General features: G+C 34.5%; 1 protein-coding gene across 3 annotated transcripts; it reads right to left on the bottom strand.

The window, feature by feature from the left end:
• Positions 1–1284: 1284 nt before the first annotated feature.
• On the bottom strand, positions 1285–49173 carry LOC145242009 (uncharacterized). 3 transcript variants are annotated; one of them, XM_080104898.1, is made up of 4 exons: positions 48628–49173; positions 23259–24241; positions 16496–16781; positions 1285–8361 (listed from the first exon to the last, which is right to left on the bottom strand). In XM_080104898.1, the coding sequence occupies exons 2-4, from the start codon at positions 23802–23804 to the stop codon at positions 7766–7768; spliced, it is 1428 nt and encodes a 475-aa protein (XP_079961024.1). In that variant the 5' UTR covers positions 23805–24241; positions 48628–49173; the 3' UTR covers positions 1285–7765. The 3 variants fall into 3 exon arrangements, with proteins under 3 accessions (XP_079961024.1, XP_079961025.1, XP_079961026.1); XM_080104899.1 differs by lacking the exon at positions 48628–49173 and adding an exon at positions 38419–38573; XM_080104900.1 differs by lacking the exon at positions 48628–49173 and adding an exon at positions 37820–37881.
• Between the last annotated feature and the right edge of the window lie 12788 nt (positions 49174–61961).

Here is a 61961-nt window from a genome sequence, read left to right as displayed (position 1 = left end):
TTCTTTTAATCAACATTTCTAATTTGGCAGTCTTCAGGCATATTATTGCTCATTTATAATTCTTCCCGATTTTAAATACGACTGCAGTTGCTTATTTGTTAATGGCAATGTTTCCTCCATTCTTTTTGATCAGGGCAACAGGTTTTTCTACCAGCTAATTTTTTTTTTTTTAAATTTATGAACATTACATCAAAATAAAATCAACAATAATCTGAAGAAAAGCAATATCAACTCAAAGGTGTCATTAGATTATTGTGTTATCATTTGAAACTGAAACAGAGTTGAATATGTGTAGTTGCAGCGATGAAAAATTTGCACCTCAATGAAATAAATGTTACAGCAGCAGTTGATATTCATACCCGATTGCAGAAAAAACAAACAAAAAAACAAAACAAAACAAAAAAAACAGAAAAAATTGGATATAAAATATGATTGAGTAATTTCATTTGACTGCAAAATTTGGTATTTCAATAATCTTTTTTTTTGTAAATGCAAACCTTTAGTGGTCAGAATACATATTCTCACCATTTTGGGATGAACAGGACCCACTTTTTCTTGAGAGTAAATGACTCTTATTGAAAAAAAAAAATTAATTAGTTGCAGATGACATTTGTATGGATTATCTCCTTTCTCATCAACAACGCTATAAAGGTTGACTTTTGTAAGCATTCATAACATTCCATGGATCTTTACAAATTTCAACTATCAAATCGATTCAAATCAATTGACAATTGAAAAAAAAAAAAAAAAAAAACTAAAAAAAAACTAAAGCCTCACTCGATCTACAATTATTACAATCAGATTAAAAAAAAATTCATTTTTTCATTCCTATTTGAAAAATATTTAAGCAAATAAAATTTTTTTTTATTTAAAAATGGTGAGAAATTCTCACCATATTAGTATGAACATGATCCCAATTTTAGTTCATTTCTTCTTCAGTAGCATTAAGAATGGGTTACGGCACCCAAGTTCCTATAGATGCGTGAAACTCAAGTTGCAGATCAGTTTACAGATAACGAATGATACCTGTGAAGTTTAACGACTGACAATTTATAATTCAGCTCAAATCATTGTATGAAAACAATTTTAAATGGCTTCTTATTAGTGATACATTTTTTTACAATTGCCTTTACATAAACAGACAACAGAAAAGTAAAATGATAAAATTTTCAAACTGCATCAACAACTATAAAAAAAAAGGAACTGCTTAGAATTGGAGATTACAAATTCTGTTCCTCTTCAAATCTGCAGATTATTAAAAGGAATTAAAATGACTGCCATTAAACAATGAGGAAAAGGTTCTTGTTCAGAATTCCCCCTATCTATAAAAAAAAATAAAATAAAAAAAAAAAAAAAGAAAAATTTGCTACCAGTGACAAAACTAAAATTCCAAAATTCACATGGATTGATCAAATAGTTTTATTTTTAAAGAAGATCAAATTTAATGGGCAACTGAAAAACAGCTGTTTTGTTTTTTAGCCATTTTGAAAACAATCTTTAAAAAAAAAAAAAAAAAATCACACAGACACACACACACAGACATTAAGGGAGATAAATCTATCAATTCAAACTTGTGAGATTTAGGTTGTGCAATGTCTATCAATGCCCATTAAATGCTTAAAAATGATTTTCTTGATAAAAATAAAACTACTTGATCAATTTACGTGATTTTTGGAATATGATATTTTCGTTTAATTACAAGCACATACATCAGTTTTTTTTTTTTTTTTTTTTTTTTTAAATATAGGGGAAATTGTGGACAAGAACTGAGAAGAAAATATAATTAACAGACATGCCTTTTGATGAATTAGAACTCATTTCTGTAGCCAGATGAAATTAGAACCTATTCTGTTATAAATAGTATGAGAAGGAGGGGGAGTAATGAAGGCATCAGAATCTTGACAGATTTCGGCCAGGAAATTATTGAGCTCAAGACCGTTAGAGTTATTTTTATCTTATACTCCCCCAAAAAACACTGGGTTAAAATAAAAATGTTAATTAGTGCATGCACATTTAAAAAAAAAAAAAAAAAATATAGATCAATGGTTTTATCTGTTCTTTGTTATAATAGTGACATTCGAAATATTTAATTTCAAGTTATGTCGAAATAATTAAATTATCACTAAATTAGCCAAAGATTTTCAGTTTTCAGAAAATATTTACCTCCCTTTTGTTACCATTTGAACTCTCCTGTTTATTTTTTTCTTTCTTTTAGCAAAACTTAATTTTCACTAATTGTCTTTGAAAACTGTTTTCATTAATAATTAATGTTTTACCATATTTTTTTTTTTTAGTAATTTTTGGATATTTTAATTACTGTTACACAACAATTATGTATGTACCATTCGTTTTACTTGAAATTCAATAGTTAAATTTTAAAATTTCGCTATTATAATGAAGAACCATTTTTTTTTCAAACTTTAAAAATTAAAATTAAATTCAGAATTAATAGCTGGAACAAATCTAACATTAAAATTAGAAAAAAAAAAAAGAAAAAAGAAAAAGTAATTTTAATTAGTTTCCCAATGCTCAAACTTTAATCATCTTTAAGTAAATTAGCATAATAAAAAAAAATAAAACAAAAAAAACAAAAAACTGAACAAATTTCATTAGTTGCAGATGGAATTAGTACATGTTAAGTGTTAGAAAATTCAGAAATATTTATGTAAGCATTTTTAACATTTTATGGATTTCAGTTTTTTCTTTTCTTTTTACCTATTACGTATTAACTAATCAGTTCCAACCCTGGGGAGACAAGACCATATTACTGGGGTGGCTATATGTTACTCTTCTGTGTTTGTTTATTTTTTCTTTTTCAACGTATTAACTTCTTGCTTTCATTTTATAGTTAAGTATTGTTACTAACTGGCCATTAAATGGCGAAATAGATTGGATTCAAACCACGTATTGAATCGGGAGTTCAGAACATCCGAAAGTTTAGGACATAAACGTGTTTATTAATGCTATTAAATACATTCAGGCATCAGCTGCTGAATAATGTTGCGAGTTTTGATAAAATATTAGTTGAAATTCATAAAACTTGAACACAATATAAATTTTAAGGGATGCAAGGTTTGAGAGAAATTTGTTGAGGGGTGCGGATAATAAAAAAAAAGAAGCCCCAATCAATCTGCTGTTTGTAATCACCATGTGATTAAAATCATGAATATAAAAAAAAGTTCTTCATTATTTGTATTAAAAAAAAAAAAAACAAACAAACAAAAACAAAGAAAAGAAAATGTAGATCTGTATTTACAGGTCAAAATCCAAATGGTAACCATTCCGATATGAATACCCCTCCCTCCCTGTAATCAGGGTCACTATTAGCATTAAGGGTTACCTTCCTCAAGTCCCTTTATCCAAGATGGACAATAATGACCATGATACATGTAAAGAAATACAGAACGTCTATATATATAAAAAAAACCCCAAAAACAATGACCTGTTTTGTTACGTTTGCAAATTCTTGGTGGGCATTATCATCATTGTCTAGACAATAATGGTTATCGATTTAAACATTTGCAAACACGAGTCTTCAATTACATGTCTTGTGTTCAAAGATATTTCATTTCACTCTGTTTATAAAGATTTTATCATCATTCGAAGTGTGAGTATATTTTTTTGGAGACACCTTGTATACATAACGTTTCATAGTAACAACTCAATTCATTATCGGTAAGCAGAAAAGTTCAAAGTTTTGGCTTTAGTACAGATCTTCCTCATTTTAACATCTGTACATCGTTTTATTTTTCATATTAAAAAAAAAAAAAAAAGAAAACCCCCAAAAAACTAGACATTACAAGAAATTTGAGGCAGTTAAAAAAAACAAAAAAAAACTCAGACTTTTATAATTATGCAACAGACATTAATGTTTGTAGCATCAGCATAACACATCCGCAAATGACCAAGCCAGTGCGCAAAATGACATCATAATAGAGAAAGAGGAGGAAAAAAAAAATGCATGTGTTCTTTTCCCCTTTTCTTTTCTTCCTCTGCCATAACGTCACTTCACACACTGTCTCGATTATTTGCTACAGCGCATCAGAGGCTCCATTACAGTTACAAATTACATAATTTTCTCCATTTCTTCTAAACATTATTCCAGTCTAAAATCAAATGACTAACGAAATAGGATCGCAGATGTAAAATATTAAATGTAGATGTAAACAAGCAATGCTAAACAAGGAGGTGCAAAATGGAAGGATTGAGAAAAAAAAAAAAAAAAGGAAATAATATTATTGTTAGAAATGGTTGCTGTATTATTAGACTGGATCAGTGTTCAGGAAAGCTGGAGAAATTTAGAACGTTGTAGGTTATTTTGTAGCGGAAAAAGAAAGAAAAATGTCCCCGTACTGTCAGTGTTAATTGACTTCCATATAATTTTAGATTTCTTTCCTTCGTGGATGGTAGGATTTGAAAAATATTATTGTACACAAAAGAGAAAAAGAAAGTGTCAGAAATGATAACGTACCATGATCTCCTCAGCCCAATCCTCCTCTTTGTATTGGGGCTTGGAGGAACATAGGGTCACCTCAAAATTGGTGTGTAGAAAGAAAAAACCTATCTGAACAAAGCATCATAAAGACTGGTCTCAAATATGGAATAAAATTCACAATCTTCTCTGAAATTCAACCATTTTTGGTACAAATTAACTTCAGTCTATGCTGGATGCGTCCACTAAATTTCAGTCATGCATCTGTTAGTTTACCATTCAATAGGGGACATTTTGGTGATAGTTTCATCAGTAGGAGATAAGATCTGTAATGAAGTTCACGCTCACCAAACGTTAACCTTTTAGATTTTTATCTTTAAAAATCATCTTGAAGATAACATCTATCGAAACAATCCGCAGACTATCTCTGAACTGAAGCAGGCCATCATCATAGACAAAATCAGAAGAGCATCAAGAGCAGCGCATCAAAGTTATTGAAAAGTCTGCATATTTCATCCAAGCATGCTTATCTTTAAATGACGATAAAACAAAGACTGTCAGACAGTCATGAATGAAACTTAGTGGACAGGCCAAATTCAAGTTTAATTGTATTTTATATATGGTTCTACCGCATAACATGTTATTAAGGATTCCATGAGTGACATCTGTACATCTACAAGGGGAAAGCATAATTGATTTACTTGATATCATTGTGATATACAAAATATGCGGTTCTTATTTAGAATGACTTATAATATAGAAAAATCTTTATTTGTCAGAGAATGAAAATTTCATATTCCAAAAATCATGTAAATCGATCAAGTTATTTTTTAAAACTAAGAAAATCAAAATTTACAATTTTTAGTGGTTAAAAGTTTTAAGTATTTTGAATAAAACAAAATTCTAGGTAGTCAAATTGAGTTGTCGTTCTTGAATTTGAACACATTATAAAACAACAGGGCATCTTCTGGCTATTGCCATAAAATTTGATTCTCTTAGTTAAAAAAAAAACCCCAAAAAACTACTAATTTATGTGATTTTTGGAATACAACATCTTTGTTCTTTTGATGTGTACATATATCATAAAGATTTGTCTGTATTTGTTTTTTTTTTTTTTTTTAACCAAGTTGAATTTTAAATAAAAACCAAATCTGTCATGCAGAGTTCAAATTCGATCAGTTCTAGATGGATTATATTTGGCGGAAAATCTGCTGTGACATTCACAAAGCTGAATTTCCCACATAGCCATTGTGAAAACAGCAAGTTCAATTAATTGAATATTTATGGTTGTGGTGTTTCAACCAAAATCGGTCGATAAGCTTTTAAACAATACAAAGCAATTAAAAGTCAATTAAACAATGAACCAAAAAATCTAAGACACATCATAAATTAAACGTTTTCAATTTTTTTAAATTGTGCATATTCCATTTTTTTTTTTACAGGTCAAAAAAATCTGTGTAAAGTTTGTACCAACAGGGTAAAAAAAAAATTCAGAGAATAGTGCATAATAATGAACAGAGCTGCTAACTGGTAATATCTTTTCTTTTTTTTTTTATTTGTAAAAAAAAAAAATAAAATAAAATAAAAAAATTTGCTATACATTTGCGAACATGTTTTAGTTCTGACTGCGAATTAGATGAACTTTGTCAAGCCACATTCTGACTATAAAAGTTGGAGGTGAAAAAAAATTTGGGTCATCTCCCTTTTATAGGAAGACAATAGTTTGACGAAGTTCAATTGGTTCACAAAGGAAAAAAAAAAGTCTTAATATTTTTTTTTAAATAGGCCAATGTTTTTAGATTAAAACTCATTAGCATAAATTCTTAGAAACTTCCAATGAAAAGAAACGTTTCATAATTGAAACTATTATTACAAGTGTCGGCATATTATCTACACAGAATGTTTATTACTCTTCACATTTTTTGTGCACAAATAAAAAAAAAAAAATACTAAATGATAAAAACAAAAAAAACTAACGAAACACATAAGGACGATTGTTTAAGTAAGACTGATTTTTTGTTTTGCATAAAAATTATAAGTATAGCGCCCACCACTTTCTCTGGAGGAGAGAGGGGGTGGGGGGTGGGGTAAAAATTAATATTTTTTTTTTTTACATTGTGGCATAATTTAAGCAGTACCTGGGTTCTTTGATATAACAGAGGCACATTTAAGAATGAAAGTTTTCCCTTGGTGTAGCACAAATGAGCCAAAATACTTGACTTTTGTGTTCAAACTCTGATTGGAACCAAAGCTCACTTATCAAGTTGAAAAACTGTAAAACTCATGGATTTTTCGTTTATTAATAGCTAAATGTTTATTGAAAAATTTTTCCATTTGAAAGGAATTTTGAAGCCTTTAAAATTGGCATTTAAAAAGTAATTTTTGACTTAAAACGGAATTGATTGATTTGTACTCCTAATCCAATTGAAGACCTGAATTTTTGAATGCAAAGAATTTTAGTATATTTTGTTAAAAAAAAAAAATTCATACAAATATAAGATGGCCGTAGCAGTGTAGAATATGGGGGTATTTTGAAATGATGTAATGTATGAACAAAAAACAGACAAACGAGTGAAAATCTTGATTGTTTAAATCTTCATGTATCTATTTTTTTTCTACAATTAATCACAAGTCAGTAAACATCTTTAATATAACAGGTGGTAAATGTCTTTAATAATTTCAAGAATGGCATCTCTTTAAAAGAAAGAAACCAAAAAAAAAAAAACAAACAAAAAATAAAATATGCTATAAAAAAGTCATTCTTTTGGTTCGTTTTTTTTTTTTTTTTTTTTTTTTTTTTTCTGGAAATATCAAAAATATTTACAATCCCGGTTATATTAAACTCTAAGCCCATATTCAATGATTTATATGTGATCGATTTTGTAAAAGAAATAAATATTCAAATAATAATAATAAGATCTTTGTTTTTATTCAAATGTCACATCACTTCAACATCCTCGTTTTCTACATTGCTAACAGACTTCTCATGCACTTACATATTTGTTTACCAGCAAGGTTTTGAGCAAACTACCTTTTCCTTTTATAGATATATATTTTGAGACCACATCCATTTCTGCTTACTCGATAACCTAAACATTTTTTACTGCAAATTTTTGTGTTTTATACTTTCCATATTCGTGTCAAAAAATTGAATTTCTGAATTGAATATGTCGAATATTAATTTCTTTTTTTTTTGTTTTTATTATTTCCTTTTCCTTTGCTTTAATTTTCAGCAGTCCCCCCTCATTTTTTTTTTAAACAAGTCTTGGGTGCTTGCTCTTAGAGTTTTGAGACAAGAAAGTTTCATCCGATACCATCATCATTTTTTTTTTTTCAGGATCTTTGCGAGATGCCCTGCTTTAACGGCTTCATACCACAGGAACTGCCACAGGAGGAAGACCACTTGGGCGACACGGGGTAGGACCTGGAACAGCTGTAGCCGTTATCCCCCCTCTGTGAGCAGGGAGAGCTCATCATATGGGGAGGCGATTGCTGAGACATCTGGCGAGGGCATATTGCGGCCATGGATGAAGTCTGGATGGTCAATAGTTTGCCAGTTATTGGTGGTGGTTGTTGGCTGGGCGACATTCCACACGGCGAGAGCGGGGGAGACATACAGCTGCAGTTGCAGCCGCACGACAGGGGCGGCGAAGGTGGAGGTGGCACACATTGTTGCTGTTGAGACTGCTGCTGCTGCTGCTGTTGCTTGTAACTGGGAGGAGGGCTGTCCAGACTGACCCCTGCTCGAGCCAATTCTTCGCTGCTGTGGCTGCGTTCGTGCTTCTTCATGTGTACTCTCTGTGGGAAGCTTTTGTCACAAACGACGCACGTAAAGGGTTTTTCACCTGAATGTGTTCGCTGATGGATGGTCAGGTGGGCCTTCTGAGCGAATGCTTTATCGCATTGGAAACATGAGTACGGTCTCTCACCTGGAAATTCACAAGTTAGAAAGTTTATTAAAAAAAAAAAAAATTGTTAGAAAGTTAATTAAATAAAAACAAAACAAAAAATAAAACAAAAACCGACACCTTTTAATACTCATTTTGCATAATATCGATTGATGCCTCCATTCAGTCACAAGAGACAATGGACAGTTGCGCCTGTAATTGTGAGGCAAGGGTTGCACAGTCCCCAACCACACCTCCCTGAATCAGCACTATTTAAGTTCAGTGGCAAGAAGAAGTGCTAGACAACTGGAAACAATGCCGAGATAAGCGGAGAGCACCTGGTATTTCCAAATAATCACCCATTTTAGTACTGACTACGCTCAACGTTGCTTAACTTTCGATGATCTAACACGAACCTGTGTGTCGATGTAATTATGCTGTATATATTTGCATAATAAAGTGTTTGCTAATGGTCTCGAAGACTAGAGTTTAATCCTCAATAAAGACATACTCAAGACTTAAAAGTTGTTACTTCATATTCTTATATAAACAATCTTTATTGCAAAATGAAGATCAAGTGTTTGTAGTGACATGTCGTGCATGAAAACGGACCCTGCACTCATCTCGAGTGAGCATTCCCCGAGGCCATATTCCTGTGGATGAAGAGTTTGCTGATGGTCTTCTTGTGTTACATGACGGTGGCTATGCACATCCACTTTGGCTAGCACCTCTCACTCTAAACTCAAACTATAAAATTAAATGAAATGACAGCTCAATCCAAAATAACAATCAAACCAGACACACACTCGAAAAATGATTTGCCTCCTCCCTTGAGGCTTGCATTTACAAATATCCGTAGACTTACAACTAACATAGATGATGTAGAATTATTTCTCTTAGCAAACTCCCTGGATATCTTAACACTAAGTGAAACTAATTTGCACTTCTCCATCCCCTCTAACCACTTTAACATGTCTGGTTATCTTCCACTTTGTCGTAAGGACTGACAGACACATGCATGGACTTGGAGTCTATATTTGTAACACCCTCCCAATAGTTAGGGAATCTAAACTAGAATCAGATGACCAGGCCTTCATGTGCTTTAAACTAACTTTACAACATAGCGTTAGCTCCCTATATATTTTTTTTTTTTTAGCACTCTCCCTCGACCCAGGACTGTACTCTGACAGCATAGATGTAGCACTCTCCCTTTACACTAGCACCTAAATACATGTATTTGATGACTTTAACGCCCACCACAATAATTGGTTTGGCTTCTCTAACTACACAGACACAGCTGGTAACATCATCCATAACTTTTCTATATCCCATTCCTTGACAAAGGCAGTAACATTCCAAACCTGTCTCCCAGATCATCAGGACCAACAAGCCTGACTTCTGGATCTATTTCTTACAACAGTTCCTGAAGATTGTGTAACAAATGCCCATAGTCCACTCGGGAATGATGATCATGCTGTGATAATGGTAGAAACCACCCTAAATTTTCAACCCAAAACTGAAGAGCCATTGCTCAAAACAACAAGGTATTACAATAAGGCTGACTGGGATGCCATTAGAGATCAGATCAGAGATGCCCCATGGGGAAATATCTTTTCTCTTCCTACAGAATAGTGCAGAAATGAGATCACTGAATGGTTCAAAGCAGCAATTGAAGCCCATGTTCGCACACAGAGGTTAACAAAACCCTACTCTTCCCAATGGTTTACTTCTACTTGCGCAGCAGCCATTGCTTAGAGACAGCATGCATACTGCAGATTTAAACGGCATAAGTCCAGTACAAACAGACAAAAATTTATAGAAACTAGAAGTAATTGTAAGAAAGAAGTAGCAACAGCTAAGAGAAATATACTGAAACCACCAGAAAACGCATTGAAGTGCAGAAATTAGGAACTCATGACTTCTGGAAAATCTACAACAGTGTAATAAATAATAAGCAATCAACAATTCCCCCACTATTCAACAATGATGAGATTGTTTGCATGACAACCGAGAAAGCTAACATGTTTGCCCGTCAGCTTGCCTCAAACTCTACTTTGGACCCAGCAAACCCACTCCCTCCCAGATTTTCCTTTGTGAACAGTCGGCACACTAGATGATCTGAAAATCACTCATTCTCAAGTACATGGTATCATAAAAAACCTAGACACCTCAAAAGCATGTGGACTTGATCTCATCCCGGCTGTACTATTAAAAAAATGCTCCGCCGAGGTTGTTCCAGTTCTCTCCAAACTCTTCAACAAATCATGCTTTCTTGACTGCTGCAAACCTACTTCTGTGGTAACAGTTTACAAGAATTTTGGCAAGAGAACTAACCCATTAAATTATCGCCTCATTAGCCTCCTCCCTCTTTTCGCCAGAATATTTGAGTGCATAATTAATCAAGCTCTAGTCCACCACCCTACAGTTGCTAAACTTCTGACTTATAAAAATTTAAGGATTTTTTGGTGAATTTGGCAACAATCTAATCTTAAGTTATGATCAATATCTAGAGCTGAAAAAGGACTTGGATCGACCCATTAGAGCCCATTTTCATGATATAATGTTATGTACAAGTTTTGGACAGTTGAGTTTTTTAAAAAAAAAAAAACAACTTTTGGCCATTATCTTTTAATTTGCAGATAGCAACAGCTTAAAATTTAGAGGAAAGATGTAAGGTAACATTTAGAGATGAATGAAGTGGTCACATTTTCATTTTAAGCATAACATTCTGCTAATTATCAAACTGAGGCAAGATCTAACCCTCTCTTTCCTTCTTTTTTATGATCTAATTAAAAATGTGCAGTAGAATAGTACTGATCATGATAACAGTATTCTTTAATTTGTATGTGTTGATGAATTGTGACTAGGGGTAGTGTAGAGTCGACTCAGTTTACCAAAAAGTCAGTGGGAATAAGATATTGTGTTTTTTTTATTTATACCTTCAGGCACACATCATACAATCGTGCCGTGCAGTTCATAATTTTTGGACAGTTTGATCATGGTTTCTAAACCATTAAATCAGCAATTCCTTTCAATCAATGCATTTAAGCTGTTCAGAATCATGTCCACCTGAGTAATCAAGTTTGAGTGTCAGAGCAAATTCCTCTATCATATGATATCCGAATAATGTCCTTTGCTTCTTTTTTTAAATGTTGATTTAAATGTTCTTTTTCCTGTTCAGTTTCACTCAAAAGACACTACATTGACTTCAGTTCTGATTGTTTCATGTTGATTCAAATGGATATACTTTTCTTGATCAGTTTCACTCAAAATGACATTACGTTGACTTGTGAAGTAGAGAATTCATGCTATGATTTCTTGCTGTTATGTTTTTTATTGATCAATTTTGTTCTGTTTCTGGTGATACATTTTCCACACAGTTTGTTCAGAGTTATTACCTGAGCATGATGTTAAATACTGTCAAAGACAAACAGGGAAGTCAACATTTGTGGCTCTCAAAAACAAGATATATATTTGTAAAGGGTAATCTTCAGCATAGAAACTTCCACATGAAACCCTTTTTGATAAATGGGTGTGTCTCTTTGGCTAGTTATGATGGTCTCATAGTTATATTTCATCGCTGCTATGATTAATTTTCTTCTCTTTCAGGCTATTTACTCGCTGCATTGATATAATAATGCATTCTTTGGTGTGAACTTCTAAGTTTGTCAATAATCCAAGTTTATTCTTTCCTGTCACTTTTTTATGGTTTCTTACTAAATTATTGTTTAGCCCACTAACCTCAAGGCATAATAATGGTTAAAATAGAATTTCTTATACCCCAGAATTGCAGTTCTGTAGCACCTTGAAATACATACAGTTGAATTTCAAACTTTAGAAATTACCATAATAAATCTTTTTTCATTATCAAATTTGAATGGTCAGAAACTAAGAAGATAAATATTATTTTTTGCAAATTTCATTTCTTTGATTACAGTGCCTTTGTTTCTGATCAAGAATGTGCTACTGTTACATCATTTGTGTATTATACTGTCTATAAATCTCTTAATGTTGCAGTTGAGTATTGCATATTCTGCTCATTGTGAATTATTACTATAATTTTTATTATCAGATTGTAGTAATTATTTCACATCTTTCTTCCAGAGCAATAAATTAAGAATGTCTTCTGAATCAAGGAAACGAGAGGGAGGAGATACATCATTCATGACAAGTGCTCCTTAATGTTCTTTTGGATTACTAATGAAGAGTGCATGTCGCCGCAATCTGAAGCCATCTTCAACACCAATAACTGCATTAGAGCATGATGTAGGAACTGTGCTCAAATTAAGAGCTGGTGTCACACTCACTGATGAAACTGTTGCTAACATTTGCAGGTATCACAAACTTCATTTGGGGCATTACTTTGAGAAAAAATATACAAAGTGCTGCAACATCTTTTTGAAGCACAAAAAGAAGGTAGAGGGTGATTGTGCTATCAAGTTAGACATGGCTGAGATGCTAAAGCAGAAGGGCTACCATGTTGTTCCTGGCTGGAAGCTTTGCCGTCACTATGAAGCAGCTGCCAATAAGTTAGAAGATCCAAGTGAAACAGAAGAAAGTGACAATCAAGACCTTGAAAATAAGCCACTAGTAAATAAATAAATAAAAAAGTGGAGTAATAATCCTTGGGAATTAGTGAGGCTCTCCTCTACACTTCGGTGTAGTAGTAAATAAAAAAAAAATGGTCGATTACATTTTTTATATATTGTAGTACCCACTTACTTGCCTCCCCAGTATAGCATAATATATTATACTTTGCAGCAGATATGCAGTTTTAGGCTTTTAAGATAAGACTAAACCTTGCATGACTAAAAGGGACAGTTGTTAAAAGTAAATGCCTCATGTGATTAGAATTTGAATCACAAACGTTTGTTTTTTAAGCGCTTGCAGAATTTTTTTTTATTTTAAGTTTTATCATTTAAACATTTTTTTTAATCAAATTTTATTTGTTCCTGTTTTTTGTTTCCTTTTATAAAAAAAAAAAAAAAAAAATTCAATTTCATTTTTTGTTTTTATCCTTTCATTTTAAGAAAAAAAAAAAATTCCATTTCACTTTTTGTTTTTATTTTTATTTTTATCCTTTAAAATGACAATGTGCTCGATATGCGTTGGATGAAATGACGAAGAGGAAAAGGGGAAGTTTTCACATCATCAAATGTGTGGACAACATCCTTTTTAGAAATTTACTGTTCAATAACATGATTAGAAATAAAATAGTTATAACTTGTAATATATTGTTTGTTACCATTAAGTGGAAAAAAAAAACAAACCAAAAAACAAAAAAAAAAAAAAAAACCCTGACATTTATTTATTGCACCAAGGCATAATTTTAAAAGCCGTCAGTTTTAGTCATGCAAAGGTGATCTATAAAAATATGGTTATATATCTTTATTGTCGGTGAGAGTGGACGAGTGGGAGAGGTTGAGTGGGGAAAAGGATACACAAGAATCTTGTTTTTAAAACTCATTTTCATTCCAAACAATGAAAATTGCTACATGGAACATAGCAGGGGAACTGAGGGGTGTTGAGCAGCAAAATGTCTGTTCACATTACATTTAAACTTCTGCATGTCAGTACATACATAAAAGCAGGAAACAGAGATAAAATTCCGAAGTGTAGCAGTCTGAAGAAAAATTATCAGAGTAGAAGACTTTCTAGCATCTAGGAACCTCAACAGTGAAGGGGTGGGATTTTGCTGCTTGTCGGATTAGTAAGGAGTATGTATGTTGAGGGAGGGGCACAAGTGCTATGAGTTCATCAGAGCACATTATATGAAAACACTTGTAAAACAGGCACAGAGATGTGATAGGTTGATTGCCAGTCAACTTTCTACCTCAATTTTGTTTTCGTTTATATAATAGTTTGTGACACCCACTCTCGGATTTCACCTTCACTGTCAATGCAGCCACGTCCATAGGGCATTTATGTTGGCAGTTAACGTTTGTAGGTGGTTTTTAATCCAACAACAGTTATTTTATTTCAAATAATAATCAACCGTGTTCTGTGTCAGGTATGTTTTATTTCTACCACGTGACATGCGACAGCCGATCTGATGTTCAGTAAAAGTGGGAATGTTCTGATCACCGAGATGTGGGTTTGATCCTGCTCAGTTTTTCATTATAAATCATCCTTAACATTCAATAGGTGGGTGCCAGTTTAATTATTCCTGCCAAAATGCATTTAAAAAGAGGAGTGACACTCTGCACTCCCTACAAGAACAGAGAGTCTTTGGATTGTGTTTAACTATTTATTCTATTAGTTATATTGGAATCAATGTGTTTATTACCAGTAAATAAATAATGGATTAAATAAAGGATCAGTTTAAAATTCAAAACAGACTACAGACAACTGAAGAAGACCGTAGATTAGAATAACTGAAACGTTATCAATATAACAACGATCAAAATGACGATAACAATGAGAAACATTCCATAACAGTTAACTTTTATTACAAAATAAATCGGATAATTACTACAGACGGTACGAAGTGAAAATCTGGATAACAACTATGATGCACCTAACACTGCTTTAAAATAATATACAGTATCACCATAGTCGCCAACCTAATAGGTCGCACACTGTCAACTAAGCTTCAACCTCTGTCACATCGATGAACTGTTACATTCCTCTGCATGATTTACAAATATTTTAATGGTAGGTGCTCTGGCAAACTTGCAGCCTTCAATGTAAATACCCTCCCCTTCCCAACAAGCAGCAAAATTCCACCCCACATAGTAGGGATCTTCAGATGCCCGAAAGCCGTCTACTCTAATAGTTTCTTCCCTAAGACTGCTAGACTTTGGAATTCCCGTCCAAGTCCCTGCTTCCCTGACTGTACTGACACGCAAAAGCTCAAGTGTAATGTAAACAGACATCTTGCTGCTCAACTCCCTGCAAATTATGTCCCAGATAGTAGCCCCCTACATCAAAGTGGCACTTTGCCTTGTTTGGGGTAAAAATTCAATAAAATAAAATAAAAAAGTATTCCCTCACTATTTGCAGATGTTATGTGATGGCGGATATTTAAAAACCATGAATATCGGATGTAATTTACTGTATTAAATGCTTCCCAAACACTTTCTAAAGACACTTTTACTCATTAATGCAATAATGTAGTAATATTGTATTTCATTAATGTAGTAATGATAATGTAGACATATTTTTATTTTGTACTGCAAAATGTGTATATATCATTGACCAGTTACAAAAGTAGACATAGCCATTACATAGACTGAAAAGCACATTTAAATGACCAGCCGCACCGAATATATAACAATAGTAGCGATTTCGAATACACATCACCAAACAAGTTTATTATTACATATCATACTATAACTGTTATAAAGTTTTAAATAATTTGAAATCTGCTACTAACTGTAATAGTAATACATCCAAAAATTATGAAAAATCATTGAGTATGAAGTCATACATAATTAAAAGTAATTTTTACGAAAAATGGGGTAAAATTGCATTTTTCTTAGATGTTATAAAATTGACAGTAGGAGTCTACACACAGGGGACATAACTCTGAAACGAATATTTTAGATTACTTGTTCATGGTTGCAATATTTGTTGTCTATAGGGATAGATTTCTTTTTTTTTTTTTTTTTTAAACTAAAAAGCACAATAGCAGTTGTTCTACTTGATAAATTTTAGAAATTTCTGAATATATTACTATTTTTGACATGACAATTAAGTACGTAATATTGTTTTTGTTTAAAACGATATTTTTAATAAATAAATTTGTCAACTATATCTTAACAAGCACCGATAATTTTTTTTCAATTGGACGGCACATATATCTGATGTTTGAAATACTTAATTGTCCAACACAACTGCTATCCTTTCTTTACTTGGTTTAACGGATTTTTTTTTTTTTTTAACACAGTGGTGACTTTGAATACACATCACTAAAACAAATGTTCCCTCTAATATATAATATTCAATAGAGGATTGATTCTATTATAATACATACGCAATCTGCAAAAATTAAAATATCATGTTTAAGCGTATTGTATGACCGAGCAACGCCGGGCTGCCAGCTAGTATATATATATATATATATATATATATATTTTGAATACACATCACCAAACAAACAAGTTTATTATTATATATCATATTATAACTGTTATAAAGTTTGAAATAATAATTTGAAATTTGCCGCCAACCTTACCTGTGTGAGTTCTGAGATGATTGCGCAGGTGCGATCGTTGTGCAAACGACTTGCTGCAAAAAGTGCAATGAAATGGCCGCTCCCCAGTGTGCACGCGTTCATGGTTATTCAAATGGTCACGCTGGGCAAAAGCCTTCGGACAATATGAGCAGCTGTACGGCTTTTCTCCGGAGTGAATGCGCGAGTGCACCTTAAGGTGGACCTTCTGGGCGAATGCCTTCGGACACGATGGACACTGGTGTGGTTTAACACCAGTGTGTGTCAATTCGTGATTGCGAAGAAACACCTAGAAACGTTAAAAGAAGTTTTGGATTGTTAGTTTCTGCAATACAATAACACGCAACTAAAAACATCAAGTGGTTATTTCTAAAGAGGAGATTTACCTCGAAAATTTTAATGCAACATCATCTATGCCATTCTGATTGAATACATTATATTCATAAATATGACAACTACCTTTAAATTTCTTACACACTACATGCAATGCTTCAAGCAAGCTACAACATTCTTCTAAAAATAACGTAACTTTTTTAATAACAAGAGGAAAGGTGTAGGAGTATTTAGTTCAAGGTGTGTAAAAATAAAAAAATAAATAAAAAAAAGTTAGAATTGGGAATTTCCACATAAGGTTATGTAGAGAGTGCAATTTTTCATTATTGCTATCAAAATAGTTCAAAATTTGAAAATCCCTGGTAGGCAGGTGTAGAATTAATTTCTGCAATGCAATAATATACAATAAAAAATGATGCCTTGAAAGACAAAGGATACCCTCTATAAGAGCAGCTGCACATGTAATTGTGAAGCAAGGGCTGTGCAATCCTCAACCACACTTCTACTGAATCGGCACTGTTTGAGTCCAGTGGCAAAGAGAAGTCCAGGACGACTGGAAACAATGCCGAGATAAGTGGAGAGCACATACAGCACCTGGAAGTCCCAAATGGTCACCCATTAAGTACCGACCAGGTTCAATGTTGCTTAACTTTAGTGATCCAGCGGAAATCAGTGTGTCAACATGATTATGCCGTATAAAACATATTCCAATCAAGTGGTAATTTCTTTCTGAAGAGGAGATTTATCTCGAAAGTTTAAAGAATATGACACCATCAATATCATTTGGATTCAAAACATAATATTTGTAAATATTTTGTTTCTGAATTTTTGAGATGAGGAATTAAAATTTGTATTATTGCGAATACTCATTTTGAGTTATTCGCACAACATTTAGGTTGGCGTAACCGTCAATCTTCTTCAGGTCTTTCTTATCAAACTCAGGAATCTTTCTGTCAAACCCAGGAGTCTGCATAGAATTTCTAATGGCACCCTTTATTCAATCTACATGGACTTGTAATGCAGCGAATAAAGTAATAGGTAAAAGTTACACTCTCCTGGGGGTTGATGGTTCAATCCTCAGTACAGGTGACACTTAAAATACAACTGCAAATTACTTAAATCTTTTACAGAACAAGAACATGCTACCTCTATGCTAATCCTTTAAATAAAAGGTTCTGTTAGTTATTTCATGTAGATTCCCGAGTTTGACAAGATACATTTAAAAGCCAGAGGTTACATTGAACGAAACGTCATGAAAATAACTCAAGATAAGAACACTAGTCTGAATAATCCAAATAATACGAATGGTAAATATTTATTTGAAAACTATCAAATTCTTCGATATTCTCATTTCATCCGTTTATTTTGTTTTGTATCCAGTGTTTTCTACTAAATTGCATTGTCACTGCTTTCAAAATGTCTTACACACTACATGCAATGTTTGAACCAAACTACATTCTTCTAAAAATAACATAACTTAAATATATGACAAATAAATGTTACCACAGCCAATAAAAGTTAATTTGCAATCTACCTGCATTATTATTTGGTGTTTTTAAGTAGTTTTAAATGCTTTTTATTTCATTTCAAATGTTAACTCTCTTTATGGCTTTTAATTTTCCAAACCAAGATAACTACCATCTTGTCCATTTTATTTGACCTGCCCAACCTCATTTTAGGTAATCACAATTTTTGGGGGGAGGGGGAGGCCAGTCATTTTATTTATGGGAGCCGCACTCCCCACCCACCAAAAACTGATATTATAAATGAAAGCAAAAATAAAGGGAGATTTATTTCAATTTTATTTTTAATATTTTGACACAAATTTTTACAATTTTCAGGACCTTTCAAAACATTTTCCTTATTTTCAAAGATTTTTTGAGAGACCTTTTCAAGGCACGAGTAAAAAATTCAAGGACTTTTCAAGTTTGTGTGATGCTTGAGAGATTGTATATGGAAACTTTGTAGTTGATCTTCACTGAGTTTCGTAGAGGTGTATAGTGGGACCTGCCATGCATGCAGGTAGCCAACTTTCCTGGATGGGGGTGGGGAGGGTGGGGTACATCAGTTAGTATGATGTCCTTTAACTTGCAAGCTTAATAAAGAATTCACTGATGCGATTAAATCAAGTTATGTGCTAAGTCGGTTACAGCATAGCCGGGAAGTTACTAGTGAGACATGACGAATGTGGCAGAAACAATCCTCACAATCACCAGTAATTTTTCGGTTTTGATAAATTTATTCGATGCCTGCTGATAATGTGAAGAGTTTGTTATGGAAGTTTTTAAACTTAAAAAAAAAAAAAAAAAAAAAAAAAAAAAGAAGAAGAAAAAAAAAAGATATGTAGCTTTTTTGTTTAACCGCATTTAGAAATTAAAAAAGATTTTTTTTTTTTTTTTTTCTGGAGCTAAAGATTCATCTATTATATAAAGAGCTGTGTGTGTAGCTGAAACTATAAAACTACAAAACAAATACCAACAAAGTTGGTATTTTCTTAATTGGCCTTGCCTCGGATGAATATCTAAAATTTAGAAAAAAAAAAAAAAAGAAAAAAAAAAAAAGAAAAAAGTTTTTGACCCTAAGCTGGAGCAGATTTGGAGGGGGAGGGTTGGTTGGTTGATTGTTTTTGTTTTATGGCATATCAACCCTTTTCGGGTTATTTAATGCCGAATTCAAAGATTCGGAAGAAAATTTTTTTTAATAGAATATATTTGTTGTTTTCACGTTGGTTTCTATTTAACCCATAGTTGGGACCCTAACAGGTACTACTACTCCGGGTCAGAGTGGACCTGGGAGCAATGGTAATTAAAGGGTGGCTCCACACTCCCCTAAGCCCACAAGCTGGGGCCCTCACCACTGGATATAGTTTAAGGTCATATCCAGGACCCCCATTGAGGGACTTTTACCCTCTGCAGGGGGGCAGTCGGTGTATTCTAATGCCCCACCGACAGGGCCAGAGGGGGAGGAAGGTTGAGGATGAAGGGTGGCTATTTACAATATCTTGTATTCTCATACTGAAAGTATCGACCAATACGTTTTAAAGGAAACAGGAAGTTATTCGTTAATGAAACAAAAATCTTCCACCCATGAATCGTTTGAAGTACGGCAAAAATGAACATTTTCAGAGAGGTGAAAGGGCGAATGAAACAAATGCGACAGGAAGAGGTAGAGACAGAAATCAAACGTGACAAGAGAGACAAAAATAAAGCAAAAGACAAAGAAAATCAACCTAAAATGGTGTAAAGCTACAGTTTTACACCATTTTTATAAAAAAATTTTTTTTAAATTACATAAAAAGCAGAGAACTCACATTCATTCCTAGTCACCATCAAGGTCACAAACCACTTGAGGATAAGGATTAATATCATAATCATGTTATTTAGTGATTAATCTAGAGAATATGTTCTCTAGCAAAAAATTTTTTTTAAGTAGAAATTTTCATGGTACATGCAGTCGTGAAATTAATTAGCGACAACCTCTTCCTGTAGATGGATTTGACCGAGTAAAAATTCAATCCTGTTTTTAGTGTCCGAAATAAAATAAGCTTAGCCAATAACTAAATAACTATAATTTTTAAGTGTTTTCTCTGCTAGCTGCAGAAGATACACTAATATGGTCAAGTGTCCTCGAAGCCTTATGCTCTCGGACCAAGATATTTGCCTGGTTTATGTTCGTCCACTCATCTTTTGTCTAACTTTTGAGCGGCTTTCTTGTATTATACCTTTAATAAGACATTTTTTTTTTAAAAATAGGAATTGCTCCAGACAAGGCATGAAGCCACTTGATGTACCTATTTACAATGCCTCCTCATGGGACAGAGTTAGACACCAGGGTCGTTTATTAACGTGGAGAAAAGGTACAAAAATAAAAAATTGTCTTAGTCATGAAGGACTGCTCCTTCACCGAAAGAGAACAAGAAATGGAAGTGTAGCATCTGAAGAACAGATACTACACTTTGATCTTGGCCAAAAGGCCAAGTGTGAACCACTTGATGTAAGGAGTTAAAAAAAAGATCGAAAACTAATCAACAATAAGTATTAGATGGATAGATTCTGATCCAGAAAACAGCAATTCTTCCCCCTTTGTCAGAAACATTGCTCATCATAGAATGTGAGAACTAAAGGACAAAGTAAGGGAAACGAGAGTTACATGACTGCCGAAAGTAAACGCAACGTTCACTTTCTGTTCTTTTCAAATTATTATTTATGATTATACTAAAGTTGAGTTAATCAAAATTTGTTTGCTGAAGGCTTTTTTCAAATATATACTTTCAATCACACAAAATACATGCTAAATAGTTATGTTTTTAAAAAAAAATGTATTTTAATTCTACTAAATTAATTCTTCTTTCTTAGAAGTGCACGCCTGTGGAACTCTCTTCCGTTTGCTTGTTTCTCACCTGACTACAACTTGGATGCTTTCAAGTCCAACATAAACAAATTCCTGATAAACCGCCCCCTTAAGTAAGACACTTTATCAAATCTCCATTACTAACGATTACTACAATATTATCCTATTGATTACTGTACACGCAATAACCCTCATCCCCGAGTGGCTTCCGGGCCTTGATAAATGGTGACTACCATGTAAAAATCAAACAAAATCACTCATCTCTATCCTAGCTGTCGTTTTCTCTTAGCTTATCTCTCAATGTATGGTGATTTGATCACTCGTTAATATTTATTTTCTAACGTTTATTGTCCACCCCTTAAGTCTCGAGGTAGTAGATAAGGGAACCGCCTTCATATAGGAAAATTATCGGTGAATACATAATAGACAATCTACTCAGAAGACATAGGACATGTTCTAGTCAGGTATATCACGATGAAATGCTGAGAACTTCGACTGAAGTAAAATAAAACAAAAAGAGATAAATACCCAATGTAAATTTTACACTTGGTAGATATAGGTTTTCATAAAAGATAGCTGACGGATTTGATCGAGTGTGGGTTGTTGATCTTGAGTGGTAACACTTGCTGTCGAGCACAAAAAAAAAGTGTTAGGCAAGGAAAGGCATTCTCTATAATTTTTGCTTCAAATCAATTAGCCAGTTACTTGGATTGGTGATTATCAGTATAGATGATGCCTCTTAACCAGCAGGGTCCTGGATATGACCTTAAACTATATCCGATGGTGAGGCCCCAGCTTGCAGGCCTTAGGGAGTGTAGAGTTACCCTTTAATTGCCATTGCTCCCAGGTCCACTCTGACCCGGAGTGGTAGTACCTGTTAAGGTCCCAACTATGGGTTGAAAAACAAATACACTATATTAAAAAATCGTTCTTAAAAATCACCAGATTCAGCATTAAATAACCTGAAAAGGGTTAATATGCTGTAAAACAAACCAACCAAACAACCAAAATCTTAACCAGCAAGTTTATAGAAAAAAAAAGAGAAAAAAAAAAGGCGATCCATTTTTAATATTACATTTTAATTGCCTTATTTTGCCATCTAATTTAAATATTGCGTCCGATAGCAAAATAGTCTCTTTCCATATTGTCCATACAAATATGGACGTAAAGGGATTTATTATCTTTAGTTGTACAAGGATATCTTAAGATATGACACAGTTTATGTATTTCCAAAGTATGCCTCCACACCAATATTCACAACAAAAACTCTTCAAGCTATCACTATCAATAGTTTCCCTTTTTTTCTCTGCCTAGAACTAAATAAAATTTCCATGAGCAAAGTTTCTTTCCTAGAACTGCCTGTCTGTGGACCACAATATCATGAGGCTGCTTTCATGATTGCTTTCAAGTCCAATGTAAACAAGTTCTTGTTGAGCTGACCACTCAAATAATCAAATTCTGTCTAATCATTACCAATCATCATGGTGCTCTCAGCATGTACCTGACACTCAGTTAACCCTAGTCCACAAGTGGACTTTGGACTTTGATAAGTTGTGACTCTTTAGTAAAAAAAAAAAAAAAAAGAAAAAAGAAAGAAAAAAGAAAAAAAGAAAAAAGAAAGAAAGAAAGAAGAAAAAAGAAAAAAGAAAGAAAGAAAGAAGAAAAAAGAAAGAAAGAAGAAAAAAGAAAGAAAGAAAGAAGAAAAAAGAAAGAAAGAAAGAAGAAAAAAGAAAAAAGAAAGAAAAGAAAAAAGAAAGAAAGAAAAAAAAAGAAAAAAAGAAAAAAAGAAAAAAGAAAAAAAGAAAAAAGAAAAAAGAAAAAGAAAAAAGAAAAAAGAAAAAAGAAAAAGAAAAAAGGAGAAAAGAAAAAGAAAGAAAAAAGGAAAAAAGAAAAAAAAAAGAAAAAAAAGAAAAAGAAAGAAAAAGAAAAAAAAGAAAGAAAAAGAAAAAAAAAAAAAGAAAAAAAGAAAAGAAAAAAGTGTCTGTGATTGAACGGGTCATGAGAACGTCTAATATTTTTACAGAAAACACTGCAAGAAGGTTTTTGCTTGAGAAAAAGAAAGAAAAAAGGGGTGAGTACTTACCTTTTGGGAGAAGGTTTTAGGGCAGTATGAGCAACAAAAGTTTTTTTCGACAGCGATTGAGCTAGTGTCTATACACCCGGAAAACTCCTGATCTTCCATCTCTTCTTTACCAGGGAAGGGTGGCGGACACAACTCGCACTTGAAGGACCTGTCGCAGATACTGTGGGCAGCTTCATTGTCTTCATTGTTCATCAAGGTGATGCTGCTGCTGACAGTTTCATCCTCGTTATTTGTACACCCAACTCCACCAACGTTATCGTTACTATTACTGTTATTCTGTGTAGGTGTTGGCGTGGGTGTTGTGGTCGGAGTTGGAGTCGTACTGACACTGCCGCCATTGCTGCCGCTATTGTTACCAGTACCGCCTGCACCGGTGGCCGAAGCAGTGATTGTGTTAGGGCTCTGGTTTGCATTCTGACCTAGCTGTTCATTTGCGATTGGGGAATTTTTAATATTAATGGTATTTGGGTAAACAGGTTGGCCCGTGCCTATGCAACTGGTTGTGTCATAGGCGAACTGGTTATATATTGGTTGCATGGAGTACATTGTGATTTTGGCACCGCAGAACAGAGAGAGAAAAGAACCTAAGTCTACGGGGATAAATTTCTCTCTCTTTTTGCACACGTGATATTAGTTGAGAGACGGCGATGTCGTCAGGTTAACAGGTTTACTTTTCTTTATTAAGAACCTTTAAAATGTTTTTATATTTACAGTTGATTATAAGCAACAATCCAGTAAACATCTCTTATAAGAAGCAAATGTAACAAGGGATGCAAGTAGGATGAAGAAAGAAAAAAGATGGTTTTAACTTTCCATCCTCACAGTTATAATTGTATTTGCTTAAAATATGTCAGTTTCTCCCGTGGATTTTAATTTTTATAGATTTATTCTTTAAGGAAAATAAGAGTCAATTATTTCCGTCAACATCTTATGGAATCAGAAGATTTGCAGAGAAAGGAGCAGGTAATAACAACACCAGAGATCTGGAAAACAAAAGAAAAAAAAAACTTTATTTAAAAAGAACTCCTGGAACAAAATATACAAGTGTGAAGTAATAATAATCTATAATATAAATCTCACCTGTCTGTTTAAATGTATGTATGTATGTATGTATGTATGTATGCAGGCTTAAAACTTTCAACAGAGGCAATGGATTTTCACGAGATCGGTATCGTTTTGAAGCTCGACCCTTTGGACAACAAATATCGAAAAATTGGCCAAAAACATTAATTCTTTCACCCTCAACTAGGTACTTTTCTACAGGGAGGGGTCGGTTTTTTCGCTGATATTTTTGAAAGTCATCCCCTTTTTTTTTTATTGACTAGCCTTAATTTAAACATCACTTCCAGTTTGGTGATGGGCACAACAGCTAAGACGTCACTTTTTTTTTTTTCACATTCTTTTCCTCCTTCGTGGTACAGGTTCAAGCCTGCCTACCTACTACCACTTTTTTTTTTCTCCCACACATACCTGGGCAATGCCGGGCACCCAAGCTAGTTTCTATTATATAAAAGGCAAAATGTGTGTCAGTATGTGTGTGTGTGTGTATGTCTACCAAGAACTTTCAACACACACAACTAACACTGACAAAATTGGTATCGTTAGAAAGATCGATCTCTTGGATGACAAATATGTAAAAATTGGCCAAAAAGATTAATTCTTTGACCATCAACTGGGCTGTTATTTGATAGGAGGGTTCAGTTTTTAGCGTCAACATTTTTGCAAAGCCATGTGCCTACCCATCTCGACGTACGTATAAAAGACGTTATTTCGAAGGCAGTGATGTCACAGGTGTGCCGTGGGCCAGAAGGCTAACACGTTTGCTTTTTTCACCTCCTTTTCCTCTTGTGTTACAGGTCTGAACCTGGCTACTGTGGTTGATTTTTTTTTTTGCACTGGCCTCTAAAGCTTGATAAGTGGTCACTCCCAAGAAAAAAAAAAAAAAAAAATCAATAAATTCATTCTTTCTTTGATGCTAATAACCTTTTTAATAAAAGGTAGATACTAAAATCAGTTTTACAAGTCAATTATGACAATTATTGGCTGTTTTTAAATTTTGTTTTTTAATATTTAAGAAAGTTTTTATTCTTACACTTATATTTCTACTCCTGAACACTGGAAATAAATTTAATAAGGCGCATGCTTCAAGATTTACCAGAAAAGAAAAATGAATAGCACGTTTGATCATTTCAGGTAGATCACTCCACAAATGTGCAAAGAAAAACAAACATCAGAATAAAAAGGTTTTAAATATAAATCAAGATTATCTCAAAATTTAATATTTGAAAAAAATAAAAAACTTTGCAAAAAGGATCAATTGGGTACGATTACCTTTTGTTTTTGATGGGGAGTTTAGAGGGTAACACAAAAACTTAAAACTTTTTCTAAACTTCAATCAGTTTCAACTGAGAAAGTCAAAATTACGATAAAAACGTACAGGAAGTCATTAATTTATGAAATAGATCATCTACAAACCTAATAAATCATTTGAGGTCTGAGCCTTCATGGCAAAATTAACATTTTCAGTTTTCAGAGAGAACTGTTATAAGAGACAAAAGGAAAGCAAGACAAGACTGAGGAAGGAAAGAAAGAAAAACAGGGAAAGGGGGATAAAGAGAAATAGCAAAAAAAAAAGTAGTGGTAAGATCCTAGTGATTCAGCAGACATCAGCTTTTACTTATCTACAAAAAAAGATTTTTTGGACCATGGAGAACTCACAACCTGGCGTTTTTAGTCAGTATTTTTGACCATGCCCATGTTCCAGTTTATGTGGAATAAAGCTTTAATAAATGTATACAGATTATCATGAAAATACAGTTGGTTTTCGGCCAGATATAGTTGCTTATTAAAATACCTCAAATACCTGATGCATACAAGTTGGCATATTGTTTGGTCTTTGGATATCTCACTTGCTACTTTATTTGTGTAACAATGATGCAGAAAAAAGTAACATTTTGTGACTTCTAAGGAAGCTTAAATCAAAAACGTTTCAGTTTTAGAGACATTTATTTCAATTTATTAGTAATTTCCTCTCTATTTTGTTGGAAAAGCATTTATAAAAAAGAAAATATTAGTCAATGAAAATGCTTGGAATATGGTCTACTACCGGTGAATAAAAAAAAAAGATTTGATAAAATTTGTTTGAGGTAAGAAAAAAAAAAAAAAAAAAAAAAAAAAAAAGAAATTTTTTTTTAGATAAATAAATTGAAATTGGGCAAACAGGGTTCAAATCTTATTGCATTTATGACATTCACTTATGCATATCAACACCACTGGAATCAGTATATTATCAGTAGTAATAATACAAAGATCTTATTGATGGATATGGTCTTTGGTCATGCAAGCCAGTAAAAAAGAGTGTTCATGTATCAGCTAGTATGGAGATATTCTCACATTCACAAACGGCAGTGCAGATTGAGAATCAAGCTCTTCTGCAAGTAAATAAAGAGAAACTAGCCCGAACGAACTATCTGTAATCAGTTTCATGATACTTGTATTGGCTAGCACCGAAAATCCTAGCTACAGTGATAAGTGTAGTATCTGTTCTTCAGATGTTGCACTTCCATTTCTCGTTCTCTTTCAGTGGAGGAGAAATCCTTCACGATTGAGACAATTTTTATTTTTTGTACCTTTTCTCCACGTTAAAAAACGACCCTGGTGTCTAACTCTGTCCCGTGGGGAGGCATAGTAAATAGGTACAGTGATAGTCAAATACATCAGTAAAAAGGAAACTGATTCCAAACAGCATCCTTTCCAGATGATTTTCAAGAAAATAATTGTCAATAGACTGCCCCCTCCCCCATTATTTAAAAAAAAAAAAAATCACATGGTGTAAACAGATGCTTAAAAGAAAATAAAAAAAGACTTAGCTTTTAGCTGTTCCCTTCTATATACAACCAGTATACAGATACTGATAGGGTAGAGCTACATTCTGAAAGAGATGAGTTTGTAGAACTACTTTGATGTCATTTTTCCTCCATAGGCATTGTACAACAGCTGCCAACCATGTTATTTAGGATTTTGCAAACTCTGAGACTTAAAACAGCTAACCAATTTATGGAAGCATAATGTACACCAAGAAAAAAGAAAAAAAAGAAAAAGTATCGAACCCTCTCCCCTCTCTAATTCTTGCCAATTTAGATGATGCCAAGAATGTGGGTGTTAAAACAGCTGTTGCTGCTAATTATCAATGAAAAGACATTAACACGTGTTCAGTAAACGTTTGACAACTCACTAGATGTCATATGAAGTTGCAATAACATTTCAAAATAAAAAAGTTTCTTATGTAATGATATTAATGGTGTCTTACTATGGTTGCCTAAAGTGAGGTTATTCTCTATCTCTATAAATCTACTATCAAACCATGTATGTAATATTGTTGTTAATCTATATTTAAATAAAAACAAATAAAATATTAAAATATTTTTTTTTTTTTAATAAATCATGGAATTTCCATGATCCTTATGATGTAGATAATTTTTCAAAATCATTACAGATAATACAGATCAATATATATATACCAGATCCATTGCTCTTTCTGATTCTCATAAAGTACATTCTCTAGCTCATTCCAAACACTTTCTCACACTTGAGGTTATTCTCTATCTCTAGAAATCTACTATCAAACAATGTATGTCATATTTGAGCTGGTGAATCTCTGTCCCATTTTAGAAATCTTGATAAAGTGCAGAAACGTATCTGCAATTTAATTAGTCCCATCCTTCTTTTCTGCAACCTCTCTCTCATAGACGTGATGTTGTTAATCTCAGTCTTTTCTATAAATACTATTATGGCATGTGTTCTTCAGAATTGTCTGATCTATTTCCAGATTCTCTTGTTCCGGATTGTTTGATTCGTTTGTCTAATACTCTCCATTAATTCTGATACCTCATTGTAATACAGCTTTTTATTCCAGTAGCTTCTTTCCAAAAAACTGCAATCTTACGGAACTCTCTTCCTGATAATGATCTTTTTTTTCTACCAAGGTCTTTGTTTTTTGTTTTAAAACTCAAGATCGATAGGCACCTCCTCTCTTTGCAATAATCATCTATCGTCCTTGTTAGCTCCTTACATCAAGTGGCTTTACGCATCGTTTGGAGCGATTGCCATTAAAAAAAAAAGAACTTAGCTTAGGTAGCCTGATTGTAATCTAATAGTCACCGAATTAATGATGGACACATACAAGGTTGAATTGGACTGAAGGCCATCAATACATTTCTGACTAATACAAGAAAGAAACAATGTTTATATGCACAAGTGAAAACGACAAAGTGTAGAAAAAGAGAAACACCATCAGATATCCGAACTTTACCTCTTATTCATAAACATGTTTGCAACAGTTTATATGCGGCATAATCACATCAAAACACTGGTTCTTATTAGATCACTGAAGTTGAGCAATGTTAAGCCTGGTCAGAATCAGGTGACCATTTGGAGACACGAGATGCTTTTGCCTTTTTTACTAAAAAGACAAAACAAAATTATGCGAGATTCACAATGTCATATCCATTGTTATATAATAATACTGTTGTAAGTCTGTTTGTCCAGATCTCGCAATTTTCATGTACACAAGAGTAGATCAATTATGCGTCATGCACACTGAATTTAACGATTTGAAGATGAAGACAAGTAAGCAGAATCGACTGAAAAGTCCCGGACTTCTACAAAAGTTGATTTCAAAACAAAGAAGTCTGGATGGAAGTTCTGTTCTCAGTCATGTGGTGAAGCTCTCCAGAGAAAGAAAGCGAGAGAGAGAAAAAGTAAGAAAGAAAGAGAGAGTATGCTGTCGTGCTACAATTTTATTCTGTGTTGTATTTATTTTACAAACATACAATTAGATAACTATGACTATGGAGAAAAAAAAAAAAAATCGATAATTTATACAGGTGCTCATGTGCAGTTGCAACACCAGTCGTGAGTATCAATATTCTTAATTTCGATCGCATATATATATATATATATATATATATATATATATATAGATATTTTAAAAAATAATTTCACTGCTTTTTGAATGCTCATCACACATTGAATAAACAACGTCCTTTGCTCATCACACATTGAATAAACAATGTGCTTTGCCCATCACACATTGCATAAACAACGTGCTTTGCTCATCACACATTGAATAAACAACGTCTTTTGCTCATCACACATTGAATAAACAACGTCCTTTGCTCATCACACATTGAATAAACAACGTCCTTTGCTCATCACACATTGAATAAACAATGTGCTTTGCCCATCACACATTGAATAAACAACGTCCTTTGCTCATCACACATGGCATAAACAAGGTCCTTTGCTCATCAAACATGGCATAAACAATGTGCTTTGCCCATCACATATTGATTAAACAACGTCTTTGCTCATCACACATTGAAAAAACAACGTCCATTGCTCATCACACATTGAATAAACAACGTCCTTTGCTCATCACACATTGCATATACAACGTCCTTTGCTCATCACACATTGAATAAACAACGTCCTTTGCTCATCACACATTGAATAAACAATGTGCTTTGCCCATCACACATTGAATAAACAACGCCCTTTGCTCATCACACATTGAATAAACAACGTCCTTTGCTCATCACACATTGCATAAACAACGTCCTTTGCCCATCAAACATTGAATAAACAACGTCCTTTGCTCATCACACATTAGATAAACAACGTCTTTTGCTCATCACACATGGCATAAAAAAGACTTTTGCTCATCACACATGGAATAAACAACGTCCTTTGCTCATCACACATGGAATAAACAACGTCCTTTGCTCATCACACATTGAATAAACAACGTCCTTTGCTCATCACACATTGAATAAACAACGTTTTTTGCTCATCACACATTGAATAAACAACGTCCTTTGCTCATCACACATTGAATAAACAACGTTTTTTGCTCATCACACATGGAATAAACAACGTCCTTTGCTCATCACACATTGAATAAACAACGTCCTTTGCTCATCACACATTGAATAAACAACGTTTTTTGCTCATCACACATGGAATAAACAACGTCCTTTGCTCATCACACATGGAATAAACAACGTCCTTTGCTCATCACACATTGAATAAACGTCCTTTGCTCATCACACATGGAATAAACAACATCCTTTGCTCATCACACATTGAATAAACAACGTCCTTTGCTCATCACACATTGAATAAACAACGTTTTTTGCTCATCACACATGGCATAAAAAAAGACTTTTGCTCATCACACATGGAATAAACAACGTCCTTTGCTCATCACACATGGAATAAACAACGTCCTTTGCTCATCACACATGGAATAAACAACGTCCTTTGCTCATCACACATGGAATAAACAACGTCCTTTGCTCATCACACATGGAATAAACAACGTCCTTTGCTCATCACACATGGAATAAACAACGTCCTTTGCTCATCACACATGGAATAAACAACGTCCTTTGCTCATCACACAATGCATAAACAACGTCCTTTGCTCATCACACATCGAATAAACAACGTCCTTTGCTCATCACTCATTGAATAAACAACGTTCTTTGCTCATAACACATTGAATAAACAACGTCCATTGCTCATCACACAATGCATAAACAACGTCCGCACATCGAATAAACAACGTCCTTTGCTCATCACTCATTGAATAAACAACGTCCATTGCTCATCACACATTGAATAAACAACGTCCTTTGCTCATCACACAATGCATAAACAACGTCCTTTGCTCATTACACATCGAATAAACAACGTCCTTTGCTCATCACTCATTGAATAAACAATGTCCTTTTCTCATCACTCATTGAATAAACAATGTCCTTTGCTCATCACACATTAAACAACGTCCTTTGCTCATCACACATTGAATAAACAACGTCTTTTGCTCATCACACATTGAATAAACAACGTCTTTTGCTCATCACACATGGCATAAACAATGTCTTTTGCACATCACACATTGAATAAACAACGTCCTTTTCTCATCACACATGGCATAAACAATGTCTTTTGCTCATCACACATGGCATAAACAATGTCTTTTGCTCATCATACATGGCATAAACAATGTCTTTTGCTCATCACACATGGCATAAGCAATGTCTTTTGCTCATCACACATGGCATAAACAATGTCTTTTGCTCATCACACATGGCATAAACAACGTCCTTTGCTCATCACACATTGAATAAACAACGTCCTTTGCTCATCACACATTGAATAAACTACGTCCTTTGCTCATCACACATTGAATAAACAACGTCCTTTGCTCATCACACATTGAATAAACAACGTCCTTTGCTCATCACACATTGAATAAACAACGTCCTTTGCTCATCACACATTGAATAAACAACGTCCTTTGCTCATCACACATTGAATAAACAACGTCCTTTGCTCATCACACATTGAATAAACAACGTCCTTTGCTCATCACACATTGAATAAACAATGTCTTTTGCTCATCACACATGGCATAAGCAACGTCCTTTGCTCATCACAAATGGCATAAACAATGTTTTTTGCTCATCACACATGGCATAAACAATGTCTTTTGCTCATCACACATTGAATAAACAACGTCCTTTGCTCATCACACATTGAAAAAACAACGTCCTTTGCTCATCACACATGGCATAAACAATGTCTTTTGCTCATCACACATTGAATAAACGTCCTTTGCTCATCACACATTGAATAAACAACGTCCTTTGCTCATCACACATGGCATAAACAATGTCTTTTGCTCATCACACATGTCATAAACAATGTCTTTTGCTCATCACACATGGCATAAACAATGTCTTTTGCTCATCACACATTGAATAAACAACGTCCTTTGCTCATCACACATTGAATAAACAACGTCTTTTGCACATAACACATTGAATAAACAACGTCCTTTGCTCATCACACATTGAATAAACAACGTCCTTTGCTCATCACACATTGAATAAACAACGTCCTTTGCTCATCACACATTGAATAAACAACGTCCTTTGCTCATCACACATTGAATAAACAACGTCCTTTGCTCATCACACATTGAATAAACAATGTCTTTTGCTCATCACACATTGAATAAACAACGTCCTTTGCTCATCACACATTGAATAAACAACGTCCTTTGCTCATTACACATTGAATAAACAACGCCCTTTGCTCATCACACATTGAATAAACAACGTCCTTTGCTCATCACACATTGAATAAACAATGTCTTTTGCTCATCACACATGGACTTAAGCAACGTCCTTTGCTCATCACACATTGAATAAACAACGTCCTTTGCTCATCACACATTGAATAAACAACGTCCTTTGCTCATCACACATTGAATAAACAATGTCTTTTGCTCATCACACATTGAATAAACAATGTCTTTTGCTCATCACACATGGCATAAGCAACGTCCTTTGCTCATCACAAATGGCATAAACAATGTTTTTTGCTCATCACACATGGCATAAACAATGTCTTTTGCTCATCACACATTGAATAAACAACGTCCTTTGCTCATCACACATTGAATAAACAACGTCCTTTGCTCATCACACATTGAATAAACAATGTCTTTTGCTCATCACACATTGAATAAACAATGTTTTTTGCTCATCACACATGGCATAAACAATGTCTTTTGCTCATCACACATTGAATAAACAACGTCTTTTGCTCATCACACATTGAATAAACAACGTCCTTTGCTCATCACACATTGAATAAACAACGTCCTTTGCTCATCACAAATGGCATAAACAATGTTTTTTGCTCATCACACATTGAATAAACAACGTCCTTTGCTCATCACACATTGAATAAACAACGTCCTTTGCTCATCACACATTGAATAAACAACGTCCTTTGCTCATCACACATGGCATAAACAATGTCTTTTGCTCATCACACATGGCATAAGCAACGTCCTTTGCTCATCACAAATGGCATAAACAATGTTTTTTGCTCATCACACAATGCATAAACAACGTCTTTTGCTCATCACACATTGAATAAACAACGTCCTTTGCTCATCACACATGGCATAAACAATGTCTTTTGCTCATCACACATTGAATAAACGTCCTTTGCTCATCACACATTGAATAAACAACGTCCTTTGCTCATCACACATGGCATAAACAATGTCTTTTGCTCATCACACATGTCATAAACAATGTCTTTTGCTCATCACACATGGCATAAGCAACGTCCTTTGCTCATCACAAATGGCATAAACAATGTTTTTTGCTCATCACACAATGCATAAACAATGTCTTTTGCTCATCACACATTGAATAAACAACGTCCTTTGCTCATCACACATGGCATAAACAATGTCTTTTGCTCATCACACATTGAATAAACGTCCTTTGCTCATCACACATTGAATAAACAACGTCCTTTGCTCATCACACATGGCATAAACAATGTCTTTTGCTCATCACACATGTCATAAACAATGTCTTTTGCTCATCACACATGGCATAAACAATGTCTTTTGCTCATCACACATTGAATAAACAACGTCCTTTGCTCATCACACATTGAATAAACAACGTCTTTTGCACATAACACATTGAATAAACAACGTCCTTTGCTCATCACACATTGAATAAACAACGTCCTTTGCTCATCACACATTGAATAAACAACGTCCTTTGCTCATCACACATTGAATAAACAACGTCCTTTGCTCATCACACATTGAATAAACAACGTCCTTTGCTCATCACACATTGAATAAACAATGTCTTTTGCTCATCACACATTGAATAAACAACGTCCTTTGCTCATCACACATTGAATAAACAACGTCCTTTGCTCATTACACATTGAATAAACAACGCCCTTTGCTCATCACACATTGAATAAACAACGTCCTTTGCTCATCACACATTGAATAAACAACGTCCTTTGCTCATCACACATTGAATAAACAATGTCTTTTGCTCATCACACATGGACTTAAGCAACGTCCTTTGCTCATCACACATTGAATAAACAACGTCCTTTGCTCATCACACATTGAATAAACAACGTCCTTTGCTCATCACACATTGAATAAACAATGTCTTTTGCTCATCACACATTGAATAAACAATGTCTTTTGCTCATCACACATGGCATAAGCAACGTCCTTTGCTCATCACAAATGGCATAAACAATGTTTTTTGCTCATCACACATGGCATAAACAATGTCTTTTGCTCATCACACATTGAATAAACAACGTCCTTTGCTCATCACACATTGAATAAACAACGTCCTTTGCTCATCACACATTGAATAAACAACGTCCTTTGCTCATCACACATTGAATAAACTATGTCTTTTGCTCATCACACATGGCATAAGCAACGTCCTTTGCTCATCACAAATGGCATAAACAATGTTTTTGCTCATCACACATGGCATAAACAACGTCTTTTGCTCATCACACATTGAATAAACAACGTCCTTTGCTCATCACACATTGAATAAACAACGTCCTTTGCTCATCACACATGGCATAAACAATGTCTTTTGCTCATCACACATTGAATAAACGTCCTTTGCTCATCACACATTGAATAAACAACGTCCTTTGCTCATCACACATGGCATAAACAACGTCCTTTGCTCATCACACATGGCATAAACAATGTCTTTTGCTCATCACACATGGCATAAACAATGTCTTTTGCTCATCACACATGGCATAAACAATGTCTTTTGCTCATCACACATTGAATAAACAACGTCCTTTGCTCATCACACATTGAATAAACAACGTCCTTTGCTCATCACACATTGAATAAACAACGTCCTTTGCTCATCACACATTGAATAAACAACGTCCTTTGCTCATCACACATTGAATAAACAATGTCCTTTGCTCATCACACATTGAATAAACAACGTCCTTTGCTCATCACACATTGAATAAACAATGTCTTTTGCTCATCACACATTGAATAAACAACGTCCTTTGCTCATCACACATTGAATAAACAACGTCCTTTGCTCATCACACATTGAATAAACAACGTCCTTTGCTCATCACACATTGAATAAACAACGTCCTTTGCTCATCACACATTGAATAAACAACGTCCTTTGCTCATCACACATTGAATAAACAATGTCTTTTTCTCATCACACATTGAATAAACAACGTCCTTTGCTCATCACACATTGAATAAACAACGTCCTTTGCTCATTACACATTGAATAAACAACGCCCTTTGCTCATCACACATTGAATAAACAACGTCCTTTGCTCATCACACATTGAATAAACAACGTCCTTTGCTCATCACACATTGAATAAACAATGTCTTTTGCTCATCACACATTGAATAAACAATGTCTTTTGCTCATCACACATGGCATAAGCAACGTCCTTTGCTCATCACACATTGAATAAACAATGTCTTTTGCTCATCACACATGGCATAAGCAACGTCCTTTGCTCATCACAAATGGCATAAACAATGTTTTTTGCTCATCACACATGGCATAAACAATGTCTTTTGCTCATCACACATTGAATAAACAACGTCTTTTGCTCATCACACATTGAATAAACAACGTCCTTTGCTCATCACACATTGAATAAACAACGTCCTTTGCTCATCACAAATGGCATAAACAATGTTTTTTGCTCATCACACATTGAATAAACAACGTCCTTTGCTCATCACACATTGAATAAACAACGTCCTTTGCTCATCACACATTGAATAAACAACGTCCTTTGCTCATCACACATGGCATAAACAATGTCTTTTGCTCATCACACATTGAATAAACGTCCTTTGCTCATCACACATTGAATAAACAACGTCCTTTGCTCATCACACATTGAATAAACAACGTCCTTTGCTCATCACACATTGAATAAACAACGTCCTTTGCTCATCACACATTGAATAAACAATGTCTTTTGCTCATCACACATGGCATAAGCAACGTCCTTTGCTCATCACACATGGCATAAACAACGTCCTTTGCTCATCACACATGGCATAAACAACGTCCTTTGCTCATCACACATGGCATAAACAACGTCCTTTGCTCATCACACATGGCATAAACAATGTCTTTTGCTCATCACACATGGCATAAACAATGTCTTTTGCTCATCACACATTGAATAAACAACGTCCTTTGCTCATCACACATTGAATAAACAACGTCCTTTGCTCATCACACATGGCATAAACAACGTCCTTTGCTCATCACACATGGCATAAACAACGTCCTTTGCTCATCACACATGGCATAAACAACGTCCTTTGCTCATCACACATGGCATAAACAATGTCTTTTGCTCATCACACATTGAATAAACAACGTCCTTTGCTCATCACACATTGAATAAACAACGTCCTTTGCTCATCACACATTGAATAAACAACGTCCTTTGCTCATCACACATTGCATAAACAATGTCTCCGGTAAACGGGGGGGGGGATTGCTGTTTCTTAGATTACTTCTTGTTTTAAGGGGATGTCATGTGAATATTTTCAATTCTCATGATATTTATCATTATTTTAATGTCAATTTTTCCATCACATTGGCACTTATCCTCGAGTGTTTAAAAAAAAACACCCCAAAAGCAATTTAAACCAGAAATTATTTCCTAATCATGAGTTTACATGCTTAATTAAAACATGATTTTTACATTTCGAGGTGTCATAACAGTAACTATGTGTCAGCCATTTGAATTCTTAATATATTAAAACATAACGAGGATGTGTTTACTGTCATGATAATTCGACATTGCGAAAGGACTTTACTTTGAAAAATAAAAATACTGAATTAAAATTTTAATCAATTATTATGGTTTAATTGTAGGTAAGGAAAACGCGCATCCGTTGTAACAAAACAAAAAAACAAAAATAGCGCATTCGTTAATTCGGAAATAATGTGATAAATGTCACGCCCATTACAAACATTATATTAATAACATTGGCTCTCTCTTGTCATGGTTTCGATTAATTCAAATTATTTAGAATTTATTTTATACAGGTTTGTTTATTTTACCCCAGTAAATGTTGAAACGAGCTTAAGAGACTGTAAAATTAATATATGTAAAATAATACATGAATTGTACCCCTTTCTACCCCCCCTAAAAAAATCTTTTTTTTTTTTCAAGATTTTTTCCATAAAAAAGAAAAATGGCTTTTTGACAAGGTCTCTTATTTGCCTTGCCACGAGGACAAGATGAGAAATGTGGTCATATTTTTTAATATGAGGTATAATCCAACTCCCTACTAAAAAAAAAGGGGGGTAGTTTGCAGGGCGTTTCAGGATAAAGGAGGAGGTAATGAATGGGAGGAGGATTTCCTCAGAGGTAAAATTTGCATTTTGATTCAAATCCGAAAAGCAGGACAAAGAGAGTCACTATTTACTAGTTAGTCCGTTAGGAAAAGTTAGGCAGGTTTTAATATGGGGTACATTCAGAGTAAACCCCCCCCCAAGGGGGAGGGGCACTCTGGTTGGAATAAAAATAAAAATGGCCCCAGCCGAAAAGGATCTCTCCTTCTCACACTAAGAACAGAAAAATTTGATACTCGCCCGAAAGTCAGGTAAGTCACGGCAAAGTTAGGTCAATTTATAGGGGACAACCTCCTTAGTCCTTCTCCCTTAAAAAAAAAAAAAAAAAAAAAAAAACGGTGCAAATTTTGCTACAATCCGAATCTCGTTGGTACTTCCCGGCGATGGCGCCTCTAGATATCAGCAACTAAAATATAAGGAGGTAATGCGTGGGAAGATAATTCAGAACAGATAGTACACTGTGATGCAGACAAAAGTCCCGTAGAAGCACTCCTCAGTATAGCTTGACATTAAAAAATAAACAAACAAAAAAAAAAAACTCCATCCACCCATCCCAAAAAATTAAACATGTACGTTGGCAAATAGTTAAATAATTTGTTATAATTTACCTCATACTTGCAATGCTATAATATATAATATATATAAGTAAAAATAAGTCAGAATAAATAAATTTACCCACAAAAATAAGACTAAATATCTAAATTGGGTTAAAACTTTTAAAACATTTTCTACCATGACGTGATGACAACTTCATTTCTTCAAAAAGATTTTTTATACAAATAGAAAACAAAAAAAAAAGATTAAGTTATCGACTAAATATATATATTAGATGTACTTACTAATTTATTTGCACATCCAAGTTGACTAAAAAAAACGTGTTGAAACAAGAATTGTTTCCCGTATTTGACAAAACAAGTTTTTAAAAATACTCATCACGAAGAAGGAAAGGGATGACTTTATTTATTAATTTTCTTTTTTTGTTCGTTAATAAACAGCAACAAAAAGTTGGTAAATTTTAAATAGCCAATTAATTTAAAATTATTTTAGTTAAATTTTTTTTAAAAAAGAGGAATTAATTTAATAAGCTTAACGAAATAATTTTTTTTTTTTTAATATCGTTCACTTCCGGTGATTTCCGAAAATTTGATATTTGTCAACGTGTTTATGACGTCACAACTATAAAAACATTTTGTGACAGTTGATTAAAATCACCGTTCTTTTTATTTATTATAATCTATAATTATACATGTTTATCGGAATTTTTAGAAAGAATGATAGCGTGATAATCTTTTTGTTTTGTAGTCATGACGTCAGAAACACGTTAATACATAAGGTTTACACATTAACAAGAAATGATTTTTTTAAATTCAATAACTTGAATTATTGACAGTTATGAATAATTCCTAATTTACGTCTCTCCCTATAAGGGAAAAGTATACAGAGGTTCGATTTTTAATGGAAAGGTGGCTGAGAGTGTAGTGTACTAGTGTAGTCCCTCCAAAATAGACAAAATACATGTAAAGTCACATCGACAATCATCCCTCGCGGATGAAGGCGCATTAGGTAACAAATAACACCGTCATCCTAAGAGGAGGTAATGCTTAGGAGAAATATTGAAATTTTTGGCAATCTTCTAACGGTGCTTACTCATATTGGCAATTTGACTTATAGCGATAAACAAAAATGAAGAAAAACCTTTATGGTGTACCTAATTGTCACGGGACGAAGAAGAGGTTATATTCCAAAAATCACTAAAATTGATCAAAAGTAGTTTGTTTTTATTTACGAAAAACAAATTTGCCGTTTTATTTATTTATTATTATTTTTTTTTTTAACTGATAAGTGACAGACGAGGCCATGTTTTTCTAGAAAATATAAGGGAGGTAATCAGTGATTAATTTGACAATTTCCACGTGCATTAGGGTTGTCTGCCCTTATTCACCGATTCGTTGATTGTAATATGACGTTTTTTCAGCTCTATCGAAACAGAGTAACTTTGATTTTCTTGAATAAAAAAGGTAAATTTTTACGACGTGCCCCAGCGTATTATAAGCACCCCAACCTCCCCATGCTAAGAACGGCTTTCAGAATAAACACACCCCAATCTCGAAATCCGTCCCTAAACATGGGGAGGTTGTGGGGGGGGGGGTTCCGAAAGTCGTTCTTAACATGGGGTGGTTGGGGGTGTTTATACTACGTTGGAGCAGGCCGTAACAAAATACAAAAACTACTTGATCAAATTACGTGATTTTTGGAATATTTCATTTTCGTCCCATGACTTGTACGTACACCATACAGACATTTCTGTATGTTCTTAAATTTTAAATGCCGCCATAAGTGCCAATCTGAATAAGCACCCTTCTAACAGTAGAAATGGAATATATATATATATATATATATATATATATATATATATATGATGATTGCAACGTCTTGTCAGATGAGTGCCACTCCCTCAGACACTTAAAAGTCCATGAGCCCCAAAATTACTTCCATCTCCACAGGACCATTTTATTAGATACATGCCTGAGGAAGTATCTATACACAGATGATGTTACAGAGTCTTAGCTTTAGCTAAGTCTCTCTCTCGGTTCAAAATGTTGAGATCCAGCAACAAGCAAGAGTAAGATAGCCAGCAACAAGTTAAACTGCAGAACAGCTTAATGCGGGTACTGGTCTCCCGCTTTATGGTTTTTTAAATCGGAGATTTGCTTCTCCTAGAAAAGTCGCCTTCACCACGGCTTACGGGAGCCCTCTCCACCCCACCAACACATATATACACACAAACACACGGTGCAAGTTGGCCGTTGACCCTGAAAAAGGGTTTATTCGCCCTTTGGAAGGTCTTGTTTTTAATCCTTCAGAGAGACACACACACATACATTATATATATATATATATATATATATATATATATATATATATATATATATATATATATAGGGTGTCCCCATAAGTCTGGCTACTTAATGTAGCCAGACTTTGTGGGCAACATGTAGATTATGTAGCCAGACTTTGTGGACACCATGTAGATTATGCAGCCAGACTTTGTGGACACCCTGTATATACACACACACACACACACACACACACACACACACACACACATATCCCCCCTCCCCAAACTTCTGACCTTAATGGCGGGGAGACTAAAACTTTCAATGGTTTCAAATGATCTGAAATAACACCAAGAGGAGACTTGATTCCAAATATTTCTCATATGTTATATCTCCCTCTTTTGGAAATGGGGTGCAATTATGAATATCTCAAGTATCAAATAATCTTTATAAACTGTGAAATTTACTTCATGTCTGAAAACAAGTGGTGACTACCATGGAAAAAAAAAAACAAAAAAAAGATAACAAAAAACAAAGAGGGGAGCTATAAAATATGAGAAATATTTGAAATTAAGTTTCCCCTCGCTGTTATTTCAGATCATTTGAAACCATAGCAGCAAGTTTTAGTCTCCCCTCCATCAAGGCCAGAGGTTTTGGGGAAATATCAGATATTTTGTAATTTATATAACAAACTAGGAAAACAAATGACTATGATTGAAACATTTTATGGCTGTAAAAATTGCCAAAAACAGGCTCTGGATGATCCCCTAAATGTGTAACCTTAAGGGCAAATGTCACAATGTCCACTACACAATTCAAGTCATTATCTTTCCAACAAGCCTTCATTTGTTAATTTTGATCAATAGTCACTGAGATTTGGAACTTATAAAATTGCCAAAAAACGGGTGGTATATAACATTCATCAAATGCATTAAAATATTACTTTTTTTTTTTTACCGACTGATACACGTTTAAAGTGTAGAGATTCCTTGTACGATTTATTTTTTAAATTTGTTGTTAAATTAACCATGCTTCTTTTTTTTTTTTTACCCCTGCACCCCGAAACAAGGCATAAGGCATATTGCCACATGGAAAGTGAGAGGCTACTATTTGGGAGTTGAATGGCGAGATGTCTGTTCACATTACATTTAAACTTTTGCATGTCAGTACAGTCAGGAAACAAGGAATCCAAAGTCTAGCAGTCCAAGGGAAGAAGCTATTAAAGTAGAAGGCTTTCCAGCATCTACGAACCTCAACAGTGAAGAAGTGGGATTTTGCTGTTTATTGGGTTAATTGGGAACATGTACAGAGAGAAGGCACAAGTGCTACAAGTTTATCAAAGCACATTCTATTAAAACAGACACTGGGATACAACATTCCGGTGATGTGACAGAGGTTGGAGGTTGGCTAATAGTGTAGGACTTGTTAGATTTGAAACTCTTCTTGAACTCTTAAAAAGGAGAGACTAGTGGTAGATGCACCAGTCCAAATGTCAACAACACTCCATGCATGGGCGAATGGTGGCTTTGTAGAGATATAGGATACTCTCAGGTACGAGTAATTTTCTAGCAGCAGCCTTGGCAATGTCTTCAATGTATTTATTTCAATTCATGTCCGTGAATGTTAAGCTAAGCAGTTTGTGCTCTCACATTATTTGTCATAGCAATCGGTAGTTGAAAAAGTTTTTTTGTAATTGTTAAAGGAAAACAGTTTAGTCTTAGTAGCATTAAATGCTACCATCCATCTACGTCTGTGTTCCACTAAAGACTAAAAGGTCGTTTTCTAAGGTTTCTGTCATTACTTTGAATAGGTGTACATTTGTTTTTTCTTGTTTATCACAAAGCATGGTATCCTCAGCAAATATACCTATTTTGGACACAATTTTATCAAAAGGGTCGTTTATAAATATCAGAAATAATAAAGGTTCAAGGACTGACGCCTGAAGTACACCCATATTAATATGTTTAGACGTACAACGAGCGACAACCTGAATTTTTCTCTTCTTTGGGAAGGATCTGATTATGTTAAGTATTTGCCCAGAAATAGTGTATGATTTATTTTTCACAAGAAGCTTTTCTTAAGCACGTGGTACAATGGGGAAAGGAGTGGCTGGTTACTTTTAATGCATCTAAAACCAAGCTCCTATCTTTACATCATCAACGTTCTGATCCCCATCTGGCATCAATTGAAATGAATGGCTCTCATCTTGGGGAGGCCTCATGTTTTGACGAGCTTCTGGGCTTGACCTTTATTCCTGATCTTAAATGGAACACGTACATTAAATCTGTTGCCAAGGCTGCTGGAAAAATGATGGGATCTTTCTATCAATCCAGTAGATATCTCACTGCTGATGCAATTCTCTATCTATATAAGAGCCAGGTACATCCAAGGATGGAGTACTGTTGCCACATCTGAGCAAGAGCTGCTAGAAAGGACTTGTGCTGCCTTGATAGAGTTCAAAATAGACTTCATAGCCTCGTAGGAGACGTCCTTTGCTGCAACTTCTATCTCACAGAAGAGATGTTGCGAGTTTGCTTTATCGTTATTTTCATGGCAAGTGCTTGACTGACCTTCAATCTATGGTCCCTCCTCGCCAAACTTTCACAAGAAACACTTGTCTAGCAGAAAACACTATCAATAATTCCCCCAACTCTTTATCTGTGCCTAAACCTAAACGTAGATTCCATGAACAAAGCTTCTTTCTTAGAACTGCACGCCTGTGGAATTCTCTTCCGTTTTCCTGCTTCCCAGCTGACTATAATATGGTTGTCTTCAAGATCAACGTAAACAAGTTCTTGATGAACCGTTCAACTTAAGTTGGCGATCAATAAAACAGTGGATGACAAGATAATAAATAAACGTGGATTTATAAGATAAAAAAAAAATCCAACCTTGATTGCCCTTTGGGGCACGTGGCGCAGTGGATAGAGACGTTTAATTGAAAAGTATCAAAAACAGCTTCGACCTTCATTTATTGGTAAAAAAAAAAAAAAAAAGAAAACACGAATTTAAATTTCTTTTATTTATGAGACCAGTTTTTTTATAACAGGTTTCCAATAATAAAAAACATATTCATATATATATATATATATGACTCTTGAGATAAAAAAAAAAAAAAATCGGCCTAAAAAAATTTGTTTTGATTTTAGTATTTAAATTGATATATTTTTTGCGCCTTTTTTCAAAAAAGTACGGAGGCCTGTAAGCAACATTATCTTTAGATACATAAGTGTCAACAGAAGAAAATTAATTTTCTTATATTATCTCTCGTCTGTGTAGTTGGTTAATAAAAATCTATTTGTTTTACAAAAGATAAGTCTTATATCGTTTTTTATTTATAGCAAAAACAAAAAAAAAAAAGAAAAAAGTTACTTCCATTAACCATTATAACGCAAATGCCCACAAATTGACATAAACACATGAAATGATGACGTTGCTGTTAATGTGTACAATGCTGACGTTTTACACAACCTCGTGGAGATACCTACTGTACAATAATAAAACTTGAATTTAACTTAAAAATACTATTTAAAATAGTGTGGTGAATAAGTGCATGAACATGGATTTCTTAAGAATTTGAACATTTAATGCTTCTACACTATTGGGACAAAATTTTTGTAGTTGATAAATGGAGTTCTAGTCCATCAAGTCCAAAGTAGCTGAACAGCGGCTTGATTCTCACCAATTTTAGCAAATAACAAACGGGGTCCTGAATAGAAGTGTGTGCTCTATCCCAACCATCATCAATGGACCTGAAGTAATCTTGTCAGCATCAGAAAAAGCGAAACTCTTTGCAGCGAATTCTACCCTATGTGATCAGTCCCCCCCCCCCCCATATTTCCTCCGGTGTCTAAAAACATGCTATGCAACATACAAATATCTGTGTGTGATGTTGCCAAGCTAATCAAAAACCTTGATTTCAGTAAAGCAACTGGTTCTGACTGTATTCCTATTATAGTGCTCAAAAAGCTTCAACCAGAACTTGCTCCCATACTTACAAAGCTATTTAAGCGTTGTCTTAAGGAGAATTGCTTCCCAACACCCTGGAAAACCTCATCAGTATGTCCCATATTTAAAATTCAGGTGATCGGTCATCTCCCTCTCAATACAGACCAATCAATCTCCAGTGCGTCATAAGAAAGTTGCTGGAATCTGTGTTAAATAGAGAAGTAGTAAACCATTTCAGCAAAAACAACCTCTTCAGCGACATGCAATATGGTTTTCGTTCTGCTAGATCTACAGCTGACGTGTTACCAGTTATAGCTCATAGGATTAGTGAATCTCTCGATGGAGGCTTCCTTTCTAAAGCAATTGCCCTTGAAATATCAAAGGCATTTGATAGGGGTGTGGCATAAAGGTTTACTCCACAAAATCTCCAGCTACGGTATAGCTGGAAACGTCTTTTCAATTATTAAATCATTTCTCTCTGATAGGTTCATAAGAGTAGTGGTTGATGGGCAAAAATTTGAAGCTCACAGTATTAATGCTGGAGTCCCTCAAGGATTCATCCTGGGCTCAACTCTCTTTCTGATCTACATCAATGATCTTCCAAATCACATTCTAAGATCATTCGTAAATATTTATGCTGACGACACTACCATCTATGGCAACACATCAAAGGCTGTAAACGACCAAGTTCTCTCTGATTCTCTTTCTTCTGATCTTGAGCACATGGTGCAATGGGGAAAGAGGTGGCTGGTTAATTTTAATGCATCTAAAACCAGACCTCTATCTTTCCCTCATCAATACTCTGATCCCCGTCTAGCATCAATTGAAATGAATGGCTCTCATCTTGAGGAGGCTCCATGTTTTTACAAATTTCTGGGCTTTACCTTTACTCCTGATCTGAGATGGAACATATACATCAAATCAGTTGCCAAGGCTGCTGGGAAAATGGTGGGATCATTCTACCGTTCCAATAGATATCTCACTGCTGATACAATTCTCTACTTGTATAAAAGCCAAGTACGTCCAAGGATGGAGTACTGTTGCCACATTTGGGCAGGAGATGCTAAAAGTAGCTTATCCTGCCTTGACAGAGTTTAAAATAGACTTTGAAACCTAGTGGGGGATGCCTTTTTCTCTTCCCTGCAACCTCTTTCCCACAGAAGAGACGTTGCAAGTCTGTCTCTGCGTTATCGTTATTTTCATGGCAAGTTCTCATCTGAGCTCCAATCTATGGTTCCCTCTGGCCTAACTTTCACGAAAAACATTATCAATAATTTCCCCCACTCCTTTATCTGTGCCTAAACCTAAACATAGATTCCATGAACAAAACTTCTTTATTAGAACTGCACGCCCACGGAACTCTCTTCTGTTTTCCTACTTTCCAACTGACTACAATATGGTTGTCTTCAAGTCCAACGTGAACAAATTCCAGATGAACCGTCCCCTTAAATAATCCAATTTACCAAATTTCCACTACTAACGATGACTGACATGTTCCCCTTGACCACTGTACACTAATTAACCCTTATCCTCAAGTGACCTCTGGGCCTTGATAAGTGGTGACTCCTTTATACAAAAAAAAAAAAAAAATCTAATAAATTACAGTGGAAGCTTTCAAATTATGCAGTCGAAATTACTTGAATATTACTGAATTATCAAACAAAAACAACTTTAATTTTTTTTTTTTTTTTTTACAAGGAGGTCACCACTTATCAAGGCCCGGAAGCCACTCAGGGATAAGGGTTATTGCATGTACAGTACGTTGTACGTTAGTGTTGAGATTTCATAAAGTGTCTACTTAAGGGGGCGGTTCTACGTTGGATTTGAAGACATCCAAGTCCAATTGTATTAGCAGATGAAAAATCGCTGCCATCCTATTTAGATCGAAACAGAAAAAATGACCTCCCTTTTGAACTCTGTGTTTTACAATCGTTTTCAAATTCTATTTTTTATTTTCTTAAATAATTTTCTACCTTATCGATTTTCGTAATTTTTGGATATAATCATGTTAAAAATACGAAGAATTGTTTTAATGTAAAATTCAGTGTTATGATTTTCGAAATTCGTTCTAATAGTGTAGAAGTGCCGAACATTTTTTTTTTTGCGTTGGAAGGGGCGGGCTGAAATAACATTATTTAGAAAACCATTCTTAAAATATAGATGGGGGCGGACTTTGTCAGCTATTCTGTACTTTCACATAATTTAATAAACAAAAGATATAGTAAAAATTGAATTTAAGTTCAAAATTCTATGGAACGATCTGTAAACTCCACAAGTATTTTTTTTTTCTGATGATGTTGCAGAATAGGCGATTCGAAGTCGGCAACAAACTGTCAGATAAAAAAAATAATACTTATTTGTATAAGATAATAAAACGCTTTCTTTTGTTGTTTTCGATTTATGAAATAGGGATTGCTTTATATTTTTTCGTAAAATATTTTTTCATCTGGCACTGTTTGCTGCGGACTTTGTGTCACCTATTTTTTTTTTTTTTTTTTAAAACAAAAACAAACTATACCCTATTTCATGTTTTGTTCGGTACGGTTCGGTTTAAATTCTGTAGGACTACTTTTTCTTATAAATTTAAAGAATGGACACCGAGAGGATTTCAGTTTCTATGGAGTTGCAAGTTATTGCCTGAGAATCTAGTCAGTCCCGGAAATAACCCAAGCAGTTTACGATTTGAAAGTCACATTCCTTACTTTTGAGGAAGTTTGCTTATTTATTTAGGTCAATGTGCACTGGTTGTCCAACCTCCAAAGGGTGTTTATTCCGAAAGCCGTTCTTAATGTGTGGAGATTGGGGAGGTTTATTCCGAAAGGCATTTTCTTATTTTCAACCTCCCCGTAATCAACTTCTTGAAAAGTCTTCGGATGGTCCCCCAGTGCACTTTCACCCTTATTTATTTTTTAAAACTTTATTTTATCCCTTTGGAAAAGGCTATACTATTTAAAACCCTCATTTCGCCTGTCTTTTCACACACACATTTTTTTTTCAGAAGTTTAGATAAGGTAAGTCATCGGTACCGTCGTTTTCAAACCTAATAATACGGAACCGGTTTATGATTAGATCGGCTGAAGAGAGCTTCATATTGGTACCTAAAATGGTTCCATATTATCAAGTTTAAAACCGACGATACTGATGGCTTATCTAAACTTCTGAAAATAAGCAAATATTACGCTCTTATTTTGAATTTTTTTCTCTTCTAATAATAAAGCATTCAACTGGAATTCTTTTCCCTAAAATATCACACTACACACACACACATATATATATGATGAAAATAATGGAAATAGTATTCCGACAAAATAGAGAAATAAAAAGGAACAAACCGTATTATGTGTTCATCAACGTTTCGTCTTTATTTCGAGACTTCTCGAAATAAAGACGAAACGTTGATGAACACATATACGGTTTGTGGCTTTTTAATTTCTCTCTCTCTGTCTCTCTCTCTCTCTCTATATATATACGAGGTTTTCAAATCGTCAACTTATTCGGCCATTTCCGGGAATGTCTATTGATTCATCAATATTCGGAAATAATTCTATAGAAACTGAAATCTGGATGACCATGCCCCCCCCCTTTTTTGCCTCTAGGGGGCAAAGGGTAACATTTTTTTTATGGGCGTGCTTATATATATATATATATATATATATATATATCACAGAAGCTTTTATCTTATTAATATGACCAAATAATTAAAAAAAAAAAAAAAAAAAGAAAGATAAATTCAGTCAAAAATTCAAAATAAAACCTAAAAAGAATGACGAGGTGTGTACGGAAAAGAGTAGAGGAATGACCATAAAATGGGGGAGCATGTGAAGGTCTAGACTTGTTAAAATATTCGTCGAATAATTGGATAAAATGAGATTTACAAATTTATTTTCGACATTCTTCAGGGTTCCACCACGTTTATAACAATTGTTGTCGGTTCATAAAATAAATAAAATGCCTTAGGCGACCATAATTTCGTCTTCTAAAAACAATTGACTGGACCCTCACTTTTGGATCACGAAGAAGACGGAGAGCGGGGAAGAAGACAGAGAGGAAAAAAAAGAAGGAATATATTTTTAAGAAAATCTATTTTTAAGCTGAGAAAAGGAAGAAAACATACTCTTCTTTCATATGTTGTGTTGTTAAGAAGAGTGAAAACAAAAAAGGGGAAGAAACTGTTTAAATTAAATAAAGAAAAGGGAATGAAAATAAAAAGGAAGGAAGGAAAACGTTCAAAACGAATTAAGAGTAGAAAGTACAACGACTTACCTTTTTTTTTTTCTGGGTTATATTTTGTATTCATACATCTATATTTATGTATGTATTTTACATATAACCAAAACACAACTCCCCGAAAAGGATATCACACCGAATTTAAGCAAATAAATAAATAAATTATAGAAAAAGGAGGAAAAAAAAAACAAACTAAATGATATCATCAACAAGAGAGGAGAGAAAAAGAGATATAGAGGAAGAATGGTCGCTGGAAAACAAGGGGAAGTAACCGCGTCCGACACAGGCACACTCTTTTGTCATCATGACGATAGTGATGCTTACACTCAGTTCCCTGCTCCTGACGATCGTGATGATGATGATAGTGCCAGCTCAAAACTACATTAAAAAAAAAGATAGCCTGCCTGTTTTACGGCATATCGACACTTTTGGGAGGTTATTTAATAGCGAAACACAACAAAACGTTTGTCTTGTCTCTTGGCTTTTTACCGTGTCGGTTTAATGTGACAAAGAAAATTCAAATCTTCAGAAAATTGTGATAGAAATTACGTCTGATTGGATTGAGAACAGCACAGATACTACACTTTCATTTTATTTCGCAGACAAAAAGTTTAACAAAAAAACTTAGGTACAACGCCAATCAAAAAAATGGTAAGGGGGTGGGTCTATGGTCATCCTTGTCACTTTAGTTACCACATTTATAGTAGGGGTCCGTCTACTTAAGATTCCCAAGTCAAGGCGTTTCTTTTCTTTTTTCTTTTTAATATATATATATATATATATATATATATATATATATATATATATATATATATATATATACACACACATAATGTATGTAACAAATAGCATTTTATAAAAAAAAAACTGTTTTATTAGAGACAAAATTTCATTGGCGCGTGTGGGAGAAAAAAGTAAAAAAATGAACAGTGTTAGTAAGGCCTTCACAACATTTTCTAGATGATAGATTGCTCACAGTTTTCCGGCTTGATGGGAACCGAAAACAAGCAGGTCAATCACTAAATGCGGCTGGATTCTATAACTAGTTTATGATTCATTTGGCCTAGCCAGTGGAAAGTGGGACATTCTAAGAAATCTATGTCGCCGCTTTTAACTAGCATCCTAAACAAATAGATGTTTCTGTAGGAGTCAACGCTATTCGTCCACATTCACATTTCTCAGCATGGGTGCTTGACATGGAACTTGTAGACCAGATCGCATCTAGCCATTAGATCAACTAGGCTGGTTTTGCACTTCTCCGACCTTCTAGCTTCCCCTCATAACTTGTCTATCCTGGGGTCAAGGATGGCATTCCAATCCCCCACTAGAACTACACACTTCAGACACAACAAAAGCATCAAGATCGTGGAAGAATGAGACCCTCTCTCTCTCGAGGTGCATGAACTGCAATGACTTGAAACACACACTGTTTGACGGCAATATTGGCCATGATTAGCCTGCCTACCTCATTCCTATGAACAACATCCACCATTGCGAACAGGGTGCGTTTCACCAGCAGGGAGATGCCCTTTATTCACAGATTCCCATATGCTGAAAAGATATCATAGTCTCTAGACAGCACTTGACAATCCACAGATGAAACAAATAAGGGATAAGATGTTCCTCTGAACCCGAGCCATCTAGTTTGAGAACCTCAAGCCTCTGTGGGAGCCTTTCCTAGTCTCACACAAAAACACGCGTTCACATTTCAAGCCATATTTCTTGTCATATACATACGCGCACACAAACATACGTGCACATGTACACACAAGTAAATATATTCACGTTCGCGTATATACACTCACATTCACGTGTATACACACACACGCTAACGTACACACATATATGCACATATACGAGCACACGTACGCACACATGGGCAACGTCACTTCCCCTTCAAAGGAAATCCACACATGCGCAAAAGACCACCGGAAAAACCCATAAAAGCAAGAGCAATAAGCAGCTTCTTTCTTTTCGGACCAGCTTCCGAGCTGAGTGGTCTATGGACCAGCCGCCGCCGTTTCGACAGGCGCACGCCTCACGCCACCCACTACTATGCGTGGGACAAAAGCTAACAGACTGTACGTACACCTTACACGTTTTCTATCTCCATGGCCTGGATTGACTTTTTCTCATTTTCTCTCTCTCTCTATATTACAATAGACTTTCCTTCTCACCAGCTAACAGCAAGAGACACACACCAAACTCGATTGACTTTCTCTCTTTCTCTTTCTACGACAATAGACTTTCCTTCTCACCAGTAAACAGCAAGAGACGCACGCTAAACTAAACACGTGTAGTACCCTTTTCTTTCATTTGTTTCTTCACGAAATAAATTCTAGTTCGTTTAATTCAAGTAAACGCGTTGTTCGTTTCTTCCTCAAAGCAATTCATTTTTACTTTCTCAATGTAATCCATTTCTCATATTTTGTCAACTGGGGGATATATATAATATATCCACCAGTCCACTACACCTCTTTCATTGAAATTGCCAAGTTAAGAGTCATAATGGTCATTTACCTAAGCAGTATCACACCCGGTTCCAAAGTCCTTTAGAATGAAGACACCAATGCTATGCACAATGCTCAAAGTTGCCAGTTCTCTGATGTTATGGCTACTGTGTGCAATGCTGCTGACATCCAGTTAGTAGGTTAATTTTAAGGCCCGGTAACAGGTGTACCAGGATTGGGACCCTTCCCTTGCATTGTGGTTAATTTTTTCAAGGAAAGAGTTTTTGTCCTTAATTAGATCGGTTCCCAGGATTGCTCCCCTCACAGCCTCAAACATCTGCCAGACTGGGATTTTGTGGCCAGTCTGTGACTTGATGGAGAATGTCACAAGGGTGGCATCCAGGAAGTTGGTGGGGTTTCAATGTCTTTTTCCCTTATCTGAGAGAGGTTCGACAGAGGGTTCAGATTTCTTCTCTGCCAGAGAAGAATGTCTGTGCCAACAGACAGGTCTATTTTGCATATGTCTCCCCCCCCCCCCAATTTAATGGCAAGAAGGAGATGCCGAGTGGCTTCTCTTCTTCCCTAGTTCCTTGGTACTAGGATGGAATGGTTGGTGTGTAGGTATTGGTGTCTGTTTTGGGTGTGGTGTGGGGGAAGGGTTAGGGTTAGGGTTGTGTGTGTGTGTAGTGTGATTTATGTTGTTTGGAAGGGGTTGGACCACTTTCCGCCCACCATCGTTTTTAATTCTTTTTTGTCTTTAGATGAACGAGGGAGAAGCAAATTTTTGGAGTCTCGTTGCTGTACATCTCCTCCTCATCTGAGGAGCTTTCTAGTTTCCTTTTTGTTCTCTGTTTGTTGAGGACGGGGAGTTTTGTTTTTTCTGCTATTGCTGCTGCTGTTGATACTGCTGTAGTTGTTTCTGCTGCTGTTGCTATTGCAGCTGTTCTTGTTGCTGCCACTGTTTTTATTACTGCTGCTATTGTTTTTATTGCTGCTGCCACTGTTTTTATTGCTGCTGCTATTGTTTTTATTGCTGCTGCTATTGTTTTTATTGCTGCTGCTATTGTTGTCTCTGCTACTGCTGCTGCTGCTGTTGAGTAGGTGGTGAAGCCATGGCAGAAGTAGTTATGTTTTCTTGCTTGTGATTCACCACTGTGCTCCACTCCTCCTTTGCCTCTCCTCGGAGTTTTGTCATCCTCTGGACGGGTGTTGGTGTTGACCTCAGAGGAGTGTCTGTAGCTTTCTTTGTGGCTGGTGTCAGGGCAGCTTATGATGTTGGTTGGGCAGTGGCTACTTTTTTTGGGCACTTCCTAGCCACGTGTTTCTGTTTTTGGCAAAACCAGCAGTGCAGACGGCGGCCATCTACAACCACTGTCATGTTCTAGTTGTTGTGCACCATCATCGTCAGAATTGCCAAGAAGCCCTCTCACTTAAGTTTTAACAACACCACATGTGGATGTCACTTCAGGATCTTACTGGGTCCACTTGTTCGACTTCCCCAAACTGGCTGAAGAATGCACCCAGATATTTGGTGCATAATTTTGAAGGGGGTGCGTGTTGTAAATACAGACCTAGGCCCTCTTCCTTCCCTGGTATTTGGGAAGCAGCTTGATCCTGCTGCTCCTCATCTCCTTTTGGGAGAGTTGTTCAGTGATGTCTTTGTTGTGGAGCGGATGTTCCAGATGATGAAGCTCCTTCAGCAGAAGAAGGTGGCAGAAATGTTTAGCTTCTTCCGGAGTTCCGCCATTTCCTCCTTTTCTAGTCCCAGGAGGCAATTTGCCCTGATGTCAAACGTCACCAGAGACAAAACTGTCCGTTCCTGCCTCTCACGACTCTGGTATCTGTTTGAGTATGTTTCTCTCTATATACTGCTTATATTTAGTGAGGTAGAGGGTCTTGTACTCCTTGGGGGTCAATTATGTCTCCGAGATATTGCCCCATGTGGACCATTCTAGTGGTATATATGCTGGATCTTTTGTGGCCGTTCAACCTAGTTTTGAGCTCTTTGGAAGTGAGTGTCTCTTTTTCTGCTCCTGGAGGTTTTTTGGAAGGCTTTCTCCCTTTTCAGAGTTAAGGTTGGCTCTCTTTTTGGGGGAACTGCCCATTGGGAAGCCTCTCCTTTGACAGTGTCTTCATTGGGTCATGTTAATTGTATACTCTGTCTTTTCCTGATTTTGCTCTCTTTTTTTGGAGAGCTGTCCTTTTGGGGAGCATCTCCTTCCGCAGTGTCTTTTGGGGCTGCTGCCCCTTCATTTTGCTTAGCCGAGCGGTATGCCCATAGTTTTTCGGTTTGGTCCCCTTTTGGCGGGGAACTGCCCTCGTGGGGAACCACTGCTTCGCTCTCATCCTTTGGGGGAGTGGTCCCCATTGCATTTGTATCCGGGTGGTATGTCCCTTTTACTATTTGTGATGGACCCCAATTTAGAGAGTTTAAACAATACAGTTTAATGATGATTAATAAAACTTAACGTTTTTGACTATTTAAGATACAGATTGATAAAATTGTTTGCAAGATGTAATGAATAAATTACCTTGTAAAATTTAATTGTAAGTAAAACTCTTCTGGAGGCTAAAGGTTCAAGTAAAACTCTTCTGGAGGCTAAAGGTTCATGCTGCTATTGTTGTCTCTGCTACTGCTGCTGTTGAGTGGGTGGTGAAGCCATGGCAGAAGTAGTTATGTTTTCTTGCTTGTGATTCACCACTGTGCTCCACTCCTCCTTTGCCTCTCCCCGGGGTTTTGTCATCCTCTGGACGGGTGTTGGTGTTGACCTCAGAGGAGTGTCTGTAGCTTTCTTTGTGGCTGGTGTCAGGGCAGCTTATGATGTTGGTTGGGCAGTGGCTACTTTTTTTGCAAGCAGTACTCAAAATACAATTACAAATTACTTAGGATGTCTACCTGGTCATGGCTGATGGAACGAGAGCTTCCTACTCCTGTTGATTAAATAAAGGGTTCTATCCGAAATTCCATGCAGATTCAAGAGTTTGACAGAAAGGTTCCTGAGTTCAACAAGATATACCTGAAGAAGGTCGGATATTACATCGGCTGAAACGTGAAAATAACATTCAAGATGAGAACAATAGTCCAAAAAATCACAATAATACAAACTAGCGAAACCTGTGGAAATTCCACAAGGAACTCATTCATATGTAATATATTGATGTTGGCATTCTATAGATATTCAGCATAAATGGAGATGCTCTGATATTATTGTAGCTCTTTTGTTAAAACTGCAAAAGTATTTATCCAACATAGCAGGGACGCGTAGCGTAGTCAGGTTGTAAAATATGCTTAAATGTGTTATTTTAATTCTTGCAGATTTTGTATATATTATTATAGAGTTAATGTTCTATCGATTTTTATATATTTCAAAAATAAAAAATATATCTATAAGACTTGGGTTCATCAGCTTGGATCGAAACCGAATCCCAAACTTATGAATATATATATATATATATATATATATATATATATATATATATATATATATATTCATAAGTTTGGGATTCGGGTATTCTCGTGTTACCTATGCACAGTTCAAACATTTAAAAATACAACCGCCAGATACAAAGCGCAGCTCTATACAAACAGATTTCTTGCTCCAAATTTACAACATGGCAAGGAAGAAGAAAAAGATAAAAAAGAAGAAACAAAACAAAACAACACACTGATGATGGAGTCTACCTTCGAAATATATTTGTGATAAATTTCAAACAAGTAAAATATTTGTTTATTTTCCTAATATTACGTTGTGATTTGGTTTCAAGTGCACTTGATGCATATTTTATTTTATTCATATATATATATATATATATATATATATATATATATATATATATATAAGAAAAAGAAAATTAAAACTGTAAGTTGAATTTTACAGTCAAAATTTATTGTTCGACTGAATACTCCAAAAAACGATTTGTAAATTGTTTTTTGGAGTATTCAGTCGAACAATCAATTTTGATTGTAAAATTCAATTTACAGTTTTAATTTTCTTTTTCTTATAATAAGCTCTACTCTCTATTGTGCATTGAGCTTTTTTATTGTTTATGGTTGGGATTAAATTTTCTATATATAAATACTTGGTATTTATATTAGATTAAAGTTTCCCATTGAATATATCAGGTAAACACTACATCCCTTTGATTTCATTAATATATATATATATATATATATATATATATATATATAAATATATGAAAAAACAGTTAATAAAATATGTTAAAAAACACTTTGAAATAAGTTAAAAACATATTTAATCCGAAAAGGAAACACTAGATAAATGGATAGTCCTTAATCCGTGGAGTTTCAAAGAAATACTTTCCTTCTCATCAGAGGGTAAGAATTAGCAAAATGCGGGATCGGATTTTGCATGCAGAAGTATTTGATGAAACAACAAGTAAGTCAAAGATTTTACTTGAAAACAAAAAAAGTGAAGCAGAGGGAATATGGTGAAGAAAAAGGTGATTACACGTGAATGGATAGTCTGGTGGAAAATAAAAAATCCAGTGACGGTAAAATCCAAATGTAATTATATATATATATATATATATATATATATATATGTATATATATATGTATATATATATATATATATATATATATATATATATATATATATATATATATATATATAACTTTAGTTCCTTCAGTTATAATCGAAACCGAAATCAAAATTTATGAAGAATTCTTGATAAGATTATTTATAAAAAAAAATAGATTGCTAAGATGCCATCAACTAAAATCGAAACTGAAACCAAGCTTTATGAAGAATTCTTGATAAAATTAAAAAAAAATAGATTATTAGAGTGCCATCAGCTACAATCGAAACCAAAATCAAACTTATGAAGAATTCTTGGTAAAATTATTTATGACAAGAAATGGAAATACATAACAATTAAACGACCCGGATGTAAGCATGACTCAGAAAATAACACAGACCATTGTATTAATATATAAATTATATCTGCCAGGATCCATGGTGTAGCAGATGATGTACTTGGTAAAATTTAGTTGTAAGTGACATTCTTTTAAAGGTTCAATCATTTTTGCAGGCAACACTCAAAATGTCATTGCGAATTACTTGGGTCTTCTGTCTGAGTGTGGCTGATGGGACTTGGGACAAGAGCATACTACCCTCATGGACTAAATAAAGCATTCCGTTTGAAATTCCGTGCAGATTCCTGAGTTTAACAAGCTACACCTGAAGGAGATCAGAGGTTACATCGACCAAACATTGGTAAAATAAAACTCAAGATGAGAACAGTAGTCCAAAGAATCCAAATAATTAATCATCATCTAAAAACAAAATATCCTCAACATTTTTGGCTCAATAAATTTTGTTATATTTTTAATAACTATGCCAGCATGACTTATTTGTTATATTGATTATTTATATTTTAAATCTTTATTTTGTTTGTTTATCGTGCCATTTAAAAGGGCTGTGAGAAAGATGATGACCCCCCACCCCCACGGCCTGATCAAACAGCAATTAATCGATACAGTAGTTGCTAAGAATAGTTAATACTATTCAACCATAAAATAGTGACCCTACACTAAAAAATAACATTTTTTTGGTACTTCTGCATTTTAGCTTTCTTTGTTAATACTATTGAAGACTTCAATTCAGGACAAGGGGAGACAATCACGAAAATTTATCTGGAAATGTACAAATCCTTTCAAAGTAAACTTTTTTTGTTTGTTGTTTTAATATAGTTCCAAATTGTTATTTATTTCGAAAATAAATAAATAAATAAATCACAAGTAACTGTTTTAAATTATTTATAAATATTTATCTGGAAACTACTTGTTATTTTAATTTTATTTTATTATGAAAACTCTTTATTTTTCAAAGAAAAAAAAAAAGAAAGTGTTCGTTTAAAACAAACAAACAAAAAATAATTTAATTCAATAAATATCCGGATAATTAAATGCTTTCTATTGTGTTAATGCATTTGTTTTATTTTATTTAAGTTCCTTAAATTTTGTGATTGTCTCCCCTTGCCCTAAATCAAACTTTTCCAAGAATGAAAACCAATGAAAGCTAAAATGTAGAAAATCTTACATTTCTTGCCTTCACAGCATTTTCTTCTTTTTATAGACTACTACATGTCTGAAAAAAAACAACAACCCAAAAAAACGGAAATGACAGCAGAAACGGCCACTGAACATTTTCAGTTCTAGAGTTATCACCCTTTAATTTTTTTATTTTATTTATTTATTTTTTTATTCAATTTTCGCCCCAAACAAGGCACAGTGCCACTTTGAAGCAGGGGGCTACTATCAGGGACTTAATTAGCAGGGTCATTATGAAGGGAGATGTGTAGAAAGATGTTTGTTAACATTACACTTGAACTTCTGCATATCAGTGCAGTTGGAAAAGCAGAATCCCGGAAGGGAGTTCCAAAGACCTGTAGTTCTGAGGAAGAAACTATTGGAGTAAAAGGCTTTCTTGCTCCTAGGGATCTCTACTGTAAAGGGATGAGACTTAGTAGCTTGTCGGGTTTGTCGGGGGTAGTTTGCAGTTCGTCAGAGCATTCACCATTAAAGTATTTGTAGAACAGGCAGAGGGATGCAACATGTTGTCGATGGGACAGAGGCTGAAGCCTAGATGACAGTTCAGGACCTATCAGGTTGGCGACTCTCTTTTGAACCCTGTCCAGGAGCGAGAGACAAGCAGCAGATGCACCAGCCCAGATGTGACAACAGTACTCCGTACATGGACGACTAGTGGCCTTACAGAGGTATAGGATACTGTCAGGCGTGAGTAGTTTTCTAGCACGGTAGAGGGAGCCAACCTTCCTTGCAGCAACCTTGGCAATGCTCTCAATGTATCTATTCCAGTTCATATTCCCTGTAAACGTTAGGCCGAGGAGTTTAAAAGAAGTACTTTCAGGCAATGTGTTCTTGGCCATTGCTATTGGTGGTAGAGAAGGTTTCTTGTAGTTATTGAAGAAAAGAAGCTTAGTCTTAGCAGCATTGAATGTGACCAACCATTTTTGTCCCAATTCCACTACAGATTGGAGGTCATCCTCTAGTGTTTCTGCCATTTCCTTGGATATGTGTTCATTTGTTTTCCCCGCATATCTGTTATAGAGAGTGGTGTCATCGGCAAATATACCCATCTCCGAAACAATTTTATCAGGGAGGTCATTTATGAATATCAGGAATAATAGAGGTCCAAGGATAGACCCCTGAGGTACTCCTGCATTTATGTCATATTGTTTAGATGTACGACTGTCGAGGACAACTTTGATTTTTCTATTATTTAAGAAGGATTTAATTACATTATGAATTCTTCCAGTGATTCCATATGATCTAATTTTCCTTAGAAGACCATCGTCAGTAAATATTGATTTGTGTAATTGCAAGCCATATTTTCTGAATGATGTAAAGTAGGAAAATGTGTCCTTCCAACTCATTGCTAAGATCCACACAAAAAGCAAATGGCCGCCTCATCTACCCTCTATATATATATAGCTATCAGAGGAGATCATTCTCTGGTTATTTCCTGTTATCAGGGAAGATAACTCCATAGGTACTTCCTGTTATCAGAAGCAGATAATTCTTTATCTATACGAATGAAAGATACATTCTTAGCGTACAAAAATTCCAAAGATCAAGGTGGTTATTATTAAATGGATCAGACGTTTAGACAAACAAATGCTCTAAAAATTGTTCAGTAACATAGGCGCTCGACTGAGCTCCAATCTATGATCTCTCCCTGTAAAACTTTCATAATAAATATTCTACTTACAACAACTGTCAACAGTTTCACTCACTCTTTATCTGTGCCTAAAACTAAACAAAAATTCCATCAATAAAGCTTCTTTTTTAGAACTGTCCATCGGTGTAAAACAATACTGTGAGGTTGCTTGCCAGCTAATTACCACATGGTCATTTTCAAGTCAAATGTAAATAAGTTTTGTTGAGCCACCCTGTTATATAATTAAACCTTACGCAAGTTCCACCATTACAGTTTGTCATGGTGTTGTCTAACCGTCCACCTAAAACTCAATAATTGTTATCGGGCATTAATAAATGGTGACCCCCCCCCCCCAAGCAAAAGAAAAACAAAAAAACATAACAACCAATAATAGAACTCCGTCACAGTTGTTACAGTATAAACAGAAAGGATATGGCTGAGTGAATATTGAGATATCGATGGTTGGACAAGCTGTCGACCTAAATGCTTACTCTTATGTGAGCAGATAAATTAGCCGATGCTGCAGAAAAAACATTTGCATATTTGCATTGCTGAGGATAATACGACAGAAATGTTCATACATGCAGAACTTAACATAACTATCGAACTCACCACGGCAGACACGTTACAAAAGCAGGCAAGACATCAAAGAAATATTCAAACACAGCCTGAGAGATTTGAAATATGTCAAAACTCCCGATCAATCATATACTCATCACAGCCATATCTGAAAATTTTTTAAATCATATCTATTAGTGATGAGGCGATTCCAATATTTTTTCTGATTCCGATACAAGTACTGATTCTGTACTAAGTTCCTGATTCTGATACAATTATCGATTCTGATCCTTTATAAATCTCTGAATATTTAACTAGTTATTATTTTTTACTGATTACCATAAAAACACACGTTAAATGCGCAGATATTTTTTTCAAATGTAAAACTATACTTGTAGGGGATGATTTATAGATTTTAGCTTTTCTAGTAGTTTGAAATCAATAAATATTTATTATTTTATTATTGCTCTCAGCAGTGGAAGATTTCGTTTCAAACAGAACCAACTAAAAAAATAATGAAGAAAATTATAAGTTGGTGCAAAAATAATGTCGGTTTTTGATGTGTGTGTGTATGTATATATATAAAATGAAAATTACAATTGAATTTACCAAAATGATCCAAGATGGTAAAATTAAAGTAAATTATAAATATTAAAGTATCAATATTTATAAAATTATCTCAACCAGATATAAAAGCTCGATAAAACCAAATAGGAAATAGAGCTTATAATATGAGCAAACAGTTAATAAGATATGTTAAAAAATACTTTGAAATGAGTTAAAAACATATTTAATCTGAAAAGGAAACGCTAGATAAATGGATGGTCCTTAATCCGCAGAGTTTCGAAGAAATACTCTCCTTCTCATCAGAGGGTAGGAATTAGCAAAATGCGGGATCGGATTTTGCATGCAGAAGTATTTGATGAAACAACAAGTAAGTCAAAGATCTTACTTGAAAACAAAATAAGTTAAGCAGAGGGAATATGGTAAAGAAAAAGGTGATTACACATGAATGGATAGTTTGGTGGAAGATAAAAAATCCAGTGACGGTAAAATCCAAATGTAAAACTTCAAGAAAGTTAAAAGAATTTCCATTTGTCCAAGGAAATCCCGTAATTGGAAGAAGATGGTCCATAATAATCCAAAGACAGAAATCCATGGAATAATTCACAAAAATGTGTACAAGGAAAAAAATAATATTAATAAAAGAAAAATAAGATGTGCTTTTCACTCTACTTCCGAGACATGACTATGTTATGTCTCAGAAGTAGAGTGAAAAGCACATCTTATTTTATTAACGGTTTGCTCATATATATATATATATATATATATATATATATATATATATATATATATATATATATATGGGCAATTTCTAAAAAAAAAAACAAACAAAAAAAATCCGATCTTCAAGGTGAAGACGCTAACCTCAATATCGTTTAAAAAAAATCAACAAAAAACTATATATATATATATATATATATATATATATACTCGGGTTTTTTTTTTTTATATTCAAAAGTAATGGACTAATGAATTCAACGAGGTTGTTAGATAGTGCTCAATAAAAAGAGCTGATAATACTTGTTTATTGTTATATAAACATGCTCACATCCCGCTGCTACAAATAGCCACTTGTTTCAATCAAACAACAGATATCATCAGGCAGCGACTTGACTATTCAAAAGTTCAATGAATAACCTTAAGATTATTCATTGAACTTTTGAATAGTCAAGTCGCTGCCTGATGATATCTGTTGTTTGATTGAAACAAGTGGCTATTTGTAGCAGCGGGATGTGAGCATGTTTATATAACAATAAACAAGTATATATATATATATATATATATATATATATATATATATATATATAGTAATTTATAAAATATATACTATTACTAACTAGCTCTACCTACGTATTGAGCACTTTTGAACTAAATAGTTAAAGTTTACGCATAAATCTATACTTTCGTATATTAAATTTATGTGAGTAAATGAAGTAGTTATATATATATATATAAAATGATAAAAAACGACATCATTTTTGCACCAAACTAATAAAAGAATCGATTTTGGCATCAGAAAAAAGGCACAAATTTTTCCTGATTCTGATGATGATTGATTCCAATACGCCCAAAACTTACTGATTTTTCCGATTTCTGATTTTGATTTTAGGTTATTGTCCCAACACTAATACTCATGAAGTATATCTTTTTACCATATGTAATTCAGTAAAATCTGTGAAAATTTAAGAAGCAATACGATAACTACAAAATTTATAATTCAGGAAACAAAATAATCAACATATTATTTAGATTATTGTTATCATCTTGGATGTTATTCTCACAATGTTTCGGCTGATGTAACCTTTATCAAGTGTGCTTATTGGGAAACTTGGGAATTTTTATGTTGAAAAGAAGCTGTGGTGTGACAGATAAAAATGCGAAGCAATGGTCACTTCTAAGTAACAATTTTGTGAAGGTTGAAGGGTCAATTTTCAGTAGAGGCGATACTAAGAATACAATTGCCAATTACTTATGACTTCTACCAGGTTATGGCTGACAAAATGAGAGCAAGCTATGCCCGTGGATTGAATAAAGAGTTCTGTTTGAAACTTCACAAAGATTCACAAATTCAACATAAATTCCCGAGTTTGACAAG

Source organism: Euprymna scolopes, chromosome 21, assembly GCF_053919585.1.
Source record: "Euprymna scolopes isolate OS-2025 chromosome 21, ASM5391958v1, whole genome shotgun sequence".
Taxonomy (NCBI): domain Eukaryota; kingdom Metazoa; phylum Mollusca; class Cephalopoda; order Sepiida; family Sepiolidae; genus Euprymna; species Euprymna scolopes.
Note: the sequence above shows the minus strand (reverse complement) of the source record. Positions and strands in the feature narration are given on the sequence as shown.

Coding starts and splice junctions, on each gene's coding strand:
- LOC145242009 (XM_080104898.1), bottom strand. CDS start 23,804: ATGTACTCCATGCAACCAATATATAACCAGTTCGCCTATGACACAACC. Junction 16,782..23,258: donor CTAAAACCTTCTCCCAAAAG/GTAAGTACTCAC, acceptor TAACGTTTCTAG/GTGTTTCTTCGCAATCACGA. Junction 8,362..16,495: donor TCATCTCAGAACTCACACAG/GTAAGGTTGGCG, acceptor GTGAATTTCCAG/GTGAGAGACCGTACTCATGT.